Genomic DNA, 72089 nt, shown 5'->3' on the forward strand with positions numbered 1-72089 from the left:
GTTCTCCTTTTTTTCCTTTCAGCCTATTGACTACTACAATTACTGTTTTCTGCCAGTTTCCCGAGCGACCTGTAAAACTCGAAGCTCAAGTGTTTTTTCTTTCTATTTCCCAAGGCCAACAATAAAAAATAAAGAAACAAAACTAAAATATTCCACAACACATGGACAAGATTGGCAGGGCTTTCAAATGTGGAGGAAAGGTTCAACAGGACAAAGTAACAGTGCAAGTGACGAACATAAAAATATAATTTTACAATGTATGTCAAGCGAGTTCAAAATTTCATTCTAAAGTGAAGCACATTTTTTTTGCTGATGGCAAAGCATAGTTTCCCAAAGCGAAATACAGAGCACTTTGGATTGGTTTAATGAGTTCGGTTCAAATACTCACCTCTTTGATTTCATGGTGCAACTGCTGAATGAATGAAGAAGAGAAATAAAGAAAACTCCACTCGCTATAGCGTTTGGTTTACTCTCCAAGTGAATTTTATTTGTAATTACCATTTTGATCATAATTAATTTAAAATATACTCCACTCTCCTTCTGCATATCACCTATGTATGTTCTTTTATACGGCTTTTTTACTGCGTTTAGCCTTTAGTTCCATACTTTTCTGTTTCGTGCATGTTTATCTTCATTCTTTTCATTGCTTGCATATGCGTCCCCGTCTTGGGAGACCTTTTCTCTTCGTATCAAGTATTACGTCTTTCTTGCAGCATGAAGCGGCATTTTTATTCACTAAAGCGAAATTTCTACTAGCTTGCTTGCGTTGCATTACTGCAGTGTGTTTTATCTCTGTGAGAATACTCCAAATCTGTACGAATTTCAAAGAAATATGAACACAAAAAAACATCCATCCTTTTTTCCTATTAGTCCCAGAAACGAAACGAACCATTTATGAACGAACCAATTCCAGTGGTATTATGATTTTTTTCTGTTGGGGTGGTGTTAATGTTTGCGTGGAAATATGTTTTGTCTTAGCCATGTGCAAACATCGATTTCAAGTCAACCAAATGCGGTAAAGGATAACGATGATTTATCTTCATGTACATACGTGCGAAAACTTCCATTGCAAAGGGAACAGCCATAATTGAGAATACAAAAGTTTGGGATTAGCACTCATCGGTTCCTTTTCTTCCAAACAACAAATACATATGTTCAACGACTACTCTCGCTGGAAAGTTTGGACATCTAGTACTGCTGAAAATTCTTATTTTGTTTTGTTATTTGATTTTTTTTTCGTTTCAAGGAGGGATAATAGTAGTATGTGTGTGTTAATTAATTAGTTGGTATTTCTTTTTATTTATACCCCAATTCGACTACTTTATTTTTCTGTGTTTTGTTTCTTTAGTAGGTTTGGGAAGGGGTTTCAATCAATAACATTTCATTTCATGTTGCTTTAGTTTTTGTGTTGCTTGTGTTTAAATCAAAAGCATATTACCGAAACTATTATTACTATTGAGAAAGATCTTGTTTGATGTTGCCGACGGTGCTGTCGTTGCTGCAGTAATAATAATAGTAGTAATAGTTGTAGTAGAAGTAGTAGTAGATGCAGTAGTTCTAGTTGTTGTAGTAGCAGAACTAAAAACAGATCGCGATGTTTCTGCTTGTGGCGGTCACTGGCAACATTGTTTTCGCACCGAATCGGTCGCTGGGTTGGTCGGCTTCACGTCGATGTTCTCCAGGTTCGGTCTAATCACACTGCCTTCCGGCGGGTCTCGGATCTGCTTCTGCGACACAATTCGATAGATTTCTGCAAATGTCATTAAAAAAAATGTATTTATGTAATTTGTAAGCAAAAGTGATAACAAAGACAAACAGAAAAGGTTAATATTGATTATAACGCGTGAGATAATAGAGCAAAATCTAGGATTATTAGAAAAGTATACTGCGACATGTCAAACTTGGGTGCCGCGTTGCGTCGTGAATGACTGAAGGTGAAACAGCTTGGAATCAGAATTCAATAATGTACCAAAACTTAGGAGGTACAAATCTCGTGAAAGAAGCATCAAACTACAGTCGAATTTCGTTCGTTGCACTACGTTTAATTGCACTTCGTTTTAATTGGGCTCCCGTTAAGTGGGCTATAGCCCACCTAAAACGAAGGCAAGCGTCACTTTCTGACATAAACCGCAATTTGTCAATGTTGGTAGCCCTGAATTTCTATTGTAATCGGTGTTTTGACAGCTCAAATCTTAGCCCGATTAGTGAAAGTCTTTCACTAATCGGGCCACGGGTTTAGTGCAACGAACGAAAGTTGACTGTACACTGCCATTTCTATTTAGGCTTTGTGCACTACCAGAAAGCTTGAAATAAGAAGATTGACTCTGTAGGTTTATTATGTCAGCAGATTAGTGCTTTTGAAATCGTGAGTAGGGGCACAAGCCGGTCATTGTGCCTGCCATGTTTGGATTCCGAGATGTGTCACCTGAATCAAAGACAAAATAAATAACTCCACGTTCCTTGCAGCTTGCAGTTGCCCAAAGTGTTATGGCACATAAGGTAATAGAGCAAGATCTAGAATGCCGTCAAAATTGTACTGCGATTTGTCAAATTTGGGTCTCTTTTGCAGTACCAAGGGACCAAATGAACGGTATCTGAACTAATCTAAGTAGTAGAAGTGGTACCCATTCTGAACCCGACTACTATTATGTAGGTATTTATTGAATCTATGACAAAATGTCGAAAGACAATAGGTCGAAAGGACAAAAGGTCGAAAATCTTTTTTCAAAGGAAAAATTTCCCACCATGCAAATCGTTTTCGACCTTTTGTCCTTTCGACCTTTTGTCCATAAACCGTATTTATTTCGTCTTTGTAGGAGATGCACTCGGTATCTAAGTTTGCATATGCCATAATGTTTTGGACAACTGCACAGCCGTGAATTTAATCCTCTGATATCCAATTATTTCCGCGTTTAGACGAGATACCCTTTGAAATTTGGTGTATTTTATCGTAGCTCGAAAACCAAACAGATTTTATTCCCATCTGCATCTTTGTCAAAATTGAGTTGAGTTCAGTTTTCAACATATCTTTCATTGCTCTTTCAGCTGTTCTAATGAGATAATATTATTTGTTTGGAAAAATTAGGAAAAGTCCTACTACAGATTTCCGCACCGTGTAACACAAAAACGAACCGTGTTTTGGTTATCTTTATATTTTTGTTGGAAAGATGTTGTCGTGAGAGGCAAATTGTGAAAGTTTCATTAAGATTTGAGCATGTTCCAATCCTCTGAAATTTTTTGAATATTCGTATGGAAAATGATTTTCGAAACTTCACAGCCTATTTCCTCAATGCCTACTTTTCACAGATGGGACTGACTTGCGATTCACGGCAGTGCATACGACGTAATCTCCTTTATATTTAGTCTTTGGTAAAGCTGCACGCACAAAACAACTCAGACAACAAGCATCTGCAATTCTATGAGGAAGTACATTTCACTCAGTTTTTTTTTTATTTTGATCAGATACCTAATACGTCATAAACATTTTGGCAACTGCAAGACATCAACGTTTTTATTTCGTCTTTGTTAAATGAAATAAATATCATGATACTGTAAAACAGAGTAACTAGCATAGAAGAAAATATTATTGCTATTATTTTTTTTCCTATAAAAAAGTTTATACCAATTGGGCCATAAGGTTGTTTTCGATCCGAAAATTCAAACAGCTCACAAGAGTCAGTTTATTTATCGATTTCAGTTCATTTGGACTTAACCTTTTAAAACCCATTTTTTTTATTACTTTTGATCTAACAATCAAAACGTGAACTAAACACGTTTTGAGCAATGATTTCCTTATTTTTTTTCGTTTTTTTTTTTTAGTTTTTGATTCGATTTTTGAACATCCCTATACTTTTTTTAAGCTTCTTCAGGTTACCTATTTTTGTCAATAATAAAAAATATGCATTTTTTTATTTTTATTTCTTTGAAAAATAATGATTTTTTCACCTTCGCTTAAGCCGTAAACAACGCTTACCCATATGATTAAACTAAATTTAAGTCCTAAACGGTGGTAAATAAACCCGCTTATTAGAGTAAATTTATTAACACCAGGCTCGTTGAACGTATTTATTTTGACAAAAAATCAAAATTTTGAAAATCGTTGTTCTTAGAAAAACTTTTTTATTAAAAATTTCTCCATCATGAGACTTTGTCCCAAACATCTGTTTACTATCAAGATTCTATAGTGAAAATTTAAAAAATATTAAAAATGGGGTTTTTGTGTAATTTAAAATTTAAGTTTTATTTTTGAATTTTCTATGAAAATAAATACAATATTTTTTCAGTGTATATATTTTTTCTAATAGTCCAAACGGTTCACTACAACTTCTTCATAGGACATTTTTCTCTAAAATCAACAGTTTCGGAGTTAGAATTTTTCAAATAAGTTGCATGCAAAAAATTATAGGCACACACTTGAGTCAAAATGATCAATTTTTCTATGGAAAACACTTATTCTACCATACCAAAAATATGTGCAAAATTTAATCCAAATTGCAGACTATCGAGCACGATTTTTATTTTTTTCGACTCATTCTGGATGGAATTCGTCCCTTCTGGGTAAAGTCTCTATAAACAAAAAAAAATCTTATCGTTCAGGAAAGAATCCGTCATCGCAAACATCGACATCATTGAAAATTTATCTGCTGAAGGCGAAGAGGCCGTCATCGAAATTTGTACGATTGATCGTTGATTGTTGTCAAGTCAGCTCATGATTTCGAAGTGATGAAAATCAGTTTGTTTAATTTACAACGTGAACACTGCATTTGAAAATTCTAAAATTGATTACGGATTCTTGCCAACTCCCTGAAGAAAGCACTATTTCTTGATTCCAGCCACCTTTTGCGAATCACTAGTGCTGAGTAAACAAAAATTGAGGCTTTGTGCACAACAAACCTCGTGCGTGAATAAAATTAGAATAAAAAGCAAAATGGTAACATTGCATCCGCTCCTTCTTAATAGCGCGTATATTCAATGCTTAATTTAACATTATGCGCGAGCTGTCAAATGAGCACTTTCTCCAGCGCCAAATTTTTGACTTTACTCCAGTTGGTCGTGGGGTCGTGGATGACTGCCGTTTCAGTCCTGTGATTCTAGCCCTTACGAAATTGTTTAGAAAATTCATGCTGATTCTTTCATTTTCATTTTTCATTTTGCAGCGTTTGGTGGGGCAATGAGAGCGCAAGTCAGTCCAAAGCCGGGGGAAGGGATAGGTAATGGCCGTAATAGTCTATGCGGACCACTTGAACACCATCGGAAAGGATAAGAAGGGTTGGGGTAGGGTATAGGGAATTGGAGAAGACTTGACACAGTAATGCGATTAATGCTGCAAAATGTAAGTGTGCTGAAAGCAATTTAATTTGAGTTTTGAAGTTTGATTTGACTTATTAAAATTCCAAATAGATCGGCCATTGTACAAGTAAGAAAGAATATGCTGATCGCTTTCTAGAAATTTTATAAACAACAAAATAGTAACAATATGAGAGTGATGCTAAGGGCTGCTGATGGCACGATGCGCCGCTTTAGGAGATTTTGATACTGATTGCACATTACTATAAAGAGCGCAATTCAATCGATGGTGATAACTTTACAAACTTTATCTGTTTTTGCACTGATTGACGATGCTGATTTATATAAAAATATTTGATATTATTAGTTCATTTGTTTGAGTGATCTATGAGTTAATGGAAAAATTTTACATACCCTTGATGATGATACTTCCCTGACCAGAAATATTCTATGTTGAGCATCTTTTTCGAAGCTATTCTATCCAGGTATCCATGTACTGCTTTCAATCCTGAAATTATTCTTATTGTGCATGCTCATGCATTATATTAGTGATGCTCATAATCATGCAACAGACAAGGAGAGAAAAAGAGAATATAGGAACAGTGATTAGTAATGAGTTAATTATGTAGTTTTGTTAGAATTATAAACAATTAAACAGTAATAATGAATAGCTTACAAAATGACTTTGCAGCATAGCTGAGCCTTTCGGATCGTAAGACCGATGTATAAACATAATTTGTTTCGAAATTGTCCGCGTGGTCTTCTAGTGCCCCTATTAGATAAGAATCATTCATAGACATACATACCGAATGCTCGCCATGACCCTATGACCAACATTTGTATATGTATAGCCTTAGCTGATGTGGCTTTTCTAATAGGTAGTTCTTTCACTCATTTATTGTCTTCAAAACCTTGTCAAGTATAGAAAATTGATTTTATTTCATTTATTACTATATTGAAGCTACATTGTACTTATTAAGTATTAGGTATTATTTTATGTTTTTATCACTATTGATATTATCAAGGCCAGAATTCCCAGTGAGTGAAGAATTTTATAGTACTAGAACACCATAGAAGATCGCTAAACATTACCTAATCATGGAACGGCTTTTTGCTCTATTATTTTAAGTAGATGCTGTTGATCTCCCTTTGCTCCTATCCGCAACCCGGTGCACGCGCCCTGTTGGTTTTCGAAAACCTCGTAGAAGATTACAAACCGTCAATGGCATTCCCAATTACTACCCCACATTGCACATTCAAGGGTCTAATTGTGCTCCTAACCCACCCTCAGTCTGTAATCTTCTCGCCAGTTTAGAATTATATTTTCCCGAAGTGAAAGCAATTTTGATGAGTGATAGCGCAGTGCAGCCCAAATGCATAGTACAGTAGTTTAACCAGAATCTTTAGGTCAGAAGATAAAATCTAAATTTTGTAATAAAAAGGTTGCCATTGCTTTGAAATTTACCCAACATCTAATCAAAACTACTGACAACAGCGATCAATTATCAAAATTCATCGCTCCCTGGAAAATATAATTCCAAGCCCAGGGTTTAGAAATTCATGCTGATTCTTAAAGAAAAATCTCTCAGAAAATCCTCAAAGTAGAAATCCTTCGAGTAAAAATTCATTCTCAAATATCCTTCAAATTTTTTGATTAGGACTTCCTGTTTGATTGGCAAATTTCTCTAAGAATATCTCCAGATTTTTAAGACTTTCACTAAAAAACATTGAATTGATTTTTTTTTAGATTTCCACTAGAAGTTTCTCTGAGGAAATACTACAGAGATTCCAAACAAGATTTCTTCAGGGATTCTACAATAGGTTCTAACAGAAATTTTCCAAAAAAGTTTAAAAGTCTTCTAGGAATTTCCTTAACAATGTCTGCAGGGAGTTATGAATTGAAATTTTCAGAAATTATTGTAGGCCGGGTGGGAATATGTTCTTGCTCTAAAAAACCTTGCCATCCGTAATCGAGTTAAACTATATTGGATTCCGGGGCATACGGGTCTAGAGGGTAATGAAATTGCCGATGAGCCAGTCAAATTATATCCAATTGGAAAAAAGTTTCCAATGCGAATCAGTCCAAAAGATTCGTCACAATTAATTCGAAACAAACACAAAAACTCATTGGTCTCAACAAAAGAGACCTCAGCACCTACACCGGTCTAATAACTGGACACTGACCCAGCAGATACCATTTACAAAAGATCGGAACCATCCAAAACCCAAATTGCCGTTTATGTAGTGAAACGTGCGAAACCTCTCAACACCTTCTCTGCTCCTGCAGTGCACATATACAACGAAGGTCCAAAATATTTGGCAAGCCCTTTTTGGAGCCGGCCGATATTTGGTACGCATCTCCCAGGGAAGTGGTCGGCTTTATCAGGCTGATCATACCAGATTGGGGGATTCACAATGCTGCAACTTAGGACTTCTGCCCATCAATGGCAGATGGCTAAAAGTAAAGTCACCGCGCAAAGTATTCCGGTGGCGTTATCGCCACTGAGAGTCTTTGTAAAAGCAAAAGAGTAATAGTTTTAAAAAATGGACGCAGTGATCTCACACCCACCAGAAGAAGAAGATCGTGTGGCAGGTACGATTATACTCTATGCCCAGGGAAGGGAACAAAATTTCCATTACGAAAAGATCCTGGACCGACCGGGAATCGAAAATCGAACCCAGACACCTTCAGCATAACTTTGCTTCTTGTAGCCGCGGACTCTAACTCGGCTAAGGAAAGCCCCAAGTTCCTAGTTTCGCCAATTATTACGATTAACAGGTCGATTGGCAATGAAGCCTTACAGTATAACTGTGGAAGTGTTCAAAGAGCATTAAGCTTAGATGCAGACGCAGTAAGGATAGAATGCCAAATGAACTTTTTAGTACAATCCAAGATCAACACATCAATACCCCAGCCAACCCTAGACTAGGATACCAAAACTCACCAGTGAGTATGTTCTGGAATGCGGTTTCAACATTGGTCGAATCTAGTGCCGATGTTTCGATGAAGCTGAGGCCGTTCCGTTCGGCGAATCCCTTCGCCTCGTCCGTGGGCACCGCGCGCAGATGCCGCAGATCGCTCTTGTTGCCGACCAGCATGATCACGATGTTCTGATCGGCATGGTCGCGCAGTTCCCGCAGCCACCGTTCCACATTCTCGTACGTTAAGTGCTTCGCTATGTCGTATACGAGCAGAGCACCGACTGCGCCCCGGTAGTACGCGGACGTTATCGCTCGGTAGCGTTCCTGACCGGCAGTGTCCCATATTTGGGCTTTGATTGTTTTGCCGTCGACCTGAAAGATTGAAATTCGTTGGATATAAATATGACATTGTTCGGAAATGTGAAACCTACCTCTATACTTCTGGTGGCAAACTCTACGCCGATGGTTGACTTCGATTCCAAATTGAATTCATTCCTAGTGAATCGCGATAATAGATTACTTTTACCGACGCCGGAGTCTCCAATTAGCACAACTGAAAGAGAGAACGAGAGAGAGAAACAAAAACTATAATCAAACCTGTGTGTCTGTCGTTGAAGTTGTTAGGGCTGGATTAGATCAGTGATTCCCAACCCCTCTGTACGAACATCTCGCGGCTTTAATAAACTTTTACAACTATCTAGATCAACTAAATATTCCATTCGATAAGGAACGTACAATGAAATTTTCTTCGAGAACCATCTCAAAATATTTGAAAGATTCCTTCAGCCCCAGGGTGTGCTTTGGAAATCAGTTTTCCTCAGAGTGGCCACCCAATTTCGATTTTGAAATTCCCGCTTTTTTCCCGGTTTTCCCGGTATATTTTACAAAATTTTCCCGGTTTTTGATCCATTCTGTCCAACGACTTTAATTAACTTTTCCTAAATCGTTTCTATGAAAAACACTTCAATTTTTTTAATCGTTTTAAATTTGTTTAGTTGTGTTTCCATAGTAATTTGAATGTTTATCAATACTTTCACTATTGGAACAATAAGTTGACTATTAGATTGTTCTAATCTATATAACATGTTATTCTGAAAACTATGGCATAGTATAGTATTCATCTCAATCAATTTGTCTCGCGTTCGTCGAAGATCAATGGAGCTCTGGAGCTATATATCATAGGGAAGAGATTGCTAATTGTACCAATAAAACAGATCCTACTCTTGACACGACAGGGGTTTAATTTGAATGCTATTTGCCATATTTACCAACAATATAACCTTTAAGGTGAAACAGCTTGGAATCAAAATTCTATAATGTACCAAAACTTTGAAGGCACAAATCTCGCGAAAGAAGCATCAAACAACACTGCCATTTTTATTTTAGCTTTGTGCACTAGCAGAAAGCTTAAAATAAGAAGATTGACTTTGTACGTTCATTATTTCAGCAGATTAGTGCCTTTGAAATCGTGAGTAGGGGCACAAGCCGGCCATTGTGCCTGCCATGTTTGGATTCTGAGATGTGTCACCTTAAGCCAAACTTCGAATTTTCATGTTCAAGTGTCAAGATCTAGAGAACGTGATAACCGTACGCTTTGAAAATTTGATGGATTTGTTGTATTCTGGTGATCATAAAACGAACAAAATTTCAGCACTACACATTTTATATGAGCTGTAACAGCTTGATCGTTATTAAAATCTTAAATGAGCCCTTATTCAAAATTTTGTCGATTAGATTACTAGTGACATATTGAAAGATTTTATAAATAAAGACTTGTTTTAAAGTTGTGGTATTCAGTAATTACAGAAGAGTGCAAAACCAATCTGCAATAAGTAATTAAACTTTGATTCAAAAAGTCGAGTACAAAAAGTTAGAGAAAAGTTGAAAAAACATTGGCCCTGATAGTGCGAGAACAAAAATTCAAAAAAAATAGTTCGAAACATTGCTAAGAGTGAAACATTTTGTAAGAAATATGGTGTAGCATAGTAGAAAATAAATCATTAATGTTTGAAAGATATTTGTTCAAAAATTTAGGATGTCTCATGGCAATATCATTAAACATAACTACATTCTATAACTTATTTTGGAAGTTGGTGTGTAGATTACAGCTTGAAGATGTTCGTTCAAAACGATTTTCCCGGTGATCTTCTCAAATTCCCGGTTTTCCTCGGGTTTCTTTTTCCCGGTGGATTCAAATTCCCGTCTTTTTCCCGCTTTTTCCGGTTCGGTGGCCACCCTGTTTCCTATTCCCGGATGCCTGAAAGTTTATAATCGGGTAACATCATGTTTCTGCGACTTTCATATTGTTTGAACATTTTTAATAGAAAGTTTTGATACATATTTGATTAGACTTTCAAAGTATTCGTATTCAAACTATGGATTATGATGAAATATCCTGAAATACATATTTTTTTCACCGGTCGTAAGCTCTCGCTAGGAATTTGCCCGTAACTTCAAGAAAAAATCACCGAAATTCTTTTATAGAACCCACTAAATATCTTATTTGCAATTAGAGCACTCTTTGCAGTGCAGCTTTTTAGTAATTTACCAAAGTAAATATTGAATTGCCACATCGATTCCATTTAGGCGTCCTGAACAGATGTAATCAAAAATGTGCCATTAATATTAATAGAAGTTCATTAAGCATATCATCAAGAACCTTGCCAGGAAACACTTTTCAAGGATCTCAACGATGTTTCCTGAGAACTTCTTGGAACATGCCAATATCTTATCTTCAGCCAGAAATTTACAAAACATTTTACAAGACATTGGTTACAATTGTAAAAAAAACTAGACATCCACCAAGATCTCTGCAAGGTGTTTTTGATTTCATATGCTGATGGATTCGAGATTTTAAACAGTCAATTCTTCCTAACTCGATATTTCATATCTAATATATCGAATTAGAGATCCATAGTAAAGTATGATTTTCATGAGAACCTCGATGATCGCTAAAAACGCAGTTGCATTGATTTGTGTACAAAAGAAGCATAACCTCAAATTCAAATGTTTGGCTCCGACAATCGGCTCCCACATGACAAGCATCAACTATTGATTAAGGGGGCAGGATCCGTAATTGATTTCGGAGTTTTCAAAGCAGTTTTTTCGTTCAAAACCAAGAAAATCTACAGGAAAATGTGTTCACTGTATTCTGTTCCCCTTCCGAAACACAGTGAACACATTTCATCGAATAATTCCTAGTTTTGAACAGAAAAACTGCTTTTCAAGTTTCGATGATTACGATGACGGAGCGTTGATCGTTAAAGGCCCAAACTCAATGATAGCGGAACGGCAACGGAATGCGGAACCGGTTCGCCAGCATGAATCACATCATCTCGACTGAGCTGTCAACGAATGAAAGTGAACCAACACTGAGTCGACTAGCATGTTATAGTTCATCCTGGCGAACCGGTTCCGCTTTCATTGCGTTTTGGGCCTTAACAATGGCTTCGCGGACCCCTGAGAATCATCACACCCCCTAGGGATCCGCCTTCCACCCGTTGGAAAGCCCTGGATTAGATGATCGCTGTCAGATACGGTACAGCTGACCGCATACTTGGGGTGGTGGGAGTCTCGAGAGTGTGTTAATTGGCTTAAGTCAGAGCTGTATATGGCGCTTCTACAGAATGACTAACGGACTGGCTCGGAAATTGATTGCTGAATCAGTTGTCGTAGTCATCGGTCGTCGTGGACAAAGTGTCGTCATCTGTCGCGAACGCGCAACGTGGAAAATTATTCGACGACAGCTAGCAACGACGCATAGCTCACAGTGAACACGCTCTTTATGATAAGATAAAGAAAAAAAACTGTTTCTAGATTACTCACCAGAACTGAAAGACGTGGCTGAAGTGAAGACGTAAACTTTCAGTTGATCCAATTACCGAAGAGTGCATGATCATTGTCAGATGACCATCCATTATTAGGAGAGCATTATGTATTTGGACAACGCATTGTCACTTTCGAAATCTTCTGAGATGAAAAATTCTTCAACCCGTGATAAAATAATTATCACCAACCACGAGCGGATTTCACGCGACACTCATACCGGTGATGCTTGAAATCGATACCAATACTATTTTGCAATGTCTACAAATGCCGACGGTGCAGTTGTAACAAGCGAAATGAGGCAACATAGCTAGTACTGTTCATAGATATGCTAGTCTGGTTCGTTAAAGTTGAGTTTAATGTAATTACTCGTGCAGACGACGGTGATGGCTTTGCTGATAGTTGTAACTCGATGTTACGACTCTTAGTAGGTACTTGATATGCAAAGTTGGAAAACGTCGAGGATTATCACTCTGTGTACTGCAAAACGATGATGTTCCATATTTGACGCCCCTTTCGATATTTGCATATCCTTCATTCAAACATCTGAGATGGTCGTATGAAGAAAATATCAAATCGATCGTTCGAGGCAAAAACTTATCCTCAATACTTTTAATAGAATAATTATAAACAATATGTATAATTTTATCTTCTATTCATGGTACATAGTCGAAATTAAACACCTTTCAAATGTTAGCCTAGACTAGAGCAAGACACTAACATTATCCACAGGCGAATAGATTGGCTGGCGCAAAAGCGATTAGCATGCAGCAGATCGCCGACTGGTTATCTCACAGTTTATAGTTGCAAATAAATAGGTAACCTACATGAGAAAATCTATAGAGAAAGAGCTAGCACAAACGTGACGATTGATAAGGAGGATGGGGGACCTTTGACTAGCAATCATTAACGTGACATGTGTTCTTAGTTCGTCGCATTTTACTTGTTAAGAAGTTTACCACAATTTGATCTGAAACTACTGTACGACAGCAGGGTTTCAAACTTGGGTTTAATTTGAAAGATGGGACTGGCCAACACTATACAGGTAGAGGTAGGATATAAGTAATCAATAAATTTCTGATCTGCTGAAAGATAGCAAACATTGACATTGAGAAGACGTTAATGTGAGGATGAATCGAAACCAGCGAGTGACAAATCGATCAAGTTGTCAGCTCGAACCGCTATATGGTTCTCTAGATTTGTGCTCTTGAAGTTTCGTGCTATGGCTTCGCTGCATCTTTACTTTACATTACTTCTCAAAAAAATTCCAAGGATGATAATTTTGATAACTGACAACACTGATCAATTTGGTTCCTAGGTAATTAAGATTGCAAATTAACAAAATCAACGATATCGGACATAGGTTCTAGTTTGAATAGTTTGTGTTATATCTAGGAACATTGCAGCAAACAAGTTCAAGTGAAGATAATATGCGAATTAGAGATAGATTTGTCCAGATTAAATTGACACTTCTGTCAAATTTCTCCAGTTTTTTTGTTTGTACTAAGAGATTTCCAATTTTATATTTATTCATAAAAAAAACAATTGTAGTGATTCCTGATTCCTTAGACTTTTTTTCTTACACATGTGTGAAACAGCTTTGCCGTCAAACAACTTGATTTCCAAACTTTCCGAGAATTATTATATTAATAGTATCTTGTTGTAATTTAGCGATATTGGGATTTTTTTCCTTCCTTTTGGCCAAACCATTTGTGTTTCGCTATTTGCAGCACAATGAACGATAAAAATGCATACTTCAACTTTGATTATTTATTGAAATTTATGTATTGAGCTTTTGTGATTTTGATACTACAGTGTTGCCAGCTACCAAAAAATGTTGTACCCTACATGAAAAATTGCATAAAACTGGACATTTGTTCCTACTTTGCTGAATGTTCATTTTTTCAATCTTGCATGCAACAACTACTACTCAGGTAAATATTGGTTAGTATTTACAGATATAAATTGTCTGAATCATCAACATAAGCAAAGCAGAAGAATTTCTAAAAAAATTCCACATCAATGTATTGCAGTAATTAATCTTATTAGAACCCAAAATTGTCTCCAGTTTCCTTCATAACATGAGGGTGGATGAAATCATTAGTTCGTCTTTATGTGCCCGCACATTCCATACATCGTTCCTTCGTCATAAATTCGGCCTACATGTGCTTCGGGCAACCCTCCAAAGTTTCACTGTAGTAACAACAATTTACGATACAAGACACTCTTGCAGACATCCCGCCGCGGATCAGTGTGTAGTATGTGTGTGTGTGTGTGTGTAACTAACATGATGGTAAAATTTGTTGCGCTCACAATATCCACTATTTCCTGCGAAACATCGAACCAGCTTGCAGCTCTACTACGGTGTACTGACTGTGCATACCAAATACGGCCTGTCCACATATCACGTCCCTTTGGGTCGCTTATCGCATTACTTTCCCCATCAATGTTCGCATTTTTTGCCTCTCTTGCAGACCATTATGGCCATCAGAATTCGCACACGCTATTTCAGTCGTTAGCTACTTATATTTCCAAGGCGCGAATGCTGGAGATATGAAGTTTCCCTCAACACTAACTATACTTGACAATGATTCATTGATTAAAGCATGCTTGCACTTGGTGGTGGACTTGAGAATATTTTCATCCATAAAAATATCATATTTTTTTCTATGTTATGTAAAGAAATTTGCCTTAAAAAACGATGCGGCTACATATTAATTTATTTTTAAATTTCAATCCACTAGTGGTGATATTCTGTCATCAATAACTCCAAGTAATGTTTATTATGCAACAAAAACTCTAGAAAAATAATTTAAAAACTTGTATTGAAGCTTGGATAATGACAAAACTGTACTGGGCACTCCTGTTAATTTGCACATCATTCAAATTAAAAATGGTTGAAACGTCATTTAGCTCATAGAACCAAAAAAACAAGCAAAAACCAGAATCGGTAGGAAATATTGAAAAGTTGTGAAGAATTATTTGTGATATTACGCCAAGAATAAGTGTATGAATTTGTGATCATGCTATTCACTAGGTATTTCATCAGAAATCAATGAAGCTATTCAAATCATATCAGTTGTTATACGAACTTCCTAAATATTTCTTCCTATATTTGTGTACAGTATATCTTTAAGAAATCAGATGAGTAATTCCTCAAAATACCTCCAGTAATCCCTCCAGATATTTCACCAATCTTCCAAAACAAATCAAGAATGTCCCAAGTCCTCCAGGAATGAATGCAATGGTTTTTCTGTTGATTTCCCTACCACAGAAATTACTTCAATTTAACACAGAAATTACTTCAGAGAACATCAAGAATTCCTCCAAAGATTGTAGCAGACATTATTAAATAAAGTTTCAATTTCTCCAATAAATATACCATTGATATTTCTAGGACTTCCTCCAACATTCCCATTTAGAACTTCTTTAGGAATTCAAAATTCGTTCAGGAATCCCATTTAATCTTTTTAATACTTTAGGAATTTGTTAATAAATTTTCCAGTCATTTATACAGGGATGTCTCCAGGGAAATATCAAGGAAATTATTTTGGAGAAAATAGTTAAAAACAATCGAGATTTCGAAGTATTATTTGATTTTTTTTAGAGAAATGTTTAAAATGCTTGGGAAATACCGTGAGAAATTTCTGGAATCTTAATGAGGAATCAAAGGTCAAATTTATCGAGAAATTCTTGGAAAAGTTTATAATAGAGTTCATCGAACAATGGCTGAAGGATTCTTTTAGCGATTCCGAAAAGTAATCAAGGATGAATTTTGAAAAAGAATCCTAATAAAAATGATTAAATGAAAAAAAAAATCGGCGTAGGAATAATTGTTAGGGGTCTTGAAAAAATGACGAAACGAAACTCTGTAATAAACCTCCTATAGCTCCTATGTGATAAATTTTCTAGAAGTAACAGCTGAATAAATCGGTGAGAGAATCACTGCGAAAACATCTGGAGGAAATCCTGGGATAATCGCTAGGTTTTTTTTCCAAGCTAATCTCTGTGAAAATTACTGCAGGTTCAATTCAACTCTGAAATAGACCTTTGTGGAGACGTTAGAGTGCACTAAGATTTTCTAGACCAAATTCTGAAGAAATTCTTCGAAACATCCATTGAAAAATTGCTGGTAGCATTCCTGGAAATATTCTGGAAAAATAACTAGAAGTGCTGAAGCATTCTTTGGGATCAGAGAAAATATTATTAAGAACTTGTGGAATAGTCTCTGAAGTTTTCTCTAGGGTCTAGAAATTTGCCCCAGGGTTCACTGTTCTGCTTGCTTATCTAAACATGTTTTATGCTGAATAAATAACAATTGTTAAAAGGACTAAACATGTCAATTAGTGTGTCGGCGCAATCATAAAAATGATATATTCTACCATGTACTACTGCTTCAAAATAATTTCCCTGGGTGTAACAGAAATTCCCAGAGAATTCCAGGTTTTTTTTTCTCAGGTTGAATAAAAATCCCTGAGAATTCTAGCTCTTACCAGGTAGTAGACACCCTGCCAATCTGATTTTGACTAATACATGGTAAAATAGGTATATTTCTGTTCTGCTGAAAATTACCAGTGCGAGCGCTTCAGTTGGCTAAAATGGTAGTTTTCAACGCACTTTTTTTGCGTGTAGGGTTTGCTAGAGAAATCTACAAACTAATTCGTTTAAAAAAAACTCTGGAATGAACCTGGGGAATTTCTGAGAAGTTTCTAGTTCTAACAACTGAAGAAAACGATGGAAGAATTACTGTAAAACCACTGGAGGAAACCCTGGGATAGTCCCAGTGACTTAATTTCAGGAGGACTGGAGAATTTTTGTGGAATCCCTGGAAGACTATCTGGGGGTTTCCTGGATTTATTATTTAAGGAATTGATGGTATATTTTATAGGAGAGTTTCTGAAGATTTCCCTGGAGTAATTCCTGGTCTTTTTTCTATAGAAATTCATAAGATAAACAATGGGCAAATTTTAGTGTCATATCTGTGGAAATGGCTTAAAAAACTACTAGAAAAGTCAGAGCGAGTAGGAAATTCCTGTATGAACTTCAGAAGTAAATCGTAGTAATCTCTGGAAGGATCTTTGCAATAACGAAGGAATCGATAGAAGAATTACCGGAAGAATCTCTGGAGGAAATCCTTGGAGGAAATTCTGAAATTATATTTAGAGCGTATGCTGTTGTTATTACTGCAGGAGTCATCGTTGGACTGCTGAAAGATTTTTTGGATGAAATTTAAAGGAATTCGTTCAAGTACCCTTTGCAAAATCTTAGAAGAATTTTTAGACGAATCCCGTGGAGAATGCTAGAAGAATTTCTGGAAGCATCGTTGGAACAACCTGTAGCTATCATTTTCTGCAAGGATTCTTCTATGGATTCGAGCAAAAAATTAATTCTGATTACCCAAGAGATTGTTTTCTGATTACTTAAGGGACATATTACCATTGAAGATAAACTTCTGCAGACCCAGACCCCTGGGCCCAGATAGACGTAGCGGTGAACGCGCAGCTATTCAGCAAGACCAAGCTGAGGGTCGTGGGTTCAAATCCCACCGGTCGAGGATCTTTTTCGGGTTGGAAATTTTCTCGACTTCCCAGGGCATAGAGTATCTTCGTACCTGCCACACGATATACGCATGCAAAAATGGTCATTGGCACAGTAAGCTCTCATTCAATAACTGTGGAAGTGCTCATAAGAACACTAAGGAGCGGTTCCACAGAAAATGACGACTTTTTTTCCCAAATTTCATTTTTATATTTTTTGATTTGGATGAAATTTTGCACATGCTTTCTTTATGCCCAAAAATGCCTTTTTGCATCATCGGCTCGCCATTTTGACTGTAGCCTTACTTTTGAGAAGGGCCTAAGAAAAAAATCCTTAATAATATTCAAAAAATTATAACTTAGAAACGGTTTGTCCGATCAGTTTGGTGCCTTCCGCAAAGTTTTAGGTTATTGTTGGGACTATCTGGAAAAAAAATACACTGTAAAAAAAATGTTGTAATTTTTTATATATCGAAAATAAAGCTTAAAAATCAATTTTCTCAAAAATCGTATTTTTGATTTTTTTTATTTTTTTATATGTTAAAGTAGACAAAAAATGAAGTATTTTGCACAGTGGGTCAAGATGGAGAAATCATGGACAAAAAAGTTATGATTTTTTGAAAATACAGTGAAACCTCCATGAGTCGATATTGAAGGGACCATCGACTCATGGAAATATCGAGTCATGGAACAGCAATCCTTTGGAAAGCTGTTTGAAGGGACCATCATAGTAACCATGAAATTTTGCTTCCAGTATGGTTCCATGAGTCGATATCGAGTCATGGAACATCGACTCATGGAGGGATCACTGTAGGTGAATTTTTGAAAATGGTCATAATAAACTTTTTAAATATTTTTAAACTCAATTTTATGAAAGTACGCAAAATTTACAACAAAAAAGGTATACGGAAAAATCAGGCTAACTTTTACCGTTTTAAAGATACAGCGATTTTAATACAAAATTACGATATAATTTTCAATTTTCGGTCATTATAATATAACTTAGAAACGGTTTGTCCGATCAGTTTGGAGTCTTCCGCAAAGTTTTAGGTTATTGTTGGGACTATCTGGAAAAAAATATAACTGTAAAAAAAAATGTTGGACTTTTTTATATATCGAAAATAAAGCTTAAAAATCAATTTTCTCAAAAATCGTATTTTTGATTTTTTTTTATTTGTTAAAGTAGACAAAAAATGCAGTCTTTTGTACAGTGGGTCAAGATGGAGAAATCATGGACAAAAAAGTTATGATTTTTAAAAAAAAAAGGTTGATTATTCAATATGGTCTAAATAAACTTTTTGAATGCCTCTCGACCCGATTTTATGAAAGTACGCAAAATTTTCAACATAAAAGGTATATGGGAAATTTTTGCTAATTGCTACCGAAACATTTGAAAAGTTTATTATGACCATTTTCAACAAATTCACCTTTTTTTAAAAAAAAATCATAACTTTTTTGTCCATGATTTCTCCATCTTGACCCACTGTGCAAAAGACTTCATTTTTTGTCTACTTTAACATATAAAAAAAATCAAAAATACGATTTTTGAGAAAATTGATTTTTAAGCTTTATTTTCGATATATAAAAAAGTCCAACATTTTTTTTTTTTACAGTGTATATTTTTTTCCAAATAGTCCCAACAATAACCTAAAACTTTGCGGAAGACTCCAAACTGATCGGACAAACCGTTTCTAAGTTATATTATAATGACCGAAAATTGAAAATTATATCATGATTTTGTATTAAAATCGCTGTATCTTTAAAACGGTAAAAGTTAGCCTGATTTTTCCGTATACCTTTTTTGTTGACCATTTTCAAAAATTCACCTATTTTCAAAAAATTATAACTTTTTTGTCCATGATTTCTCCATCTTGAACCACTGTGCAAAAGACTTCATTTTTTGTCTACTTTAACATATAAAGAATAAAAAAATCAAAAATACGATTTTTGAGAAAATTGATCTTTAAGATAATAAATCTTCGAGCTGTTTAGTAGAATACCTATAAGTAGATGAAAAACCGAATTTAGTACTATACCATTTAATTCTGAAGACGGCCTTACAGTTGAGGTCGAAATACGCGTATCTGTCAAAGGATACAAACTCTAGTGGAATTAAATGGTATAGTACTAAATTTAATTTTTAAGCTTTATTTTCGATATATAAAAAATTACAACATTTTTTTTACAGCGTATATTTTTTTCAGATAGTCCCAACAATAACCTAAAACTTTGCGGAAGGCACCAAACTGATCGGACAAACCGTTTCTAAGTTATAATTTTTTGAAAAGTATTAAGGATTTTTTTTAGGCCCTTCTCAAAAGTAAGGCTAGAGTCAAAATGGCGAGCCGATGATGCAAAAAGGCATTTTTGGGCATAAAGAAAGCATGTGCAAAATTTCATCCAAATCAAAAAATACAAAAGTAAACCGACATTCGAATTCGAATGGAACCGCTCTAAGCTGAGAAGCAGACTCTGTCCTAGTGGCGACGTAATGCCAGAAAGGAAGGGAGGATAAACTTCTGCAAGGTTTACTCTAGACAGAATATCTTAAAGAACGTTATTCTTACAATAAAATTAGAAGATTTTCTTAATAAATAATTACAGAAGGTTTCCAAGTGTTTAATTTTAGAATTTCGTGAATAATATCAACAACTTTTTCAAAGCTTTATTTATGAATTCATCCTGTTATTCCATAAAAAATCGTCCAAGTGTAGCTTTGCGAATTCCGTTTATGAGATCGTCTTTAATCTACTATGAAATTCATCTAAGAACATTTGTTCATTATATCAGTGGTTTTAAGCCTAACCAATTATGCGGGCCACCTCGAACCATGATGCGTACATGATAATATGAAAGGTTTTTTACGGCTTTCAATTATATTGCACAAATCCTTTTCTATGAACACAAGATAACATCTCTGCAAAAAAGGCCTTGAGCTTCGACCTTCAGAAACACCTTGAATATGACCAGTCAACTCGGGCGTCATCACGAATTTTAAATGCTCTTATCGCAGTCATATTTCCTCCCACAAATCGGCACAATATGTTGCGGTCTCGTAATCAGCAGTTGTTGGGGGTTGTGTTGTATTGAACTTTGTGTATGGTATAGGTATCAAACAGTCACTCATAAAAACGACATGTCCAACAACTCTTAGATTACAGTTTTGACCAATATGCGTGCCGTGCCTGTCGCCTTACTCATTTTCGCGATGTTTAGTCACTGGTTGGTACACGTAGTTATCAGTACCGTTTACTAATAAATGACAATTGTATAAGGCTAGGTTTACTTTAAAACACGTATCTATGCACATATCCAAATAGATTGAAAAGTTACGAGTCCTTTGAACAAAGCTTATTTGCACAAAGTATAGCCTGTAGCATTAAATAAGTAATATTGTTTCAATGCCACCCTGACCTGAGGGATAAAATCCACCGGGAATTTCCCGTCAATTTGTAAAACAAAAAAACAAACCCAGTAAACATAACAAGATGCGACACTTACCTTTGAATAAATAATCATATTCATCATCGCGGGTGCCCATTGTTTCTGTTTTTGTCTACTGCTGCCCTGCCGGTTGTCCCAACTGGTCTTTCGCCTTTCCGCTCCTAAAGCCGAGGGAACTGGTGCTGCTATTAATCCAAATGATCCGCGTATTCAGTCACGTTCTTCTCACAAACACACCGGAATTGTGATTTCTGGTCAACCGAAAAAAAGCAATGAAAACTACAATGTAACACCACTGAGCTATTCTTCACACCGTTTCTGCATAGTCCAAAGATCTACTGACTGATGTCGTTTTCGTTTTTAGGAACTGGGTCGGTGATCAACACATAAACAAACAAACGTCAAACAAATTGTAGTCCGGTCGAACCTGAATCGGGTTGGGGTTGAAAGTGTGATTCAGAACGGGTTGCGCCAGTTCCAACCTGGGTTCAAAAACGAATTCGACATGAGTTGGCACTTGTTTCTGTGTCATGGATGGAACTTGACCAGAAATTGTGACCTCGGGGTTATTGGGGAAAACGGGATACTAATAAAAAACGACCGAACAATACAGGGTGCATGGCTGCTCCGAACTGAAGTGGATTTACTGCTGCTTCTCTAGCACATTTCTGTTGATGTTGATCGACTTGGACGTCGTTGTGCTCTTGTTCTGCGTTAATATATTCCCGTAAAAAGTGCCCAGCCATACAGTATCATACTTTTGTACAAGGGAACTTCGAGGCGCAGCATTCACATTTACCCTCACACTAGAAACCTTCTTGAACGAATACACACGGACACGGCACATTACGTATAAGACAAGGAACAGTTCAATCATATGGTGCGCATACACTCGGGTCATGGAAATTGTATGTGATAATAAAGAGAGAAAGAATCGTAAATTGGGTCTGAATAGGGTTGGTGAGTCGCCTTATTTTTTTCAGTCATAGGAATTTTTCCACGATAACATCGCTGATAAGCCACTTCAGGGTGTTCAGCTTCACTTCGATTAGGGCAAGTGTACCATTAGTGGTGCACCTAAGGGAAAACTGATAAAATATGGTGATAAAATCATGACATATATGATTTTAACGTATCATTCGATAGATCTTAAATCCTTCTATCATTCAAATGTATAAACATCACGATTAATTTGAAATTTCCTTGCAAAAAGCCTTGCACCAATAATAGGAACACTGTTCCATTAGTGGAGGTATGTTTAAAGAATGGTTCCTTTAGTGGCGCAATCCATTGATTTCTTATGGGACCCTCCACTATGGGTACTGATGCACCACTATAGGTGCAAAGCAGCAACAAATTTAAGCAAAATATTTGTTTTAAATAGTTTACGGTTAAATTTCATGAATATTATTCGATTACTTGTATCATTTTCGGATCGTACATAATAGAAAAATACCACATAATCATTTATTAGCGCGAAACATGCCAAAACTCACTACCTCCACTAAGGGAGCGTTTGCCCTATAAGGTACCGTGGGGCAAGTGGGTAATGGATTTCGCATAGTTGGGATTCTTCAAAGCCTAGAGACTTTAAATTAAAACAAATAGAGTCGTGTATATTTTTTTAGTTTGACCCCCACCAAATATAGGCAGTATGCTAAAATTGATTTTTATGTAAAATTGAAGAAAAATGTACAGAAAAAGTTTTTGAAAAACGTCTTTTTACTTTAAGTTTATCGTTTTGAACAATAAATTCAAAAACTAACAGTTATATTCACGATTTTTATTAGCTTAACATGTTAAGGCGTACCAATGAACAATAACATAAATAACATGTGAAAAAGAAAATTTTATTCTTGTTACTTGAATCGCAGACAGAAGTTTAAGCAGGAACAAATTTATTCAAAATTCCTGTGTAAATTCTACCGTGGTGTCATGGGAGCAAATTGCTACAGTACAGTGACAGTTCGTAAAAGCACGTGGCATCAACTTCTCGCTTACCACTCAGTCCACCACCCACAGAACAAAAATATCAAAACATTCACACAATTGTGATACTTTTCACGTGCTTTACGCCAATTTATTTTACATGAGTAACGATCATTCAAGGGTATTATACTAGCATGAATCTGTGAGTTATAGATTTAATTAACTTTTACATGAGAAATTAGATCCAAAAAGGAACATCACCCACCCAGCGCAAAATAAAGGTGCATAGTTTTTAGCGTGGAGCACGCCGGTTGTGGGAGCGGTTGTGTGTCATGCTGTCAACGAAATTCGATCCGGGTGGTGACGGGACGCATACGCCACTAACGCCATCTGTTAGCTGATTGCCACTTGTCGATTTGTGGCGGCCATGTTTTTACACAAGTGGCTGAGTCTAACTTGAACGTCTGTCTGCGCTTGAATTTTCTTCTGTACAGTTATGTTTGTTGAAATGATTCGTCAACATTATAACTGCAACATTTCCAATGTTAGTTCTTACATCACAGGACAGCAATTGCATTTCTGCTCTGTAGAATTTACACCGCTTGTTATTTGTTGAGAAAATCTGGTAATAACTCTTCGGGAGAAATCAAACGGAATCCTTCAATAAAGTATTTAGAAACTTTTTTATTTGGAATTTTTATGTTTTGAACTAGCTTTACATACACATCCCACGAAATTTCCGTGCGTTCTCTTATATTGGAACTTTTCAATCAACGTCTTCCTTTTAATCGGCTGTCCGAAGTAAATATATTAATATCGTAATATTTGGCAACCTTTTTTTAGAGAAGTTTCATGATTTGGTTATGATAATAGCTTTTAACGCTTTGAATATAGTGTTTCTTGAATTATCAACACGTTCTGTTGTTCTATGATAATTGCGAACCTTGTATACTTATAGCTACCTAAATAATAAACACTAAATCAACCTCCAATGAGAAACTTTTCAATTGCCCCACGTGAGTAAAAAATTGACGGTTTTTCAATTTAGGTATTTTTAGGTCTATGTCGAATTAACTTTCAGAAGGGACAGCTTAAAAGTGGTACAGAAAATTATTTTCCGCAACTTTTTTCCACTGAAAATATTAAAATAAGATTGCACACCGCCAACTTGTTACGGAGTGATAGTTGACAGGTTAACAACCTTTCGCTCTATTATGCAATAATGGCTGAAAAATCTTAGAAATCTTTTGCCTAACGTAATGTTCTCAATGTCCTCAAAGGTTTATGCATGAGTTTAAAACGTTAATTCACATATTCAGTTAAATATACCAATTATTTTCACTTACCCCATTTACCCACTGGCACCGCGGTACCTTACGAGTTTTACGAATATCGGCAAGCTTTAAAGTTGAAGACGTTGAATAAACTTATTAAGAACATTTCAAAAAGTCGTAACAACTTTTGTAAACAATCATTTTTCACGTCGCTGTGGAACTGTGGATTCAATTGCCCGGCATGAGCCATATTCGATTCTCACTTTCGAAGTACATATAGCTGAACTAATTCTCATACTTATGACAGCGCATGTTTTACCATAGCAGATGATGAAGTACCATTTAAATGACGAGAATCAATTTAATGTGATAAAATACGAACAGAAATTACAGGAAGCCGTAACTCACTAAATAATTCTGTATTTTTTTTGTAAGAAGGATGAATAATTGTCACATATACTGAAAAAGAAAAGATGATGGTCTTTTCCAATCTGTGACACTTTATCAATACTCCAGAGGATTATGGAAATCCTTTCGATTCAATACATTGTTAATTCGATTCAATGCGACTATTCGATTCAATACACAATTATTCAAATCTTAAATTGCATTCAATGGAAAGGACAAACAAATACTGTTTTGATGATGATACAACCATCATTGTTGTATTGTTTATTAATGAATTTCAAATCGACGCCTTTTCATTTATCATCAACAATCTTTGTCTCAATCAATCATGGTATTTTGTCATATCTAAACCCAGAGCAAAAAAAAAGTTGATGCATTATTTAGGTGCCGTTTGATATAGAAGAACGTGAGTAAAAAAAACCTGAAAACCAATCGCCTCTAGTAGTTCCAAATAGTTGGCCCATCAACACACTAATCACACAAAGAGAGAAGATTAGGAATCAAAAACGTTATTAAAGAGTTGACACAAAGTTGTAAGTTATTTCTCGCATAACATATGGTCGGTGTAAAAAACCGCGTTTTGAAAAAAAAAAATAAACGTCGTAAAATAAGTCTTCATGCTTTTCAAAATTTCACGAACACATAAATCATACTGTAAAATGTGTTTGTATGGAAAAAAAATCTGAAACTGTTTTTACGTCGTTCGTTTAAATAACGCGTTTTTTACATCGGTTGCACGTAAAAAACCCACGCAAAAGTAAACCGCGTAGATAAACTGCAGTGTAGTTTGGATTTTCATTTAAGTCTGGGTGGCCAATACCTTTTAAATTATCTCTTTCGATCAGGGATGAGCTGGTTTTCTATAATGTTGAAGTTTATGCCCAAATTTTTCGGTTTAGAAGAAAAAAATTGACTTATCTGGAACCGGCTCAACGAAGGTCCGATAGAGAACCGAAAAATTGGTCAAGATTAAATCTGAATCATTGTTTGATTTTGCTCTCACTTCTCATATAACATCTACAGTCGAAACTATAGAAAAAGTTGAATAGGAGTCAGACATATACTAATTAGTTGGGTAGAAGTTGACGAAAAGGAAGTTGGGGTCATTCTTACTAGATCTGACCCAGTGTCTCATAGGAATACAAGGGACCATCGTAATAGATAAATGTCACTTTAGAGAATACCGTGGATCTCTGCGAATTTGAACGGACCTTATGCAAAGTATCGAGGTTCATTTTTAATTTGAACTTCTAATCACTCTACAAATAAAAGAAAATTGTACTTCTAGTTACCCCTTTGGCTCTTTAGTTTTGATATTGCGTTCCGTTCATCAAAGTTTCCCTTTCAAAATTAATCATTATTTAATCTTTCTACTGCAATCGATTTTTTTGACAAAACACTCAACTCACCCTTTCTCGAATGGAACGAGTGAAAGATGCAGTATTGACAGAAATTGATAGCTACAGAATGCACAACTCAGATACATTTACAAAGTAGTCTACCAATTGAAGAGGCCTGGGGTTGAACCCATGATCTCTTGCTTACCAAGCAAAAGCGGTAGCCAATAGACCACCGAGCCCCCCTAATTTTAGAATCCAATTTTCATAGTGCCATCAGTGCACCAGATTCCGCTCATTTAAGGGAAGTTATGTGTTTAAATGTTTATTATAAAATAACTATTGTGTCGATCAATACTATTTTTATGTCACAATGTTGCTCCAAGTATAGGTAATCAACAGCAAAACAAAAACAATTTGAAACATGTTTATAAAAAAATATTTAATTGCATTTGTTACTGCATATAAGTGTTCCTATTTCCGCTCACGGTAAACATATTTGGTGACGAACTTACTAAAAAATGCATTATTTCGAATTTCGTTATTTATCCTGATATTTTTTATAGTCAAACCATAGCTACTACTGCAATAAAAAATGCTTTATACTAAAATCAACATTTCTTCAGAATTTTTTTTATTTTTTGCATGAGCAGTTATTGAAACACACAAAAATACCTAGTGCTCCAATAACCGCTCACGAGATCTTTTTTTTCCAATAGGGAAAGTGTACCAGTTATAGCCATAGTGGATCCCTATTTGGCCATATGTAAAATTTTAATAACTTTCACATTTTAAATCTTTTTGAATGTTTTAACATCAAGATATATCTTAAATCTAACTACTACAACACACAAAAGTTTTCAAAATTTGAAGACATTAAAGTAATCACGTATGGCGAAATAGGGAACCACTATGTCCATAACTGGTACACCTACCCTATAAAGAATTATTTTATCAAAGAAAAATAATGTCAGACGACTTCATTTGAAAGTTGTTAATATTGCTAGAATATATCCGTGCGAAAATTGTTGGTTTTTGACACGAAACATCAATTTTTACACTAGTGAGCGGAAATAGGGGCATGAGCGGATACTGGTACTCTGATGGTATATCAAAACTTCGAAACCTTAATCTTGAGAAAGAAGCGACATACAACAGCGCACTTCTTATTTTAGCTTTGGGATTTTCGGAAAGCTCAAAAATCAAGAATCAATTTAGTGCCTTGGTAAATGATAAAAAAAAGAACTATAAGCATATCATAAGAAGAAGATAGTGTTGGTCATTTTAAAACTCGGAAGAATCGCCAACTAAATAAAGAAGAGTACATGACTGGTTCGTTCGCCACCATGAAATGTACAAAGTTATGACTAATATGAATATTTGAAACTCTTCGGGAAAAGAGGTCTTTCGGGGAAAATGGGTATTCGGGAGATTGGCATTTTGGGAGGAATCGACACTCGGAGAAAAGTAGCAACAATGAAAAGCTGCACTCTCTTATGATTCTGTTTTAATTGATTTCTTCTTCTTCTTGGCATTACGTCCTCACTGGGACAGAGCCCGCTTCTCAGCTGAATTTTTATCATAATTGAAAACCTAAAATAATTCGTTTTAGTTATATTTATCTTCCATAGGGATCTTGTTTAAGCCCTTTCTGGTTTATTCAGAAGTGACATTGCTCAGATTATTCCTAATAGATGTTATTTATTACAATTTGCTGATGATAATTTGTATGTCTATCAGTGGTAAAAATAGAGAAATTATGCAATGTGCCCTGGACCAGGGTTGTTAACGTTAATCAACGATAAACGCCGCTTACGTTGATTTCACTCTGGATCAACGTCAACGCCGTTGCGTTGATTTTCATGGTTGTTAGCGTCAACGTTAACGAGTTTGCGTTGAATCAACGTCAACGATCAGCGCTAACCAAAGCGTTAATTTTAATTTTCGTACAGGTTTCTAGAGAATGTTTCGAAACATCAATAAACAACACGTTTCTATGCTGATATCCCGTATCCATGGAAAATTGATTAAAACATCTAAGTTCACCGTGCAGAGCAATTATTTGTCTCCCAACAGTCAGCCTCTTCAAACCTCACAAACTTTGCTTGGAAGAACTTTCATAAATTGCAAAGATTTTCCAAGCAATATATTGTATCCTCTCATCGTTCCAGCCTCCACAGCAATGGACCGATGCACGAATTCACTATTTGACGTTTGAGCGGTGCCGTGTTATTTACGTGACCATAGCAACTAGTGAATTCGGCACCGCTCAGACGTCAAATTAGTGAACTCGTGCATCGGTTCATAGACCGAAATCGTTGCCAGAGAGCGACTTCCTTTGTCGCCATGAAGCATTCGGCATCCTTTTTTCTACCCAGCAAACAATCAAATGTTTCAGAGTAACCGCCACCAGGATGACCCCGATCTCTCATTTTCAAATACAAGTTGCCATACTGCCCTAACTTAACATGACAGATAAAATTTTAATTTAAATCGAAACTGGCAATGGCCGTGGAACAGATTTTCTTACTTCCAAGACTGTGGAGCTCTAATCTAAACATCATTTTCTCACTGAAGCTGATTAAGAGCTTCCTCTCTCAGTTAATATTCCATGAAAATTGCAATAACATCACGCATATTTTTCTTCCAAGGACATGTCATGTTTCAGAGTCTAAGTTAAAACTGATGCAAACTGCCCACACATTTTGTAATTATCTTGTTCTTATGGTGGTAATAAATTGTTCAGCCGTTATTATTACGTAAACTGAATCATTTTCTACTGTTCTACATTTGCTTATTTTTAAATACATCTCATGAGACAAAAGTTATTTTTTTTTTCAATTTATTCATACAAACCATTAATTGACTTAACTTTATTCTATGAAATGAAACGCATTCCAAAATTTCAACATCCTCATTTTGCTAATGTTTTATTCGAGCGTAAATTCAATGGAATTACTCCTGCGCAATTTTATCATACTGATGGTTCATTGATTGAAGGACTCGCAGGTTTTGGTGTATATAATTTATTTTCTGGTCATTGTTTTTGTTTTTTTTCTCAGCAGAATTAACTGCTCTTTATTTTGCGTGAAACTTGATTAGAGATTGTACACCAAATATTTATATTGTTTGTTCTGATAGATGGAGTTGTCTCCAGGCCTTGAATACAATTAATTTCAATTTCAACACTCATCATATTATTATAATGATGAAAACAATATTACTTAAACTTAGTTCTTAATGATTTATCATACAATTTGTTTGGATTCCTGCTCATAGTAAAATGTGAACAGGCAACAGACATTACCTAAATTTGGTGTTCATCACGAAATAAGTTACAGCCGTAACTTCCTACCTTCTGAATCCGAAATTGAAAGTAAAATCTTTTTTGGATTGGTGTCATTATATTTGTCCTAAAGTCATTTTCCATGGTTAAAAAATGTTACTCTTTGTCGAGATTGATGTCAAATCATTGTATTTATAACAACCATTTGTATCGCATCAACATAGTAGAATCCAATTTATGTGATTGTAGGAAATTTTATGAAGACATCAATCATTCATATTGTATTTCACTGTCACAAATTCGTTTCTCCAAGAAATAAATTAATCAATAATACAGTAGAGTTGGGTCGGCCTATTCCAGTATCTGTACGTCATAGGAAGAAACTTTTATTTCAGTTTTTGAATGAGATCTCATATTTGGTTTGATATTCTTTGTTTTTTTTTACATTTATTTTCAGATTGGAATCTGTAGTATAAGAGATTGAGCCATAATGAAAATGAAAAAAAAGCAAGCATAAGCTTTTATAAGACACAGTCTTCCACATCATGTGACTGTTCATTGGTTGATCGACTGAACCAATCAACAGACAGCTGTCAAGGATGAACGGGAAAGCAAACGTATAAAAGAAGATCGCCTGAAGCGGTCACATCAGTTTATCGACGATAGTTGAAGCGGACGGACGAAAAGGAGCAGCAGTAGCAGCAGCGGAACAACAGTGGAGAAAGCTACACCGCTCCGACGATGAGCAAGCGGCCGGCACCGCCCTCTGTTCGTCGGAGCGTCGAGACACAGCAGAGCAGCAATCGGCGCCCAGTGTGTTCCTCACTGCGGCCGTCGAAAGAAGCGGATTTAATAGAAATAAAGCTGCTCTGGTCACGACATTGGCGCAGTATATTCTCCCAGAAGTAAGTATAATGTGAATTTGGCAGTCTGGTGTGAAAAAGGACAGACATGCTGAGAAAAGAGTTAAACTGGCGAGATAAAGGATAGTTTAACTGAAAAGGCTAATGAATAAGCTATCGGCAATCTGGCGAGAATAAGGACAGATTTGCAGCAAAAATAAGAGTGCTAACTGGCGAGATAAAGGACAGTTTAGCAGAAGTAAAAATGCAGTCTGGCGAGAGAAAGGACAGATTTGCTGAACCAAAAAAAAGTGCACAGTATCACTGAAAAATGTGAAAAAAAATTGAATGTTTGGGTTTGCAAACTGGCGAGATTAAGGACAGTTTAGCAGAAGTAAAAATGCAGTCTGGCGAGAGAAAGGACAGATTTGCTGAACAAAAAAAAAAAGTTTAGAGAAATGCACAGTATCACTGAAAAATTTGAAAAAAAGAATGTTTGGGTTTGCAAACTAATGAGATTAAGGACAGTTTTTGCAGTAATTAAATATGCAGTCTGGCGAGAGAATGGACAGACTTGCTCAGTAACAGAATCGTCAAGAAAAAAAAAACACAATGGTAATGAAAAAATGTGATAAAACGAATGGGTATTTGATTTGCAAACTGGCGAGATAAAGGACAGCTTTGCAGTAATGAATAATGCAGACTGGTGAGAGAGAGGGCGAACAGGCTGAGAAAAAGATCTGACAATAAAAATCACAGTTTTACCGAAAAAATGTGATAAAATAAATGTTTGGTTTTGCAAACTGACAAGATAAAGGACAGTTTTTGTCAATGAAGAATGCAGTCTGATAAGAAAATAGACTGATTTGCTGAGCAAAAGAATATCAAGAAAAAAAAATAGTTTCAATGAAAATATGTGATTAAATGAATGTTTGTTTTTGCAATCTGGCGAAATAATGGCCGGTTTGCAGTAACAAAAAAATGCAGTAAGGATATTTAAAAAAAATATCTGGCGAGAAGGATGCATTAGCTGCAAAAATAAGTATACTAGCTAGCGAGATAAAGGACAGTTTAGTAGAACTAAAAATGCAGTTTGGCGAGAAAAAGGACAGATTTGCTTAAGAAAATTGCGTTACGTTATATTTGAATGAACCCTTACTGAGAAATGTGAAGTAATGAATGTTTGGTTTTGTAAACTGGTAAGATAAAGGACGGTTTACGGTAGTGGTTGATTAGAAATAGATCTCAAAGGATAACATTGTTCATTAGAGTGTAAGGGATGTGTTTCCGGAAAGAATGGTAAAATAGGAATTGTAGTTCGGGAAAACAAGATTGTGATAGAAAAATAGATATTGGAGAACAAATATTTTTCAAATGAACAAAGGAATAGCATGCCGGCAAGAATGTCCATAATAATAAGATAACATGAAGCGAAACTTAAAAAACGGGTGAATGGAATGTTGAATAGTCTAAAGTGTTATAAAGCAAATAAAAAAAACTAATTTTTTTTCAAACGTATTTTTTTCCATCTAATTTGCATAAGTAGCGGGTAAAAAATGAAGGAAATAAATATGGATACAATTGAAAACGATTGCAAATAAAATAGCTACACATTTTAGCGCTTTAAACAGATATTTAAGTTCATTCATGAATTATCAGTTTTAGATAAATAAAAAAAAAATGGGAAGAGGGGTGAGAGGAAATGTAGTATAAGAGATTGAGCCATAATGAAAATGAAAAAAAGCAAGCATAAGCTTTTATAAGACACAGTCTTCCACTTCATGTGACTGTTCATTGGTTGATCGACTGAACCAATCAACAGACAGCTGTCAAGGATGAACGGGAAAGCAAACGTATAAAAGAAGATCGCCTGATGCGGTCACATCAGTTTATCGACGATAGTTGAAGCGGACGGACGAAAAGGAGCAGCAGTAGCAGCAGCGGAACAACAGTGGAGAAAGCTACACCGCTCCGACGATGAGCAAGCGGGTGGCACCGCCCTCTGTTCGTCGGAGAGTCGAGACACAGCAGAGCAGCAATCGGCGTCCTGTGTGTTCCTCACTGCGGCCGTCGAAAGAAGCGGATTTAATAGAAATAAAGCTGCTCTGGTCACGACAGAATCGATTTTGACTTTCTCCCTCACTGGCTTCTGATGACCTTCTTAACTTAACGCCCATTGTTATGTTTCAAGATCATGGCTCTGTTATGGGTTGTTACCGTGTAACGTTAGTTTTGTGACTCTTTGAGAAAGATTTCCAAAAGAAATCACTCAAAAGGGGTTTTCCCTTTTAAAACATTATTCTCTATGAGTATCTCCTCGACCAGTGGATTACTCCAAAATTGTATCACAATTATATAAAAAATTGTTACAAATAACAAATTTTATTTCATTTTTCTGAGAAGCCCTCTGAGTTGGTTGAGGAATTTATAACACAATTGAAACAAAATCAGTTATGACAACAAAAGCTAATTAAAATCCTTGAATTGAATAATGTTTTAAATTAAAAACTATATATTATACACTTCAAGGCTGATTCAAAACTAGGTTTTGGTTCATCAGCAAATTACAAAATTATAATCAACTTCATCATTTAAAGAAAATCGCTTCACTCGATTTTGAATGTTCCTAACATTCCTAACCTAAGGAAAATCGATTCAACATCGCCCATTGCTAGCTATCAGGAGCTTCCATTGGAAATGACTCAGTAATGTACAATTTTGTTTGACGACACGACTCCAAAATATTCCAATATTATTTGTGCAGAGTTTCCACTTGAGAATTGATCAAAAGCTTCACCCAGCATTTCAGAAATCGGAATTGTTGGCTAAGGGACAATGAAATCATGCGATGCTCCATTGCGAGCTAGCTCATCTGCCAATCCGTTTCCAGCGATGGAAGAATGGCCAGGTGCCTGCTATCAGGGATTGAATCCTGAGAAAATTGAGAGAATCTCTCACGTATCGCTCTCTGTAACTATCATAACATGCTGCACATTATGAGAAACTGTTTATCGTATACTGCTACAAGTTTGATCAGATTGGGGGGATAGTAGTGCATGATAAAACCCCTCTAAACATGCTCCAAGCCTGGGGGACACTGTTGTTATTGGAAGTTCGTGGATTGTTTATCGTGCCAGTAAAGAAAAACACCTATCCCCAACGGTAAACAAGCGAGAAAAATGGATTTTATCATCGCTCTCTCGTTGGGGCTCTCGCTCGCTGCTTTCATTTATCAGACTTGTTACACCTTGCGATACAATGACGATCGTGGACCGCAACAGATGGGATGTTTTTCTTTGCTTGCTTTGATCGTGCTTCATTCTCAAATGAGAGCGAATTCTGCAACGCCTGCCTGCTATACAAGGTTTACTGGATTCAGTTCATCAATTTGAGTTCGAAATGCGATGACAAGCCTCGACTATCTAATATACATCTTTATAAATAGCGAGATGTACACTCTGCCCGTGAAGGGAGTTGTCTGGAAAATTTCCTATAAGGCAAGTGACAAGCAATTGTGAGATTACTCGGAGCAAAGACAATTATGTCCCAATTCACCAGAAGTGGAAACATCCAAATCACTAGGATTTCCTAAGGACGGAGTGTATCTATGAAATTTGGTCGCAACCTGGGAGGGAGGCACAGATACTACACACGAAATTTGATGCAATTTTTTTTCCAAACTGCAAGATAACTCCAGGTTGCCAACGACAATCAAGGCAGGCTTGGTGAAAATCGCTAGTTTTCATTTGTTGTGTACCTTCGATCTTTCTGGACAAACATTGAAAAAGGGCCACAGTTTTCTATGCGTTTAATTTTCAATTTTATTGAAAACTGTAAAAAGAGTCTCATTCCAATACGTTATATTCAATTAGAATGAACGGTGCTCTCGTGACGTTACTTTTGGATGTGCATGAATTGATTCGATTTTTGCTACTTTTGATGAAATGCAAAAATATGCTTTGGCTAATTAGGCGCTTTCATCATGTTTGTCTATTGTTTAAGATCCGGGCTCACAGCAACAGTTTGTGACAGCAAAATCTCGGCTGATTGTGACGTAGAGAAATTTTGTATTGGTTTCTCCCTCCCAGGTCGCAACCAATTCAATATAGAGTTCCCAGTTTGTCAACCGGGGATTCCTAAAACGCAAAAGACTACGAAGTTACATTCGAATGTTGAAAGAAGATGTAGCGATGATCAGATAATGATTCCGCATCTGATAAATGCCAATTCGTCAACTCGTGACTAATTATGTTAGAGAAGAGCGTTATGTCTAACACTTCTTCTCTAACAGATACCATGAAGGTTGGGCGATTGCTAATATTAAGTAATCCAGGATCTGTACTACTTAAGTGTTCAAACAGACTGGAGGCTCTAAAATTAATATCTGAGCTAGCCTGGGACACGGTTATATGAAAAATTTAGATTCACGCTCCAGTCCACTTTTTGGATTGCATTTAGGTCCCATAACAACTGTGCAAAATTTCAGCTCGATCGGAGAAACTATATATTAGCGCCAGCCGTTCAAAGTTTGTATGGGATTTACTATGGGCAAACTTACTTTTGCAAAAAAAAATTGCCAGAGGCCGCCCATTGACCTCTATAAAAAAAATCTGAACACAGACCTCGATAGGTATTTCTACGATGAACAACATTGTCGAAGACCGCAAAGCAATCCGATGCTTGTGAAAAAGGTTATTAAGCATAGCCTATTCCTAAATTTTGCCCGATTTTGTTATTATTGTTATTCCTTTACGTGTTAATCAACGTCGCGTTGCCATTAGGTTTTCATTGAATAACTTTTTTCACAAGTGTCGGATTGTTTCGCGGTCTTCGGCAATATTCTTCATCGTAAAAATACCTATCGAGGTCTGTGTTCAGAATTTTTATAGAGGTCAATGGGCGGCCTCTGGCATTTTTTTTTTTGCAAAAGTAAGTTTTCCTATAGTACATCCCATACAAACTTTGAACGGCTGGCGCTAAAATATAGTTTCTCCGATCGAGCTGAAATTTTGCACAGTTGGTATGGGACCTAAATGCAATCCAAAAAGTGGACTGGAGCGAGAATCTAAATTTTGTCCCACACTACTGCCCACAGATGATGTGATGAGCATTGGCATCGGAAGGCCCTGAAATTTAATCGTAAAGCTATTTTTAATAACTCTTTTGCCGAAAACTTTTGATTCTTTGCACCTATTGTGGTGCAGCAGTACCCATAGTGGAGGATCTCATAAGAAACCAATGGATTGCACCATGAAATGAAATCATACCTCCACAAAAGGAACAGTATTCCTATTTTGATACAAGGGATGATTGCAGAGAAATTTTAAATGATTCGTGATTTCATGGATTTATCAGCATATTTTAGCACGATTTATCAGCATATTTTATCTCTTTCCTTTTAGGTGAACTAATGGTACATTTTCCCTACTGTAGGTAAACAATATTTTAACTTTGCAGTCAATGATATTTAGGACATAGTATCAATATGCCCTGAATGATTTATTTATTTATCCCTCAATCCCTTGTTTCACAAGTAGTCGACACACTATAATATTTAACGATATTATTTAGATGACCCACAGTAACATAGTCGCAAATTACCTTATGTCGTTTTCGTTTTTAGGAACTGGGTCGGTGATCAACACATAAACAAACCAACGTCAAGCAAATTGTAGTTCGGTCGAACCTGAATCGGGTTAGGGTTGAAACTGTAATTCAGAATAGGTTGCGTCAGTTCCAACCTAGGTTCAAAAACGAATTCGACATTGAAGTATTTCTTTGTCGAACGTAACACAACACCCTACCCTATTGTTCTGATGCATTTCACGCACACATACACACTCCCGCAAAACCGTCACATGCACTCACACATACACCTGTAGCAAGGGACGACACAACACTGATGACTGATGTGAGAAGTGACTTTTAGCCACCAAGTAGTGAATGATAATCATTCTGATATGCAGAATATGATGAGACGATATTTTCCAGCACAATATTGAACACTACTTAACCCGATCACAATTTCCGGTCAATTCCGGCCATTCCAAGCTCCAAAAGATAGAAAGTGACTACTATTGCACAAAACATTCACTTTCTTACTTTGAACTTTTTCCTTTGCGGTAATCCGACTAGAAGTAAGTTTCTTCTCCTCAGGCTCTGATGGAATCGGATCCAAAACTGCTCATGTCACTGTTTCTTCCTCCCGAGCGGAAAAATATACCGATGAAACCAGACCTCTTTTCCTCCGGATGCACCAGATTCCTTGTTTTAGCGCAGTTGGCTTTTCTTATTCACACACAAAAGTCCAAAACTGGCTTCTGCTAGTTGGACACGTCCACAGCAAGGAACGAAAGAAAGGAAAAAGTATCCGCACCGATTTTCCGCTGAACAGAAGAATAACTCGCGACGTTCTGATTCCGGTTCCGCGACCCCCGAGCAGGTTTTCAAACGGGACAGAAAAAGAGTGGTCCAAGGGTTGTTCCCGGCCCGTGAACTTTGCGAATAAGAGACGTTGCGACGATTGTTGGCTGATTCGACGAGAAACAAAATGTCGGCTCTGGCTGCACTCTCCTGATGGTGACGGTTGCCTGGATCGTTCTTTTTGCGAGCGATGATCCGCTGGTTGATGGGGCCAGGGCTGCCGAATCCGAGGGAAATTATATCCGCTAAATCTTTGAGATTACGAATTTCATATGAAATGACTTGATTTGGAATGCTGTAAACTTAAATTTCGTGTTTCTTAAGATTTTTATATGTTTATCATGCATTTATAATTTCAACTCATTGAACTTCCGACCAGATAATAGATATCCAGGATTTCCGAGATAAAATAAGTTTTTGGAGGCACTGACAATGAGTCATAATATACAACCCAGTGTTGATAATATGGATGAGCAGTTAACAGGTCCGTCAATGGAAGTTGTCATTTGATGGTAGGGTGGCCATTTAATAAGCCATTTTACGAAGCCTGATCAAATGACAGGAGACCTGGGATTTTTCAATCATCGTCGTCAGTTTTCGCGACGATGATGGTTGATGACTGTGCGCATTTCTAGCGTAGCTTTTCATCCAGGCGAAAACTTAAATGGAGAAAAATTATTAAAATATTTCTGATCACAAAAGTGCTTTTTTATGTGCAATATGGGTAACAAAGAGGTAGCTGATACAATAACTAGGTGTAATGTTGCAGTAACGAACATTTTTGGATCTCATTTTTGTCATTTTCTCCATGTCCTCGTTTGGTAAGATGAGGCGTTGTTGAAAATCACGCTGAATTTAATCCCAGGTCTCCTGTCAATTGACGCCGTTGCGGCGATCAGCTGTTCCGAAACGTCTTGTAAAATGGCTCATTCTACACCGTTTTTTTTTAATTTGCAATTTGTTACTGTGGGTCATCCAAATGAGCCTCTGCATGCCATATGTTTGACTTTTACTGTGCGCACTGTTTTCAAGTTGCCCGTGAGAGAGAGCGAGACAGCACCAACACAAGGCGCATGAGCCTATGCATGCTATAAAACGTTTGACTTTTACTGTGCGCCCTGTTTTCAAGTTGCTTGTGGGAGAGAGCGAGACAGCACCAACACACGGCGCACAGTAAAAGTCATGAGAACAAAAGAATTTATGGCACGTACAGAGGTTCATAGTAAAAGTCAAAAGAACAAAGGAATTTATGGCACTTACAGAGGCTGATAATGAGCCTCTGTACGTGCCATAAATTCTTTTGTTCTTCTGACTTTTACTGTGCGCCGTGTGTTGGTGCTGTCTCGCTCGCTCTTACAAACGACTTGAAAACAGGGCGCACAGTAAAAGTCAAACGTTTTATAGCATGTAGAGGCTCATATCGTTAATACAGTGTGTCGACTACCTACTAAATCAGGGAATAAGCCATTTTACGAGACGTTTCGGAACAGCTGATCGTCGCTGCGGCGTCAATTGACAGGAGACCTGGGATTAAATCCAGTGTGATTTTTAACAACGCCTCATCTACCAAACGGGGACATGGAGAAAATGACAAAAAAGAGATCCAAAAATGTTCGTTACTGCAACATTACACCTAGTTATTGTATCAGCTACCTCATTGTTACTTATATTGCACATAAAAAGGTACTTTTGTGATCAGAAATATTTTAATAATTTTTCTCCATTTATGTTTTCGCCTGAATGAAACGCTACGCTAGAAATGCGCACAGTTTTCAACCATCATCATCGCGAAAACTGACGACGATGATTGAAAAATCCCAGGTCTCCTGTCATTTGACCTGCTTCGTAAAATGGCTCATAGGGTCCTAAAGCCCTGTCCCAATTTTAGTACCAAACGCTTAAGTTTAGGCCAAAAACACATGTTTACTCAATTTTTGAATGCTTTTTGTTAGTTTCCTGCCCAAAAAAATATTTTTTTTCTGATTTTTGAAATTTTGTCACACCCCCTGCTTTAAACTCAAATTTTGGGTGTATTTTTTTCTCCGTGTCCCTTCCGAAATGTCAGATAGGAACAACCCCAGTGTAAAAACGTCGAGCCCCTGTGGCGTTTTTGTCGACTACGTTCACGTCAAACATGATCAAAAGTGTCAAGGTTCAAATTTGGACTCATTTTCAAAATTAAAGTTTGAAATGTTATAGCCGTTCTTTGAGTGGGAAAATTTGCCAAAGTGTTTGCAAGAACACGCTATATCGTGTTATTTAATTAAAACAAGTTTTTATCAAACATTTTAGGACCCTATTTCCCTTGAGGTCAAGGCAAGGGGCAAGACAGTGTTCAAAGCAGGGTGAATCTGGAGCAGTTCAGAGTAACTCTGAGCAACTCTGAGGAATTTGCAAATCAAAATTCCCATCCTTAAATCATCTTGGTTTTGACAAAATGGTATACAACAAAACCAATAATAAACCAAACTCAGTCTGTCGAATCTAATCAACGTAAAATAAAAAAGATGAAAAGTTTTGAAGTGATTTCAAATTAAAGTGAGTAAATCCACATTTTTATGTTTTTGAATTTCCTTAATTTGCTATAGTTCAATTTTTCCTAGGAAATATTCCTGAGCTGAACACAGCAATGGATCCAGCGTGGAAGACATGCCTTTTGAAACAATCAAACGGTTATCCTGCTGCTACTACGCATACGCTATGCCAAGTCTGGAGATTGAACCAAATCGGAATCAAAAACCAAGTAAGTGGCCGAAAGCAGATGAATTTGCCCAAAACATGGGGAGAAAAAGAAAGAAAAAAGCTGCTGAAAAGAAAACGCCAACCTCTAACTACAAATATGTTTGCCCGAGAAAGACACGAGACCGATCGACCTGGAGGAAAAAACTGCAAATGAGGTGAATTTCCAGTGCCGGGAGAAATATTCCGTTTACAATTCGCGGAAGAAACAGGTCTATTTCCTGTCGGAAATTTTACTCAGTTTCGATGACGAGTCTATATTCCAATATTTTGTATTTACACCTATAAAATAAAATATGAATCGAATAAAGTTTTTTTGTTTGTTTTTTATTATCGTTATGGAGCTCATAATGTAGGAGATTCGAACTGAAAGATCATTCATTATTACGTCGTGCCATAGGTTTTATTAACACGCACTTTAGACTACACCACAGGCAAAACTCCATTCAGGATGATTTATGATACTCTTCTCGGACAGTCGTTTTGTTCGACTTTGATGAATTAAGCCCCAAGCACAATGTGAGCGGCAGCGCGGTACAATGGCAAAACGGCAACCCCATCTTAAGCTACACTCTACTTGTCAAGTCAACGTTGAAAAGGATTTAGTCAACATGGGATTGATAAGTGAAGTACAGATCAAGATGGGCATGCCGTTTTGCCGTTGTACCGCGTTGCCGTTCACATTGTGCTTGGGGCCTTATGAGTAAACTCTGGTGCAAATATTCACTCATGTTGAATCTGTCTTGCCCCTTGGGACCCATTCACAATTTTCATAACGCTTTAGGAGGTGGGTGAGTGTCCGAACGTGGTTACGACTCATACAGAAATAGCAGACTATCAATACAAAAAGCGTCACTAGGGGGTGGGTGGGTGTCCAGAATTGCCAATTTTAGCGTTATGAAATATATGAATAAACCCTAGCGGAATCAATTTTTTGATCGTTTCTTGTCCTAGGGCCCATCCACAAATTTCATAACACTGTAGAGGGAGGGTGGGTGTCCTCATGACGTTACAGTTCATACAAAATTTGTTAAACATTCATACAAAAAGCGTTACGAAGGGGTGGGTGGCCATCTATGAAATTTGTGAACAAGCCAATATCCTTTTGTATTTATGAACAGCGGTACTAGCCATTAACCAATGATTACTAACGTCCACTTTGTAAGTTGCTCTCGTTATTTTGTGCGCTTTGCTATAATATTTTTAGCACTGGGCTGAAAACTGTCACAACAAACGTGCTTCAACTTTGGTTTGGTCGGTTCGCTCATTTTCTAGTTTCCCAAACACGCGTGTTTGGCGAGATGGACCAACTCGTGGTCTTAGCCAGTCGAAAAGACAATCCAAAAAAAAAAAAAAACACGCGTGTTTTCTGTTGAAATTCAAACATCCAGCTAAAATATTTAAGCCAAAATGCGCAAAAAAGGACGTCGCAACAAGAAAGCGCCCAAAGTGAAGGTGGATGCTCCCGTTTTCGAAGAACCGACGGCACTCAAGAATGCACCGCACACATTTGTTATCCATCGAGGCGAAAGGTGTTCCTCGGTGGTGGCACTGTCCCGAGATTTCCGTCGCATGATGGAACCTTTTACCGCTAGCGCCCTGCGGGAACGACGCGTCAACAAGGTCAAGGATTTTGTCCACCTGTCCGGATTCTTCCACGTATCACACATGTGCCTGTTCTCGCTGTCCCCGCAAACGTTGTCACTGAAAATCATTCGCATGCCAAAGGGACCGACTCTGACCTTCCGGGTAAGTAAAGTGTTAGAACCACAGGGCTGGTAGCTTTTATACCAAAATTTCCTTCTTCGTTTTGTGAATAAGTCGCCGTACATAATTACAGAGATGCTTCAGAGCGACCCCAGACATACTTTCAGAGATTCTAGTCGACTATTCCACTGGTGCTTCAGGAATATTTTCATGGATTTCTAATGAAATGTTTGAAGTTTTTTAGAATACTTTCAGAAGGAGGATCTCTACCCAAATTCTACCAAGAATTTGTCCAGAAATACCTACCATGATTTCTCTAGGAATGCTTAAAGATTTTTTTTCAAGATTTTATACAGGAAATTCTTTGGAACTCCTAGAACTAGTATCAATCACAGGAACTACTCTAAATCGAATCCCCGAGATTAGGTATGCCATTTCTTATTTTGTATGAGCAGAATATTCTTAAACTTCGTCAATTTTGAAATAGAAATACAATATTATGTACCTATACCTATTTTATTTTACATGAAATGGAAGCGAAGGTTTAGAAATTATTAAATATCGCCCTATTTTTTTGCAATTTCTCATCGTAAAATGCTGTTTTTCATCACGCCTGTCTGGAACGATCTACTTTCCTATACTGAATTCGTAAATTAAGCATCTGTAAATCCGCAAGGAATTACTAAAGAAAACCCTACAGTAATCTCTGATGGAACTTGAATTCTAAGTATGCCTTGATGAATTCATACGATGATCTCTGAAAGAATTCCTGGATTATTGATATTTTTTCTCTAGGATGTTTGTAATAAATTGATAAATAACTGAAAAAAAATTCGAATCTCTGTAAGACTTTTTGAAGAAATTTGGAAACAATCGCTGAAGAAATTTAAGTATGAGTGATCGGACTGTAATAATTGCTGTAGTATTAATTAGTGTGGAATCTTGAATGAAGATTTGAAGAATCCATGGAATTTTGGAAATTTATTTGAAAAATAAATTGAAGCAATAATATGTTGATGAAATGCTGGAGAAACTTAATGAGGTATACCAGATCTAGTTTATTGGGAAATTTTTGAAAAGTTTATGATAGATTTCATCGACTAATGCCTCAAGGAGTTTTTGGAGAATGAGTACTCGTAGATGATTTTTTTAATAATCCTTATAAAAATACCAGGAATAAAATTAAAAATTGGCGTAGGAATTATTGTAGGGGTTTTTTTTAAATGTCGAACTTATTTTTTTAAACTTTGGAATAAACCTTTGTGGAAGAACTCCTGTAGGATCCATGGGAAATATCCTAGAAGTAACAGCTGGAAAACCCTGTAAAAGGACACATGAAAAAAACATGTGGAGGAAATCCTGGGATATTCTATAGGATTACAAATTACTGGATGAATTAGCGTTTGAGATGTTCTGGGCCAAATTCTGAAGAAATTCCTCTAAGTATCCCCTGAAAATCCCTAAATAGCATCACATAAAGAGTACCTCAAAGTATTCCAGAAGAATTATCTGGAAAAAAAACACTAGTTTCCGAATCATTCCTCGGAAACTGAGAAAATATCATTGAGAACTTGTGGAATAGTTGCATAATAGTCTTTGGGGTTTCTCTGAAGCCTCTAGAACTTTGCCACTAGGATTCACTGCAAGTAGATTAACCCCTCTACTAGCATCATAATTTTTACAACAAAAATATATCAAAATCACGATAACTTTTTTGTTTTTAGATTTTTTGCACGATTCTCAACAAGTTCCCAAAATACTCTTCTACATTCAGAGTTTGTGTCGATTTTGATCCAGAGATATTCTGAAATGGCTTGGGGGACCAACGCATAGCCATTTATATGTCTGATACTCCCCTCTGACCGTATTAGGCTTCTGAAAACTAAAAAAAAATCATATTTTAATTCTATGATTTCTTGGAGACAACTCAACCGATTTTTTTCCTTTAGGTCCTTATTACCTGACATTGTACGGCTCAATTTTTTTGTTTTTTATAAATTAACTAAAAAAATGACGACCATGGTAATTTTATATGGAATCCCCCAAGGATCATCGAAATATCTTAAAAGTCAGATGATCAACGATCAATAGGCTTAGCCGAGTGGTTAGAGTCCGCGGGAAAGCCATGCCGAAGGTGTCTGGGTTACAAAAATTCGCGCGACAACCGAAAGGTTAATCACTCCTTATATAATTTCTGGAGGAATTTCTGTACAAATTTCTAGTAAAAATAGAGTTTAGAAACCTTTCATTAAAATAGATTTTTTAGAAACGCGTCTAAAAAGTTACCTGCTACCAACATTAAAAACATGAATAATCAAAAATAAGCCACTTCCATAATCCACAGGTGACGCAATACACTCTCGCCAAGGACGTGATCAGTATGACGAAAAAGCAATTTGTGGACGAGGAAAGCTTCCATACGGCCCCGTTGGTCATTCTGAATAGTTTCAGCGGTGAAGGAAGACATCTGAAACTAATGGCTTCGACTTTCCAGAACATGTTTCCGCCCATCAATTTATCAACGGTGAAGCTTTCGTCGTTGAAACGGTGTGTTCTTCTATCGTACAATCCAGTTTCCAAACTGATCGATCTGCGCCACTATTCCGTCACTGTGGTACCGGTGAACTTGAACAAGGGTGTTAAGAAAGTCGTAACACGAAACATCCCCAACATGTCCAAGTTTGAAGACATCGCTGATTTTGTGGAGAAAGGTCATTTGCTGTCTGACTCTGAATTCGATGACGAAGAAACTCATGTTGTTCTTCCGCAAAATCTACGGAGAGGCAACCTTGCGGACAACAAATCTTCGTTGCGGTTGCACGAAATTGGGCCTCGTGTAACAATGCGCCTGATGAAGATCGAGGAAGATTTGCTGACGGGAGAAGTTCTGTATCACGACTACATCCAGAAGAATGCCATCGAAGTGGAGGAGCTGCGCAAGAAGCGTGCCGCCAAAAAGCGTCTGAAGGAGCAACGCAAGGAGAAGCAGGAGGAGAACAAGAAAAAGAAGGACGTTCAGAAGGCAGAACACAAGGCCAAGACTTCTGGTGGAACTCTCACCGACAGGGACAAGCAGTTGCTCAAGGATGCTGAGGAAGCCATTGGCGAGCAGTCGGATGAGGATGATACCCGATACTATGAGGATGCTATTGGGGAAGCGCCAGAAAAAGAACTGTTCCAAGGACAAAGCGGCACCAGAAAGAGGCCTTTCATTCCAAAGGGATCGAACTATTCGCTGAAACCGAAGAAGCCCAAACTGGACAAGAAGAAGGAATACGATGAAGATGATAGAGATGACCGTAGAGGTCGGGCTGGGCCAGGAAAGAAGGGCAAAGGTTCCTTCAAGGGAAAAGGGACGCCATCTAAGAAAGGCGGTAAGTTCTCGGGAAAGAAAACTGGCGGAGACTACAAGGGAAAGTCAAAGTATGCCGGTAAGAAAGGGGAAGGAAAAGGTCAAGGAAAACCGAAGTTTAAGGGGGGCAAGAGGAAGTAGTTAATCAGGATGTTACATTTTTAATATAAACTTAGATGGTAACACCAAAAAACGAGTGTTGTATATTGTATCACTTATCCATTCTAGTTTTGTGATAGGACTGATTCCACGACTTCGTGTAATAAAAAATGATTTGTCAATGAATCAGTAGGTATTTGACAATGGGTTACATGCATGTCTTGATTCGCTACTCGCCACACCGTAACGCACATGCGCTAGTGTCTATGCACGAAAAATCGCTAAAAGGTAACGCGAAAAATATTTGTATGGCGAAAAGCATCTAACGAATTATTTCTCAAAATTGGGAACTATTTTCTAAAAAATATTTGGTACCGGTTGTACATAATGATAATGACTATCGAGCCTACCAAATATTTTTTCGATTAATGCTTTCATTTACGAGATATTTGAATTTAGATGCCTTTCCCCATACAAAATAAAACAAGAAAACTTCTGCTGATCAACTGTAGGCAAGAGTAAAGCAGGTAATCCATTACCTACCTTGATACCTTGATGGCTACAGCGTAGCGTCACGCCATTGCTGGACGTATTGTAGAGCTCCATCTTCGTCGGTCTTGGGCGAAACTTCTCCAATTGCCCCGAACCTTTAGGGTCGCCAGGTCCTCTTCCACTGCGTACAGCCAGCGTATTCATGGTGTTCCCCGACGCCGCGACCTCTACCTGATTCCCTGCTGAATATTATTTTCGCAATTCTTTCTTCCGACATTCGCACTAATTGACTAGCCCACTGAAATATGTCATATTTTACACACTTGATAATATCGGAATCCAAAGATGGCCGGCACAATGGCCGATTTGTGCCCCTACTCACGTTTTCAAAGGCACTAAACTGAAGAAATAGAAGGCAAACGTTTCTGATCTTCTTATTTTAAGCTTTCTGCTAGTGCACAAAGCCAACATAAAAAGTGCGCTGTTGATGGATGCTTTCTTCGCGAGATTTGTGCCTTTGAAGTTTTAGTGCAATCTTAAAAGTTGATTCAAAACTGTTTCACCTTAACGCTCGAAAACACCGAAAACATTCCGGTCTGCCTCGTTTAACGTCCACGCTTCGTGCCCGTAGGCTCTCCGAAAGAATCAATGTTTTATAGAGGGCGAATTTTGTTTCCGTAAAAGGCCCTATTCACAGCCGCACACGGAGAAATATTTTTACCTAATTTTTGAGTTTACTTAACCCAAAATTAAGTATATCGATTATAGTTTCAAACCAAAATCTCTCGGTTTTCTCTTTCTCCCACACGGATGTTGTCAGAAATAGAGAGAGCTGCATCTACCCAATGGGGGTACTTTGGCCCAATAAGCCAAAATTTGGGTAAATGCAACTTTTCTCAATTTTGCGTTAAATCAACCCAAAATTGAGTATATTTTTCTAATGGAATTAGAGCCAAACTACCTACTGGGGACCTTGGAAATTTAGCCAAAATTGAGTTATTGGGCTCAACTACGGAATTGCGTTGAAACAACCCAAAATTGAGTTGAATTCCGTCTCCGTGCAGCACGTCTTTTCACTTCGCGGTAACCGTCGTTGTCACATGTGAAGTGTTCCAAGGTAAACAAATTCTTCAACAACTTCAAACACATCCCCATCAAACGCTACCTCAGCACCAACACCACCAAGCATGACTCTATCTCTACCTGTAACTATGTGATTCTGTCGCACCGGAGAAAAATCCAGTGAATCGTAGATCTACACACACTCCGTTGTTTCCACTTTTGTTGAATTGGGACATAATTGTCCTTGCTTCAAGTGATCTCACATTTGCTTGTCACTTTCCTTACAGGACATTTACCACACAATTTCCTTCACGGGAAGAGTGAACGTCTGGCGTTTTGGAAAGAAGTATATCAAACAATATAGTATGTTACACTGATGGCTCCATTCTTGATGGTAGAGCTGGTGCAGGGGTATATTCTCGTGAGCTAAGGCTGAATCAGTTTTACTCACTTGGTACCGTTTCTCAGGCGGAAATATTTGCTCTCATGTGTAAAGTCATATGTCTCTGTTAAGATAGTCAGGCTTCTATAAAAGCAGAAATGCAGTCTCTTGGTCAGAGCGATTTGACTATCACATGGCAAATATTCAGCGTGCTGACTCATTTGTTTGTAATAGTTGTGACTCCGATTATGGAACTTCGTATCACCTGATATGTAACTGTCCAGTTTTTGCACAAATGCGATTCCAATTACTTAAACACTTAGGGCGCAGAGCTACTTGGGCACTTCCATGATTCACTTTGGCATGGGGGGTTTTTCTCGACCGAATTGTCTGATACTTTGCAATAAGATGCACTTTAAGACAACGCATATTGTAGCAACATAAGAGCTGAGTAAACCCCGCTGCTGAAGTGAATCAAAAGTGCCAAGAATAGGCTCCGGCTCCCGAAGAAGTGAAACTGAATTCAGGACCTTGTTCTGTTTTACTTAACAGGCTGTGGTAATGAGCTATAGGCTCTCTTTACGCTCATGCGTTTTGCAGTGCCCTTTTTAGGGCGCTGTTCGAACCCATTTGGGCTTATTCTACGAGTGGCGTGAGGTGAGAATTGTCACCTCGCTACACGACACCTCCAATTCCCACCTCACGGCACTCGTAGAATAAACCCAAATGGGTTCCAACAGCGAATGCGATTTTCCCTCTTCAATGGACTCCACCCCTATTTCCTCCCCAAGTAACACCGTATGTTTTCGGTTTCCAAATTTAAAAATTTACAGTTTGTCCTACAATGATTGCTAGAAAGTTTTTGAAACATGTCATGTCTCACGTAAGTCGCTATTTTGTTTTGGTAAACCTTTCAACTAGAATGGAGATGTTCTACTAAGGCATATAATTTGTTTTGAAATACAAATCTACACTCAAAATAATCCAAACGTCATTGTTACGTGAAAACATACGTGGTTTTTTTTTTTCCACGTAGCTCCTACGTGAATCATAGGTAGCCCAGAATGAACGCATGAACTTTTGAACTTCGTCCATTCCACCGGCGCTACACGTAAGAGCTACGTGGATTTTCCGGTAGCCTTTACGAAGCGTTTCAATTGGATCTAGATGGTTTTGCATTAAATTTAACTATAATGAAGACCAACCTTATTTCTAATAGGTTTTGGAAGAAAACTAATTCCCAATTGGAAAATATAAATAAACTTATACCATACCATTTTGCTGAAAATGTTCTAATTATGTTTATTTTGTTTCAACCATATTATGTTTTATATTTGTCTTCTTATGATTATCAAAACATGTGTTAGGTTATATGTCTTATTTCGGTTGTTTTAGACATGTACGACAAATAAACAGTCTCAATATTTCATATTCATGTTACATGTATGTCATAATATATACTCTTTTCAAATCTGAATAAACAATAATGTTTATTTTCAGTCAAATATAAGTTTTTCTAGTTGTCTATAAAACAAATGCAACAAAAGTGACATTTCAATACAGAGTCAGAATTAGGGCGAATGTGAAGACATATACATTCTCAGTAAAATCGGTTTGAAATTTGCGGGTTTAATTTTAATTCTATATTATGTTTCCGATCGATTTGATTGCATGATGCATTTTTGTAGGTTCCATTACAGTATTATTTTTGTAGCAAAACATTCAACTTATTTAAATATTATGAATAACATGTTGAAATAAATAAAAATCCATCATGCGCCATTCATCAAAATTTAGAGCTGTTGGGCCCCTCGGTTTTTCGTCGTCTTCAGTTTGACAACAGCGATTGCGCCTTTTGACCTCGTCCTTCTGGTTTGACTATCATCAGCTTCTGCTACGCTCTCTCACACGAACCTTCATCACTAACGCCCTTCTGCACACTCAGTTTGAAATGCGCCCTGCTGCCACACTCAAGCTCAAATGCGCCCGGTTACCGCAGAGGGGGAAAATGGGTGAAATTTACATCAGAGTTCGAATCGAAAGAGAATATCAAATGCGCCATTATGTTTTTCTTACTTATTTCGTGAAAAACGTTATTTTTATGGAACAGATGTGCATTATATGATTGCAATTTATCAAATAAACTGTTGGGTGAATAAAACTCAGTTTGTTTACATTTGTCAGTTAGGCTGTTAATCTGGTACTGTATTGATTTAATACTTTTGATAGCATGGATGATACTCTGCCGGCTAAGAAATTCGCCATATGGTGTTCACTGAATACTTTTAAGTAAATGTTTTGAGTAAATTATTATTTTTAAGGTATGCTCTAAAAACCGATTTATCAATTTATATGAATGAATAGAGTGTGGTGGTTGTTTGCCACTGTTTAGTACGAAAAAGGTTCAATGGAATTACCTAACTCGCCTACAGTTGTGTTCATGCAGGGCTTACGTGTTTTTGTGAAAAATTGTAGGAAAAATATAAATACTTAGAAAACACTTCATAGTCATTTGGTATAGGAGTTTTCCGTCAACAAAATTGTAACATAAAGTTTGCCGGAATAGTTTTTGGTAATAACCTGATTAGACTATTTTATTTCGGATACAAATCAACAACGGTTCGTGAGATTTGAGAAGCAACTTCCATGCTACAACTTCCATTTATGCTGTCATAGTCAAAAGATTTATCAAACTTATATCACACTGTAAATTTATGATCACACTAGTTGTCCCTGAAAACTTTTCACTGCCTTGAATGAAACAATGGCAAATGATTGGCAATGAAATTTTTGTCTTTTCCCAAAACACTCGTCATGCAGTGTATCTGTGGACCATCTTTAATTTTTGAATTTAATTTTGAACATTTACCATAACGATCAGATTTTTGCTCTGAAGCTTTGAAAAAAGTAATAATAGTTCAGTAAAAGTTCAGTGTATTAGTATAAAACAAAATAATGAACTAATTTGCAAAATCTGATGATTCTTTTTTGGAAATATTTACTTGGCTTGATGTCGAAAAATGTATATTGAACAATTTATAAGGGCGAATTGATTTTTTCGAAGCAAAAGTGCATATTTCACCATAATTTTTGATTCACATATTAATTTAGTGTTAAATAACAGTTATCAATCAATAACTGCTATGCAATCAAAAATGAAGGCTTGTCAATGTTTACACTTTTACATTTTTCGTTGTCGACCATCCAATGCATTTCCACTACCAAATGTTCTCAGTATTTTGTTGCGTTAATGGTTTGTTGGACAAAGTATAATACATAATTATGTATACCTAAACCCATATGATACATAATTTTGACAACAAAAATATGTTGCACAAGCTCCACCTTCTGCGCTTTTCCAGTCATATATAAGTATGAATTCCAGTTTTTTCGCTATGAAACAGAACATTCTCATTAGTCATATTGAAGTCATTGTGATTTATATGAGACATATTGTGTTACTTGGGATCCCATCTTTCCTTTTTCTTTCCTCTTCCATCGGGTAGATGACGAGGCTCAAATATGACAATGGCACAAATCTCTCAACTGCAAACTCATACTGCAAAAAAAGTGCATGGGTTCTCTCTATACTCACGAATCTAAGAGGTCAAATATGTACGTATAGTTCAGACAGTTCAGAATGATTAAATTCAACTTCAAACGAGTCTATTTGAGTTGAGATGCTCTAGAAAACAATCACGTCTTTACTATTAATGTATCATAATTCGGGATTGAATGGGTTAAACTTCAAGCACATCGTCGCCATCTCTCTCTTCGAAGAAACAACATAGGTAGTCATCTAGGTACTGCTTTGGGATAGATGCCACTTCGATTAATAGGTATCATCCCAAAACAGCGACCACGTGATAACAATGATAGCAATGATTAGACACAAATTATACCAAAACAAAAGTTATGGTTGCAAGTAGAAACAGAGGCAGATCGAATAGGGTTAATATATTTGAAGGCCATACGCTCTCTATGGACATAACTCGGCCCGGCCGACGTTTTTTTGTGTTGGAAATTTGCTTGGCTTTCTTGGGCAATGGGCATACAGTATGTGTTTGCCTTCCGATATACAAATATGCAAAAAAAAATCTCTCAGTTAATAACTGCATGTAAAGGTGCTTCTAGAACACTAAGCTAAGAAGCCGACTCTTGAATAGATTAAGCGTACTGCCAGAAATTCACTCGGCGGCTTAGTCGTTTCGTATATAATTTCACGGCATAATTTCTTTCACAATGACCTTTGCTCCTAGAAGTCCAATGTACAATTTTTATTACTGATCAGGCGAAAACCAAATCATCAAGCATTGAAATTCCTCAAACTACTTACCACGCCTATCCCGTACAGCAAGCGTTCCTCCAACAAGTTCCAGCCTTTGGCCTGTGCCTGTTCCACTTCATCCAACATCATCCTCAGTTCCTCGTGCTCCACAATGGTTCGCCCATGAGCCTTGAGGAACACGCCCAACCAGCTTTGTCCCAGCTCAAAGCCTTGGTTGCTCTCCAGTAGGGCCACGATCATCTGCATGAAAGCACCCATCACTGAGATACTCCCACTGCCTCCGTCCAGCGGGCTGAGGTTCCGAATTTCAAAATCTACCATCGATGGGCCAAGCTTTTTCAGGAACTCAATCGCTTTCGTGAATTTCTCATCCCCACTAAATACGGCGTCCTTAAGCAGTTTGCCAAAGCTGGTCAACTGTTCCACCTGGTTGACTTTTAGGATCTTCGACGCGGCGTCGGCGGATTGATCCTGTGTTGCGTCCAAATCGAACTGGAAATCTAAACCGGACACAGTTGGCAGGAAGAACGGTGCCGACTTTGGCTTCTGTGGGGCTTGTCTTGGCCGGTTGCGCTTCTTGATGATGTCCAAGTTCAGTAGATTCTGCCAGCGAGAAGCCGCCATGTTGGACATGGTGATTAACTCCCGCGAAAGCTGTGCTGGACTCTCGTAGTTGATGTTGATGGCTTCCATAGCATCTTCCAACTCGTCAATCTCCATACCGTTCTCGTCGAGCAATGTCGTTGCATTTTCATCGCAAATTGTCGCTGGAAGGTTCATCAGTGGTGCTTCCGCGCCAGGATTGATCGCTCGAAGCGAAACGTGTGAAAATAAGCTTTTATTGGCCCATAAATAGATCCCGTTGTTGTCCACATAGGTCGTCGCAAGGAAGTCACCTGTCGGGGACATATTCAGAGAGGTGCAAATCTGAGGCATTCTGAAGTGATCGACGAGGTAAGCCGATGGAATATCCCACACCTTTACGGTACAGTCCCGACTTGCTGTTAACAGCCAGCGACTATCCGGCGAGAAACAGACATCGGTGATGGGTCCTTTATGGCCTACGAATTTCCTTACAACGGCGCGGGTGTCGGAATCCACAATCAACACCGAAAAGTCCTCAAGGGCAACGGCTATCATAGCGCTTTCGCGGTGACTACTGAACAAGGACACCGGTTCATCGAGTTTTAAGCAATATACCGGTTTGTTAACTGGAAAGGAAACAAGAAAATCGTTTGAATTCTTTTCGATATGCAAAGTATTGTCTGGGCTGGTAGCACCTTAGTGCCCCAGTAGACTGGCCCAGTTCAGTATGGGAGAAAAATAAAGTTGTATGATTCCACGGGGCACCCTCCAGGATTTTTTCTTGGGGTTAGAGGAAGCCTTTCTGAAAAATTCAGCTCATTTGGTTGTTCCATGAGCTGGCGCATTTGAATTGAAGTTAATATGGGATTTTTAGCTCAAACATATGAGCAACAGCACATCATCTACTGTTTGGTTCAGGAAAATTGATGATCGCGTTCAATTGGACCCAGAATGTCAAAAACACTACTTGATGTAAAAGCGAAGAATATTGTAGAAGATTGTACCATGATCAAAATTAATAAAGTTGGTGTTTTAACCATCTGAAGTATATCATGCAATACTGCTTGTATTTCTTCAACATAGCTTGGAGGTAGCCACTAAGCGCATCATAGCCACCTATGACGCTGGGCGAGCTAAGGCACATGTCGCATGCCTATAAGTGACTGTACGGAAGTGCTGATCTAAGCATAACTTTCAACAACTGAAAGAGCAACCAATTGAGTTGAAATTTTGTGAGAGCGTTTTTCTTCCCCTAAGGCTCATATCTAGAGGGTTCCCCGCTGAGTTTTACAACTTTTTTGTTTAAGGGCCAGTCTAGTGCCCCAGTAAGACTTCTTGAACCTTTAGAATGTTTTAGAAGATCACTTAGAGCAACAACTGAACAAATTGATGAAAAAATCCTTTGAAAAATTGCTGGTGAAATATCTGGAATATCACCGAGATGAACCAGCCTCCGGCTGAAAGTCTTGTTCATGAAGATAACAATAATTATATCTGGAACAATTTTTTTTTGAGTATTGGTGAATTAATCTCTAGACAAATTTCCGGGGTGATCCCGGGTAATCCTTGAAAATAGTAAGGAAGAAATCTCTGGAAAGATCACTCGAAGCTCAGGAAGCTCTTCCTCGAGGATGATTATGAGAAGGAATTCTAAAAGGGGCTCATACAGAGTGTTGATTCAATTTCAAGAATAAATTTCCAGTCCCTGGCTTTCCAGTCGATTTCCGGAAAAATTCAAGATCTCTGTTTTTTTTCAACCCAATACATGTATGATTTTTACAAGACATATTTCGAAGTATCTCCTTTCATAACACATAACTAACTGTTTGCATTATAAATATTTCGAGTTATTATTGGAAAACAAAACTTCCATTTTTAGAAAAGGTATAGGGTGATGTGCTAGTATCCATCGTATTAAGCATTGATCAGTGAGAACTGCGATTTTCCCAGTATTGCAGTGAATGATGCTGATACAAACCGATGCCAAACAATTCTTTCTTAAAACGACTTTAGAATTGTACAATAACATCACAGACAAACAGACGTAACACTTAGAACAAATCTCGATCAAAATCATAGTCACGAGGACATGTACGCCCAATGCTAAAATCAGCGTGTTTGGCCGACGGGCCAACAGATGGCGGTAGTGTGTAAACGTCAAACACGAACACAAACGAAGCAAGCGCGGATTGGCCACCTAACATATTTTTGAATCGACCGTTAAAAAGGTGGTCGATGGACAATGATGAGAGTGTGACGTCTGTTTGTCTGTGATAACATTTTGATAAATCTTGATCTCTTTTTGGAAATAATGCAAAGAAAATGCATCTTACCGTATTATCAATCCGTCGTATCGTTTTCAACTCCGTCGCAATCAGTTTCCAGATTCGTCTCACAACTTACGACTCACTGTGATGTATTGAGTGGTTAAAACACAACATATCAACGCTATGATAAAATGTTTTACTAGTAATACTATAAGCCATTTTATGAGACGTTTCGAATCATATGTTTTTTGTTTGTTTACCAGCTTTGAAACTTGCTGGCGGGTCCATTTATTTACGTTTCTTCTAGCGCAGTGGTCCTCAGCCTAACTGGTTGTGCGGGCCACCCTTTTACTCTTAAAACACGTCGCGGGCCACTAGATGTAAACATATAAGTTCGATCAAAACGACTCGATTAGAATTACTTTCGACCAAAAAAAAATTCGATTGGCACGACTCATTCAAACAAGTTTTTCGACATTTGTTACTTAACTTGAACGATTGGAGTCGATTTGAAACGAGACTCGACAACACTTACTTAAATTTCGTGCCAAAATGAACCAGCCTCTGATTGGTCCGCCAGACAGCGTTACCATCAATGATTATTGTACGATAGTTTTAGCACCTTCTGTGTTCAGCTTTTTTTCTCTCTTTTTCAATTTTCAATGATGTGTACCTGTTTTCTGGCAACACAAGGATCATACAAGAGAAGAAGAGAACTAATAAGAAGCCAGTTGTCACATCTTGTTTTAGAGGTCGGCAGGTGATTTCTGGAATTTGCGTGCTTATTATGTCTGGCAGTTACTAGCAATTTCAATTATCTTTCCAAATAACACTGATGTCCCTGGATTCTCAAGAGTTCATCCTTCGTGCAAAGATAAATGTCAAAAATTATAGGATTTCCGAAAATGAAAGATAAGGCGAGTGTATTATTTCTTTAAAGATGAGGATGGATTTGATAAATCTTCAATATTATAAACATTTTAATACATTAATTGTAACATTAGAATAATGACAACAATTAACCTCCATAGAAGAAAAAAAAAAACCTTAGCCGAATAAAAACTATGACTTCAGCGTTATTTTAGAATTAAAATAGAAATACTTGGAAAAATCGCTTTCTTATTTGAACTTTGAAAACTGCGCTACTAGAACGTTGAAAACTTTGGTGTTTTAAAGAAACGATGATATCAGACTTGAACAAACAAGGAATAAGAAATTGAAATTGTTTTCCTTCGTTTCTTGATAACCATTCCATAAGGAAGAGAAAATCTGGAAAATTATCGAATGGCTTACTTTGCCAGATATTGCGGAAGATATCTAGTTATCTAAGATAACTTCTGAAATCACAAGATGCGGGCCGCACAACTCCAATATTCAAAATCACTCCGCGGGCCGCACAAAACCTTCCTGAGGGCCGCAGTTTGGTGACCACTGTTCTAGCGCCACATTTGGGAAAAGCTCATCCATTAATGCCGTGCAACGAGCTTTTCAATCATCCCCAGTAAAATTAAATTCAACAGGCAGAGAAGAATTTATTATATTTACGGGTAACATCAGACATGTAACCGCGTAGAAAAATAGCCAGAAAGAAACGAAAATGTCATCAACAACAAAAACGTTACCAGCGCCATTCACATATCATGCTAGTTTTTGAAACAATAACAATGAGCGGCCCGCCAGAAAACGTCAACCGACTGTCTCGTAAAATGGCTTATATAGATCTACGGGCATCTACCTCCAATCCTTCAGCATGATGGAATATACTAATTTCCTTTAAAATTCATTGTTCGTCATCAAAATTCAGCCCAAACATATGAACACAATTCTTTTTGACCGTACAATTATGGCATTTGCTCACAGCGAAAACAACACATTCAAAGGGATTGTATTTTTACGTCGAGCGTCGCGCACACATTGATGCGCACAAGCTTTTTTTCTCAGTACGACGGATTGAACTTTGTTTACATTCTGAATTATACGCGGCGGTTGAGGAAATTTCGTAAAATTTGATGATTTATTGAAATTTTACGGCGTGTGATTGGAATGAAATCCTTCAGTGAAGAAGTACGAAGGTTTTCCATAGTGAAAATAAGTGCCCGGCGAAGTAAGTCACCCACAGGGGCGGGAAGAAACTTGTGTTGGAAAGTGGTGTGGCTCGTGGCTCAGTCGATCGCTAAGCATTTCTCTCAAATCGTGTTCATCCATGCGATTTCGGTGAAAAAGTGCAAAGTGGATAATTGAACAGAAGTTATTTACCGAAATACAGTAGTTTTATTGCATTTTTGGTGTACAAGTGTACAAACCATAACAGCTTTCACAAAATTACACTTGGATAATTAATCTATGTTGCAGGTAAGTTTGAATATCCGCCGTAGTGGAACATTTAAAGTTTGATACGACGAATAGTAGCGCTTACGATGAAGTAGAACAAAACCCTACTTCTGAAATAGCTAAAAACTCATTCATTTAAAACGATATCACTTGTCAAGATAGCTAAATGGTATGCAATCATAACAACACGACAGCTTAAAACAGTAACAGCGATTCAAGATTTTCAAACAATTTACAAAGGTGCAAAACAACAGAATTCAGCGAAAATAGATAATAATAATAGATGGAAACAAACAATAGTCACATATATGACACTCAGAACTCAGAACCGGAATTGCTGTCAGTACACTCAAAATAATCCAAACGTCATTGTTACGTGAAAACATACGTGGTTTTTTCCATCGCACTTTTCACGTAGCTTTTACGTTAATCATAGGTAGCCCAGAATGAACGCATGAACTTTTGAACTTCGTCCATTCCACCGGCGCTACAAGTAAGAGCTACGTGGATTTTCCGGTAGCCTTTACGAAGCGTTTCAATAGGACCTAGATGGTTTTGCATTAAATTTAATTTTAATAAAGACCAATCTTATTTCTAATAGGCTTTGGAAGAAAACTAATTCCCAATTGGAAAATGTAAATAAATCTAAAAGATTGTGATATTTTTATATTCAATCTGAGCATTGTAAATCTTGTTTCCCAAATGTTGTATGTTCTGTTTTGTTGCAGCCTTTGCGTGCTATAATTGATAGAGGTTATAAATCAGGTATAAAATATGAAGTAATGCAGGGATTCTTCGGTATTCAAAGCATATTTACCTTGAAATCAATCTTAAACAGGGTTTAAAGTTCAGCAGCTTCTGAAGTTCTGCAAAAATCAAGCGGGCGCTATCTTAGGATTTGCGCTCAACACCGAATGTTCGTACAATATGCAGATGTCAAAATGAACTTAGGCACCTACGTGAATTTCACGTAAGTGCGATGGGTAACCTCAGTAACAATTACCGATTCACTATTTGATGGTTATGAATGGCTTAGTGATCTTTATCGTAGTCAGGTGAAGTGAAGGCAAAATGAATTTGGCATGATCTACAGGGGATAGGCAAAATGATTGAGATAGGCAAAATTTTGCCTAAATTCAAATGCTCATAACTTTATGAAAAATTAATGAAATTGGATGCATCCGGAAGCATCCGACGGCAAATTTGGTCTACTTTCAGGAACTTGCTTGGCCATGCATATTGGCCACTGGACACCGGAGATGTTCCGGATTTTCCGAGGTCATGTCTAAATGTCATTTTTTCTGTCGCTTGTATTTTTGTGCGGTGTGAAGTTGGATAGATGTTTACTATTTTCCTAGAAACTAGAACTAATAGGAAGTTGAATGCCGCTGGACGCATCAAGATTGGTTGGAAATCTTCAGAAATATGACCATTTCCGTAAAATGGTTCCGGAAAACATGGTCAGTCATGTTTGTATTCCCAATTGTGTAAATACTATCCGCAACTATATCCAAGTGGGCACCAACCTTAAAAATGATGTTTCCAGCAGCATATTCAGAACCATTAGATATATAGACCACTTTATAGAAGGTTCCAGGTGCCCTAGGGGGAGTGGTCAATTAGGAACATATCTGGAACCATATCAATATGGGCATCAAACTTCATGATTTTCAAAGGTTATGCTTTCCGAAGCATTTCCAGCACCACCGGCTGCCATGACGACTCTATAGTAGGTTCCAGGTGCCCCCAGGGATGTGGCCAATTCAAAACATGCTCGAAAACACATCAGTATGGGTATAAACATCAAGATTTTTGAAGGCTATGCTACTAGAAGCATTTAAAGGGCAACATATTTATATAACCAGTGTATAATAGTTTCCATGGGCCCTGGGAGATGTGGTTATGTTCCGAATTGGCCACATCTCTAAGAGCCCATGGAATCTACTATAGAGTGGTTATTTCATCTTATGGTTCTGAAAATGCTCCACATCCTCCAAGTCACATGGATCCTACTGTTCATAGTAGAAGGTGACTCTTAACAGGTGAACGGCCAAATCGGCCAAATCCCCCAGGGCACCTGGAACCTTCTATAGAGTGGTCAATGTATCTAATGGTTCTGAATATGCTGCTGGAAACATTATTTTTAAGGTTGATGCGCACTTGGATATAGTTCTGGGTAATAATTTCATAAATGGAAATACACACATGACTGACCATGTTTTCCGGAACCATTTTACGGAAATGGTCATATATCTGAAGATTTCCAACCAATCTTGATGCGTCCGGCGGCATTCAACTTCCTATTAGATCTAGTTTCTAGGAAAATAGTAAACATCTATCCAACTTTACACCGCACAAAAATACAAGCGACAGAAAAAATGACATTTAGACATGACCTCGGAAAATCCGGAACATCTCCGGTGTCCAGTGGCCAATATGCATGGCCAAGCAAATTCCTGAAAGTAGACCAAATTTGCCGTCGGATGCTTCCGGATGCATCCAATTTCATTAATTTTTCATAAAGTTATGAGCATTTGAATTTAGGCAAAATTTTGCCTATCTCAATCATTTTGCCTATCCCCTGTACGTGATTTTTCACGTAGCAATGACGTTTGGATTTTTTTGAGTGTATTCTACACTCCATGTTGAAAAATCTACTACAGGTATGTTCCGTTTTTATCAACACGATCGGAGATTTTCAGTTGACAAAAACGGAACCGTGACAAAAACGGAATAATTTTCTTAGACAAAATATTTTACGAATTTGAAAATAAAATTGCAGTTTTGTTAGGTTAATGCACATTTTCATCATATAAATGCACAGTATTGATGTTTAGGAGCTGTGAGGAGCATTTAGATTGGTCATTCTTATAGGTTCGTAATGAAAGTTTATTGGAGACTGCTATCAATCAATATTATTTTGTAATAACTCATTGATAGTTTTAGTTTTCTTGATTAGAATTTTATTAAATGTTATATAGAATATTAAAACGATAATCACATAAATGTCCTTTGCATCATAAGGTACGTTATATTTGTTAAAATAACTACAAGAAAGTGAAGCAAGCTGATCATTGTTTATTTTTTCAAGAAGAATCGAACAATAAACAACTTCTTTTTCTACTGTTCATCCTCATCCTTCTTCTTCTTTATAAAATAACAACCCAACTGGGAAAAAGCCTTCACGCAGAGAAAATAATTTTGATATCAAATATATTCTGAAGCATTACAACAAATTTTCTGTTTTATTTGCCGGCTTATAATAGCCTTTCATTGGTTCAATAACTGTTAGTAATTTAGTTTAAAAATATTTATTGTTGAATTTGACAGCTGAGTATAACGCGGTTCAACAAAATAAATATTTGATTTAATACGTTTTTCTTTTAAAACAACATTTTTTTTGCATTAAAATTAAAAAATACTGTTTTAGAACAGAGCATAGCTGTTTTTTTATTATAAAATATTTTTATTTGAAATAATATAGCATCCGAATTTTTACGTCTTCGTAACAAATTAACTTTATTCAAACGAAATTTTTCCGATCACAAAAATGTCTGCCATACATCATGACAATCTCTATCTGTCCATACCGGATGTCATCTGCTCAAATCTCAACCATCCTACAACTTCCTTCTCAACTATTCAACACAATGCACACTTCTACCGCTACAGTCAGAGAAAAACAGTAATGACTCTCACAAACTGCTACAATAATAACATCTTTTTATTGGCCACAGTCCGCTCTCTCTTCATTTAGTTTTGATTTTGGAATGTAGAATGCCAATGGTATGGCTTTGAAAGGCCTAGTTTCTTTACATTTAGAATATTCTCAATACATTTTTGATATACATATGTTTTAAATGCTGTAAGTATCTGGGCCACTTTTCAAATGTATAATCATTGAATTCCTGCACCGCAAGCGACGGGATGAAACTAGCAGCTAAACTTCCTTCTACTAAATTAGTACCAGTGTTTCAATCTTATATTTCACTGCAATCATTAAAAACATCCTATTAGAATAAATATTAAAGACATGGTCATGACTTACCGAGAATAGTTTCGATCGTTGTTTCAGACAAAACGATCGATTAAACTTTTCCTGGAGAACGAACGATTGTTTTCGCGTCGGAAATTTACACTTTCGTTTAAAGCAAAAAACAAAAATGGCGGGTCACTTTACACTCCAAAAATGAAAATATTTAAAACAAACAAATCTTCAATTTGAAATGAAATTATTTTTTGTTGGTTTAAAAATATATCTGATAGAAAATGCGGTCCGTAATTTCAACAAGATTTTTCATTTGTTTTGATAAAAATCATCGTTGTTTCAACGCAATTTATTCAATTACAAAAAATTGACAGTGCTTGTTGAAAATAACAAAAAAAAAAATCATTGTTTTGAATGGCTGTTAATTCTCTGCGTGCTCAGCTTATTGTTCATATAAACACTTCCACAGTTATCAACTGAGATATTTTTTGTCAAGGTACATTTTTTTTTGCATTTTTGGCCACATCCGATTGATGATTAAATGTGGAGTTATGTTGCGAAAGTTTTGCAAATTGAAATTAATACTTACGGTTTCCTGTACTTGGTATTGCCAAAATCTTATCGGTAATATGATTGTGGTGATCTTTTTTTTTCTAAAGTTATTACTACCAACTTCGACAAGGATGCACCAATCGCCAATCTGGAACAGCACCACCATCGCCTTTTGGCTTTACGTTAGATCACAAATAGACTGGCAATGAACTAACCTTAAGTTCTAGTTGTTTATTGAGTAAAAATATTTATTATTATTACCTACTAGTTGTCCCGTCAAGCTTTGTTTTGCCATCAAGTAGGCTGAAAAATGGCATATAATCTCTCATACAAAACGATAGATTAGTTTCCAGGTGTTTTTCCAATTATTCCAGATAGTTTTTCAAATCGTTTCCTTCACTCAAACCCGTCAGAACACTTGACCAATGAAATAATCATGTAAGTCTATCAGGCCATTCTTAGGGCATTTCGTGAAGTACAAACACCATTCCATTTTTATTACCCTTCTTACAACCATAAGAAGGGTATAAAGATCGCTTGAAAAACCGACTTTTGATCCGAGGCCCGGAGGGCCAAGTCTCATATACCAATCGATAGAGCTTGACGAACTGAGCACATGTCCGTGTGTGTGTATGTGTGTATGTGTGTGTGTGTGTGTTACAAAATATGTCACTCAATTATCTCAGCCGTTGCCGTCAGCATATTTTATTACTTTCAACTGTTTGCATTTTGATCAATTTCTCAGCCATTTTTGAACCGATTCGAGTTCTTTTATCGACTTATGGAAGCTCTAACATTCATTCATAACCCTTCAAATTTTCATTAAAATCGGATTATTTGTTACAGAGATATCAATAGAAGAATTTTGTAAAGTACTGGAAATAAATAAGTTTATTTTAGAATATTCAATTTTTTACATTTTGATCAATTTCTCAGCTATTTTTGATCCGATTTGAGCTCTTTTTCCATCGATTGAAAGCTTTGACATCATTCATAAACATGCTGCAATTGAACGTAAAGTTACAGAGATAAAAATCGATTTTATCCAAAAAAATCTCTAAAATTCCTCTTTTTACCCTTCTTACAACCATAAGAAGGGTATAAAGATCGCTTGAAAAACCGACTTTTGATCCGAGGCCCGGAGGGCCAAGTCTCATATACCAATCGATAGAGCTCGACGAACTGAGCACATGTCCGTGTGTGTGTATGTGTGTGTGTATGTGTGTGTGTGTTACAAAAAATGTCACTCAATTATCTCAGCCGTTTGTCAACCGATTTAAACACTTTTAGCTCTAAAAGAAAGCTACAACATTCCCATAGAACGCTATTGAATTTCATTGCGATCGGACATTTCGTTACAGAGTTATGATTCAAACAGTATCGTGAAGTACTAGAAAAAGCATATTCTAATATTTTCAACTGTCTGCATTTTGATCGATATCTCAGCCATTTTTGAACCGATTTAAGTTCTTTTATCGACTAATGAAAGCTCTGACATTCAATCATAAGCCTTCAAATTTTCATTGAAATCGGATTACTAGTTTCAGAGATATCATTGGAAGAATTTTCTGAAGTACTGGAAAAAAAAATTTCTCTGAAATATTCATTTTTTTACATTTTGATCAATTTCTCAGCTATTTTTAATCCAATTTAAGCTCTTCTTTCGTCGATTGAAAGCTCGGATATCATTCACAACCATATTGCAATCGAATTATAAATTACAGAGATAAAAATCATTATTTTCAAATATCTCTAAAATTCCCCTTTTTTTAATTTAAACTTGCACATAAATCTTAAAAAAATCGCTGTCAAAATCATTTTAGGACATCAATTTTTCATTTTTCGATATTATTTTACAGGATGGCAACATGGGTTTATAGACCCTCTTAAACTATGATAATAAGCGTATGAAAACTAATAAGGTTCGATATCCGCCTTTTGACGTGCAGTTTCCTGGACTTTTTCGCAAACCATTAAACTATTAGGGCAGATAGAACATAGTCACAACATCCTAAAGTTTAGTTATACACCGGGGATTCGCTGGTTGGAACACGACTGCCTTCCATCTAGCGAATCCGACCCGTTAGTAGGAAAGACTGACAGCTGGTGAAAATGCTCCACACGAACGCATCTGGACAGCAAATCGCCACAAAACGCACATATACATACGCATTTGTTCTATATATGGAGACTTCAAAGCGACGATTCTCAGACGTCAAAGTCAGTTCGACATTTTCTGTTGACATTTGAGTGCTTTTAGTTGGAATATTTTCCAACCAGCGAACATCCAACCATCGAGTCATTCCATGTAGCGGAACCCCAACGAGCGAATCCCCACTGTACTGGTACAAGGTTCCAAATGAATGATGAATAATAATTATCTCATACCTGTATGGAAATGTAAGAAGGGTTCAGTCTCACCATCGGTGGATTAAGTCAGGTTTTTATATAGAAGTTCACCAAAACACAAAAGTGTACAAACTCTAGAACAAGCATCACCAAATAAGAACTTTTGGCTAGAAACTCTTTTGTAAAGTTTTCTGAATAAGCGTATGGCTGTTGGCATAAGACTCCTAATTACCCTTTTAGTTTACATGTGGGTAAGGGGTTCATGTCTGCTCAATAAGATCAAAATTCCAGCAAATTTGGGATGGCAACACAATTTTCTACAGATTGCTTAGTTTTGCTGGACCTCTTGGAACATGATCTAATCAATTACTGTTTGCTATAATTGTGCAATGTTTGAGATATCTTAAGTCCCATACAATTTTTTTCTCATACAAAAGATCATACCATGAGAGGAGGGAGGTATATATGTCCATCAAATTTACATAGAAAATTAGAAAACTCTTTTATGCCATGTTATATAAGAAAAAGGAGAGATCTCTGCAACTCTCTTAAGTATGTATGTTTATTTATTTGTGACGATAACCTATTAGTTTTAAACTTTTTACAGGGTCAAGGAAGCTTAAGTACGTATTAAACTAATCACAAATTCCAGTTGTTGCTTGAATATCGGAAGGTCATGGTTCTTTCCGGAAAATCAGGCTACTTTCCAAATAACTCTCCGGTAGGAAAATGGATTCAGTTGTTTTTGCACCGACATCCGGATATTTCGAGATGAATCCCGATCTAAACAGTAAAGCAAGCGATCAGGTCCGATAAAAAGGCCAGGTGATTTGCTAATCGATTGCCTCTTTGAACTGCTGTTATAAACCATTAATAATTAACATTGCTTTTGTTTGATGCATATGCATTTATTGCTGTCTATAATTAGGAACACTTTTGTCCATTATTAGGAACCCTTCCTTGTTGACTGTTCAGAATAAGGAACATGAACACGGTTTTCAAAAATAAGTCGTCTGACTGATCCCCTATGATTATGCAACCAATATCGAGCCATAAGTTAAAATATATATTTAGCACATGCTAAGGTAGTAAATATCGACGACTGAAAAGAAAACCTATATTTTTAATTAAGCCGTTATCTTCAGATTTTCTAAAGCATTCAGAATATGGTGCCGGTACGGTATACAAACTACGACGTTTTCATGTCCAAACGTAAACAAAAAGTAGGTGTTAAAAGCTTCACTATGATACAATCTACCAAAAAAATGTGAAACGATAAAATTTCATACAAGTGTAGCCACAAATGTTTCTTAAAATTTAAGCTGAATAGTCTCCATACGTTGACTTCACTAAGTTTTGCATCAATCACAATGCAAAATTTATTAGAAAATGTAGAATTTCAAAGAAAAGCAACCTTTTTTGTAAACCATTGCAAGTCCTCTATGGCCGGACACTTCTTGTCCTCTATGACCGGACAGTGAAAATGTTAACCTAATGACTGGGAACTAATTTATAAGTCGCTTTTTTTCATAAATGTAGGGTACAAAAAACAAACGGCAACAAAAATAAAGCATAAACAACAAAAATTTCGGTCCTTGGAGGTGTAAACATGATGCTTTTAAGGCAAATGAGCGCACAAGAAACAGTCACAAGATATGATGTACAGTCATCTCTCCTTAACTCGATAATGAAGGGACCATCGATTTAGGGAGATATCGTGTTACAGAATACTAAACCAGTGCAAATATACGATTCAAGGGATGATCGAGGTAACCATGAACACCAAATTTTACTATGGTTCTCTAACTGGATATTGAGATACGGAGGTCGAGTAAGGGAGAGTTGACTGTACCTAAGAGCACACTTCAACCTTCGAGCTGACTACGAAATTGTGAAGAACTATAAACGCGTTGAATTGCCGAAGACATTTTCATCTGAATACGAGCAACCGCTAAAGCAACATAGACTGATATGGCGAATCAATCTATGGCGCTGATCAAGGAGTTAATGGAACTGACCTATGATCGCGCTAATATGCTTCATACGCTGTACATCATGCAAAGATTGAACCCACAAGGCATGTGCTGACATACGAAGCACCCCTTGGCCTTTCTGTGGGTTTGGTGTAAACTTTAATAGTGAAAATCATAGTGTCCGAGCATACAAGACATAGTGTCCGGCCATAGAGGACACATTTCAGTGCACACCATTTTTGGTACCTAATGTAATCCACCATAAAAATAAATTGTAAATGTATATTTTTGTTCTCATGTGAGTTTTTACTTAACATAATGTGATTTTTTTTATACTGTACAAAAAATAACGGTAAAACTAATGTAGATTTTGAAATACTACCAAAAAAACAATAAGTGTCCGGGCATAGAGGGCTTCCCCCTAATAGATATCAGCTACCATCCCTGGCAATGTACACTCACCATTTTGCTTGAAATTCCACCATTTGAGCGTTCCTTCGGCCCCGCCGGAGACCACGAACTGGTTAAGATTATCCGATGAAATTCCCCGAACTGCCACTCCTTCATGTGCCGGTGGCTTCCCATAGCTGGCCCGATGTATTCCACTCTGAACGTTGAACCGCTCCAAGTGGCCACTAGAGTAACCGATTGTAACAAAGTTCCCGCAGTGGCTCAGGCATAGGGCCGTGGCAGTAGCTCCGAAATCCGTTCGATTTTTGTTCTGGAACACTTCCGGCACCAGCTTCAGCTCGCCCATTTTGCATTTGTCGAAAGACCAGGTCGTCACCTGGACCAGTCCCGAATGGGCTGCCGCTATGCTGTCCCACTCTTTGTCCCTGGTCGTCTCCGATGTAAAGAAGCTTATCGGTGGCATTCGGAAGGGATCCTCCCCCTTGCGGTGTTTCTTCGATGCCTTACGATTGTAACTGGCTTTCCCTAGACTCTTGTTCAAGGTTTCTGAGATGGTGCTGAAGATTCTTAGAGAAGAATCCTCTCCTGCTGATAGAATGTTCCGACCCGATGATCCATGGTACCTAATGTACGTGGGAGGAGCCCCGTGGCCTTCGCGTATTCTCAACAATCGAGCACCGTTATCCGGCAAGTCGAATATCCAAAGCTTCATCGAATTATCCGGGGAAGTGGTCAACAGCAGAGGTTCATTCGGGAAGCACTGTAGACTCGTAACGGAATCGCTATGAGCTAACAACGTTGAAACAATGACCTGTTCTTCCAGATTCCAAAATGTTACTTGCCCATTTGTGCTAGACGTGGCCATGATGGGATGTCCATCAGTGCGGAACGTAATCCCCGTTACCGGTCCCCAATCCTGGGTCATCTCCATAATCGCCTCTTCAAACTTCAAATTCATCAAAACGATCTTTCCATTTTGCAATCCAACTGCGGCCACATCAATAGCAGGTGCTTGTGTCAACACACTCACTTTACAATCGAATCCCCGGAAAGTGTGAACCAGTTTAGCGTTTTTGATGTTCCAAAGCTGAAGCCCTCCTTGGCTGCTTCCCAGTAAAATCTTATTCTTGTAGGAAGCCGGATGCATCAGTGCCGAAATCTCGAACTGATCAATATTGAAGGGGATCTCCAAATAAACTTCCTCCGTCCCAACGAACCAAATCTTCAACAAACTGGCCTCGTCAACCGACAGCAAATGCTTCCCGAATGGAAGCAGCAGGTGCACTTTCTTCCCGTGGCCCCGATAAGTTTTGCGCAGCTGTGTGCTGGATCTCCATCCGTAGATAACGTTCCCGCTCGCAACATACGTCAAGAATCCATCTGACGCTATACAGCTTATGTCTTCGGGGTGCAAACCTCCGACCCGAATCAACCGGAAACTGTTGGAACCGTAAACGTGAAAGGATTTCCCCACGCAGGTTGTGATCACATTCTCGTTGCGCTTTTCGATGAAACGCACATTGGCCGGGACGTGATTGCTCACGTAGCCCAGGGCGCGATTTTGTTGAAATATAACACTGCCGCGCATTTTATGGTATCTAATACACAATAATCGTTTTTAATTACTTAATACAAAAGCTTTTTACAATTATTTCAGATGAAAATTCACATAACTTGGAAAACGAACCTCGTTGCATTCGCTAACTCGCGTAGAATGAGGAATAAACAACGACGATAAACAAAAACACGTGTGTTGTGGTTAAAAAGGTGACGTTTAGTTTAAATTATTGTTGCGGCGATAGGTCGTCGCGCAACACCTTTTGCTGTAGCAGCAATCGAAACATTATTCATAAAAGGCCCCTACACGCTAACTCGGAAATACCCATTAATGAGTACTTTCGTACCCATTCCCAACTAAAGTGGCTTAACTCACACGGAGACGGAATTCAACTCAATGTTGGGTTGTTTCAACGCAATTCCGTAGTTGAGCCCAATAACTCAATTTTGGCTAAATTTCCAAGGTCCCCACTAGGTAGTTTGGCTTTAATTTCATTAACGCAAAATTGAGTTCTTTCGACCCAAACATAAGAAAAGTTGCATTTACCCAAATTTGACTTATTGGGCCAAAGAACCCCCATTGGTGAGATGCAGCTCTCTCTATTTTTGACAACATTCGTGTGGGAGAAAGAGAAAACCGAGAGATTTTGGGTTGAAACTATAATCGATATACTTAATTTTGGGTGATGTTAACTCAAAAATTAGGTTCAAATCAAGGTTAAAATATTTCTCCGTGCATTAGAGCTAAGCTAAGACAAGACGTGACAGGTTGGTTTGAAAGTACAAAAATGAAACCAATTGCCTGTCAAACAATACCACTTCGCATTGGCCGTTTTGGCAAAGGCCTACTTTCACATCCTTGAGTTGGATTTCAACAGGGCACTTTATTGCTAGTCCGGCTGTGTTGCTAGTTCATAGTTTTGAGTTTTTATCAAAAGTTTGCAAAATTTTCATTAAATCTCGATTACTTTTTCAAATCGACGTAAGTAACTTTCATATGGTTTTGAGAAAGTTAATTAAGAAGAATCACAACCTCTCTTCTAAAACTGTTTTAAAATGAATCCTATTTTTAGCATTTTTTTTTACCGTGTATATCGTTTAAATTTTACATGGTATCAGCTCGCTTTAAAACACTAGGTAGTTCCAATCGTTTCCCACAAAAAATGTATGACAAAAAGATAAGCCCTTTCAATCAGTTACTTACGACGCTGTTGTACCAGTGTAAAATCGACTCAAGTAGTGTTTTGTTTTGATTCGTGGTTAAGTCACTTTGTCTCCCATACAACGGAGCGGCGAAAGTAGCGGTTAGGTTGCGAAAGTGGAGAATCTTACTTTCGTCGTTTTGTACATCCGGAAATTAAACGTTCAAAAGTGAAAAATCGAGTTGGTTTAGAGCGCAACGTGTAGAATTTCGTCTGCGAAATACGTAGCATTGATAAAGTAAGTTTGTTAACTTTTCTGACTTGAGTCTATTTGAATAAGTCTTCGAGAAATCTTTTTGTTTAAAATCAATTTAAATTCGATGTTAACTTCAAAGCATGTGATCGTCAAATGTTATAATAAATAAAAAATACCTAATTGAGACCAAAATACAGCGGGGATTCGCTGGTTGGAACATAACTGCCTTCCATCTAGCGAATCCGACCCGTTAGTTGGAACGACTGACAGCTGTTGAAAATGCTCCAGACTCACGGAGCTTGAGAGCAAATCGTCACATTTCGCACATATACATGCACATTTGTTCTATATATGGAGACTTCAATGCGACGGTGCTCAGACGTCAAAGTTAGTTTGACATCTACTCTTGACATTCGAGTGCTTTTTAGTTGAAACATTTTCCAACCAGCGAACATCCAACCATCGAGTCATTCCATGTTGCGGAGCTCCAACGAGCGAATCCCCACTGTAATAGAGTTTGCGTCAATTTTCTCTAAAAATATCGCCGGTAATGAATTTTAACATGAGTTTTAAAAAATATAACATTCTCTATTGCAATAAATGATTGAAGCGTGCACAAAACAATCAAATTATTAGCCCTGAATTTTGTATTTGTTAAAAAGATTTGCCTAAAAAGGATACTGGTAACACTGGCTTTTGTATCGTCAAGGTTATCTACTGAAAAACAAAAGGGCAGTCTTAGTTGAGCTGTCCCTTCTTGTCCTAGACAGGGATGGGAAATGGACTGTAGCAAACATTTACCACCTCTACATTCATCAAAATCCAAAGCAATCCATGACAGTTCAAAACAAAAAAATGTCACGGCTCTTCAAAACTGTAATCTTCTTCCCAACGTTTATTCAAACCCGAATGCGAAAAGACTCGAGCACAGTGGTAACACGATTTTTCCGGTTTTCAGGGTTTTGAATTTTTGCTTGGTAAAGGCGGCATAAAATTGAACTTGTTTATATGTATCACTCTTGCTGTTAGTACTAATAGATTTCAATTAATTGAAAACACAAGCGAAATATTAGCGATTGAATTATTTAACATTTTTTTTCAATCATTCACCTTGGGATGGCTACCCGAAAACGATCATAGTGGAGAGACAAAAACATTCAAGCAGTGTGGTTGGCAGCGCAACGTCTGATGGTATTGATGCTGCTGCTGCTTTGCGTTTTGGTTGACTGGCAGAATCAATGAACTGTGATAAATTGTGATCACAGTTCCCAAGTCTGGTCCTAGAGAATAAGTAGCCCGTCATTCGTTTTGGAAGCGATGATGACTTGAAAGCTTGCAATTTCAAAGTGATAAAATTCAGTCTTGAAACTTTGAATCTTGCTTTGAATTTACTTGAAAAAGTATCACTCTACGCGCTAACATGCATAAAATAAGCTGATACTTTTCAGCTGTGGCAGTGCAAAACCAACTGATTTTCTTTGATTCAAAATCGTGAGATGAATCAGTGACAATCATCAACGACGCGTATAAATTTTAATGACGGCCTACTTCGCCTTTAAAGAGTAAAGTCGATTTACTCATTAAAGAGTCTGGTATCCACCCTGGGCCAAAGGGTTGTGAGCGCACTTGGGGCCTGTTCATAAATTTCATAACGGTGAAGAGGATGGGTGGGTGCACGATGTTACAGTTCATACAAATTTGATAAACATTCATACAAAATGCGTTACAAAAATGGCAATTTTTGGAGTTGTGACATTTATTTTTGAATCAACCGTTGCTTTGTTGTTTGTTTTAATGACAATCACACTCAGGCAAATGGACTATCGATAAACATAGAAACCCCTTATGAAAATTCGCCACAAGAAATCGGATTGGAATTCATAAATTTGCCTTAAGAAACCGAAATTTGAAATCAAAAATTGTTTTCGCGGCAACCTGGAATCAAACCAAGAACCTTGCGATCGAAAGACTCGTGCGTACACCCCGCGCCAATCGACGCCTTGATGTGGGGTGATGCTGAAACGATACATAAAGCGTTCGTATTGCAATAATCGTTTCACCTTTCAAAAGGCAAAATGTATGAAATTCGATAGCCCAGTTCGCTGCGTGCACTGCATCTTCTTCTTTCTGGCATTACGTCCCAACTGGGACAAAGCCTGCTTCTCAGCTTATAGTGTTCTTATGAGCACTTCCACAGTTATTAACTGCACGGAGAAAAAAAATTGGTAGATACAACTAAACTTCACTTCATTTCAACCAAAATCTTAGGTTGAAAATTGCACAAACATATTCTTAGTTTGATTTAACTATGTACGTTGGTTGCAACAAACTAAAATTCAATGTAATTTTTTAAATAGAAATGTAGTTTGATTCAACCAAGTTTAGTTTGAAACAAACTAGAAATTTGTTGTTTGATTTGACAGCTGCTAAAAACAACCAATATATTAGATTGTTTTAAACTAAGAAAAGTGGGTTGAAACAACAAAAGTTCATTTTGGATCAAACAAGTTGATTGTTTGTTTTTAACAAAATCTCGGTAGGAAATCTTGCTTTGCATTCAATGAAAAATTGAAAAAAAAAATAATACGTTAACGGAAAACATTATTTTATTTATTCGCTCTTCCAATACATAGCAATTGGAGCAAATTAACTGCAAGAAGCTAATAATTCATGTCGTTCGCTTGATCACTCTATTGACCCATGGCATGATGGCAGTCCGTAGCTTTTTCATATAATCCCCGAGGGAGAACACAAAGGTTTCCGGAAATCATTATCTGCGAAATACATACATCGTTGGAGTTACATTACAATGTGTATGTTTAAAATTTTACCTTTGAGTTTTACCTTAGAATATACCGACGAACGGAGCTTATTCCCAGGGAACTTCAGCAAAAGGATCCTGAAATATAATTGAGTAACATGAATATCTGTACACCCGGAAAGGGTTGTGGTATACCACTTCTTATAAGAAGTGTTTAAACACTGCTTGGATAAATAAGTTATGCTTACCAGTAAAGACATGTGGAATATTGATCGTTCAAAACTTTAATGCACTTCACGACTAGTTTTAAGGCTGGGTCTTGCAGCAGATCGCTCCAAAATCTATAACAAAACAAACTGAATATTTGGTTTATTTCAAATCATGAAAATCGTTGGTTACTGTTTCAAACAAAATCTTAGTTTGTTTCAATCTTATATTTCTGTTTGATTTTACGAAATCACTGGAAACATAAACAACCCAGCTTATGGCAAAAGTAAACTATGCTTTGGTTGAAATAAACTAAAATATTGATTCGATACAACCAAAACCAATGTCGAATTAAAATGAAAAACCTAGTTTGAAACATCATAATTTGTAAGGTTGATTCAAACAAAATCATAACAACAAATTCATGGTTAGGAACAAACAAATTTCTAGTTTGAAAAACAACCAAATTTTTGGTTGTTTCAAACTAGCCTGATTTTTCTCCGTGATAGCAATTGGAGCAAATTAACTGCAATAAGCTAATAATTCATGTCGTTCGCTTGATCACTCTATTGACCCATGGCATGATGGCAGTCCGTAGCTTTTTCATATAATCTCCGAGGGAGAACACAAAGGTTTCCGGAAATCATTATCTGCGAAATACATACATCGTTGGAGTTACATTACAATGTGTATGTTTAAAATTTTACCTTTGAGTTTTACTTTAGAATATACCGACGAACGGAGCTTATTCCCAGGGAACTTCAGCAAAAGGATCCTGAAATATAATTGAGTAACATGAATATCTGTACACCCGGAAAGGGTTGTGGTATACCACTTCTTATAAGAAGTGTTTAAACACTGCTTGGATAAATAAGTTATGCTTACCAGTAAAGACATGTGGAATACTGATCGTTCAAAACTTTAATGCACTTCACGACTAGTTTTAAGGCTGGGTCTTGCAGCAGATCGCTCCAAAATCTATAACAAAACAAACTGAATATTTGGTTTATTTCAAATCATGAAAATCGTTGGTTACTGTTTCAAACAAAATCTTAGTTTGTTTCAATCTTATATTT

The 72089-nt window shown here is 37.2% G+C and overlaps 3 protein-coding genes across 4 annotated transcripts; 1 reads left to right on the forward strand and 2 right to left on the reverse strand.

Moving 5' to 3' along the window:
* Positions 1-453: 453 nt before the first annotated feature.
* On the reverse strand, positions 454-36704 carry LOC5571789 (ras-related protein Rab-11B). Of its 2 annotated transcripts, none has more exons than XM_001659868.2 (5): positions 36193-36704; positions 21072-21265; positions 8640-8761; positions 8232-8580; positions 454-1750 (listed from the first exon to the last, which is right to left on the reverse strand). In XM_001659868.2, exons 2-5 carry the CDS (start codon positions 21109-21111, stop codon positions 1614-1616), a joined length of 648 nt encoding a protein of 215 aa, XP_001659918.1. In that variant the 5' UTR covers positions 21112-21265; positions 36193-36704; the 3' UTR covers positions 454-1613. The 2 variants fall into 2 exon arrangements, with proteins under 2 accessions (XP_001659918.1, XP_021712686.1); XM_021856994.1 differs by lacking the exon at positions 36193-36704 and adding an exon at positions 21328-21345.
* Positions 36705-40541: 3837 nt separating this feature from the next.
* Positions 40542-44504, forward strand: LOC5571793 (protein Peter pan). The gene is made up of 2 exons (XM_001659869.2): positions 40542-41001; positions 43304-44504. The coding sequence occupies exons 1-2, from the start codon at positions 40663-40665 to the stop codon at positions 44450-44452; spliced, it is 1488 nt and encodes a 495-aa protein (XP_001659919.1). The 5' UTR covers positions 40542-40662; the 3' UTR covers positions 44453-44504.
* A 6104-nt stretch (positions 44505-50608) lies between these two features.
* LOC5571791 (WD repeat-containing protein 36) lies at positions 50609-66829 on the reverse strand. Its single transcript, XM_001659870.2, has 2 exons — positions 65142-66829; positions 50609-51845 (listed from the first exon to the last, which is right to left on the reverse strand). Exons 1-2 carry the CDS (start codon positions 66676-66678, stop codon positions 50653-50655), a joined length of 2730 nt encoding a protein of 909 aa, XP_001659920.2. The 5' UTR covers positions 66679-66829; the 3' UTR covers positions 50609-50652.
* Positions 66830-72089: the final 5260 nt, after the last annotated feature.

Source organism: Aedes aegypti, chromosome 1 (genome assembly GCF_002204515.2).
Source record: "Aedes aegypti strain LVP_AGWG chromosome 1, AaegL5.0 Primary Assembly, whole genome shotgun sequence".
Classification (NCBI taxonomy): Eukaryota; Metazoa; Arthropoda; class Insecta; order Diptera; family Culicidae; genus Aedes; species Aedes aegypti.

Coding starts and splice junctions, on each gene's coding strand:
- LOC5571789 (XM_001659868.2), bottom strand. CDS start 21,111: ATGGGCACCCGCGATGATGAATATGATTATTTATTCAAAG. Junction 8,581..8,639: donor TTGCCACCAGAAGTATAGAG/GTAGGTTTCACA, acceptor TCAATCTTTCAG/GTCGACGGCAAAACAATCAA. Junction 1,751..8,231: donor ATTCCAGAACATACTCACTG/GTGAGTTTTGGT, acceptor TGACATTTGCAG/AAATCTATCGAATTGTGTCG.
- LOC5571793 (XM_001659869.2), top strand. CDS start 40,663: ATGCGCAAAAAAGGACGTCGCAACAAGAAAGCGCCCAAAGTGAAGGTG. Junction 41,002..43,303: donor GACCGACTCTGACCTTCCGG/GTAAGTAAAGTG, acceptor CATAATCCACAG/GTGACGCAATACACTCTCGC.
- LOC5571791 (XM_001659870.2), bottom strand. CDS start 66,678: ATGCGCGGCAGTGTTATATTTCAACAAAATCGCGCCCTGGGCTACGTG. Junction 51,846..65,141: donor GTGGAATTTCAAGCAAAATG/GTGAGTGTACAT, acceptor TTTCCTTTCCAG/TTAACAAACCGGTATATTGC.